This window comes from Mercenaria mercenaria, unplaced genomic scaffold, assembly GCF_021730395.1.
Source record: "Mercenaria mercenaria strain notata unplaced genomic scaffold, MADL_Memer_1 contig_4929, whole genome shotgun sequence".
Lineage (NCBI taxonomy): Eukaryota > Metazoa > Mollusca > Bivalvia > Venerida > Veneridae > Mercenaria > Mercenaria mercenaria.
In genome coordinates this window covers 1-69,926 of record NW_026463198.1, presented here as the reverse complement: position 1 = coordinate 69,926, position 69,926 = coordinate 1, and the positions used below count along the sequence as shown (strand labels likewise).

The 69,926-nt window shown below is 36.1% G+C and overlaps 2 protein-coding genes and 1 pseudogene across 2 annotated transcripts; all 3 read right to left on the bottom strand.

The window, feature by feature from the left end:
• Window positions 1-2,085: 2,085 nt before the first annotated feature.
• Window positions 2,086-3,807, bottom strand: LOC123535893 (uncharacterized). Its single transcript, XM_045318653.2, has one exon. The coding sequence runs from the start codon at window positions 3,805-3,807 to the stop codon at window positions 2,086-2,088; it is 1,722 nt and encodes a 573-aa protein (XP_045174588.2).
• Window positions 3,808-43,653: 39,846 nt separating this feature from the next.
• Window positions 43,654-45,369, bottom strand: LOC123535892 (uncharacterized). The gene has a single exon (XM_045318652.2). It carries the CDS (start codon window positions 45,367-45,369, stop codon window positions 43,654-43,656), a length of 1,716 nt encoding a protein of 571 aa, XP_045174587.2.
• Window positions 45,370-63,263: 17,894 nt separating this feature from the next.
• LOC128554312 (glutathione S-transferase 3-like) lies at window positions 63,264-69,628 on the bottom strand (annotated as a pseudogene).
• Window positions 69,629-69,926: the final 298 nt, after the last annotated feature.

Sequence of the window (69,926 nt, the reverse complement as noted above, 5' to 3'; positions counted from 1 at the left end):
ACTCGTTTGTCCCTCGTCAATATGGGTTCAAGTCCTGCTATGGAGATAACTGACCTACACTCATTTGTTCCTCACGAATATTGGTTCAAGTCCTGCTATCGAGGTGACAGACTTAGACTCATTTATCCCTCATGAGAATGGGCTCAATTCCTGCTATGGAGTTAACTGAGTTAGATTCATTTGTCATTCACCAATATGGGTTCAAGTCCTGCTATGGAGGTGACTGACTTAGACTCATTTATCCCTCACAAGAATGGGCTCAATTCCTGCTATGGAGGTAACTGACTTAGGCTCATTTGTCATTCACCAATATGAGTTATGGGTTCAAATCCTGCTATGGAGGTAACTGTCTTAGATTCATTTGTCATTCACCAATATGGGTTCAAGTCCTGCTATGGGGGTAACTGACTTAGACTCATTTGTCATTCACCAATATGGGTTCAAGTCCTGCTATGGAGGTGACTGATTTAGACTCATTTGTCCCTAAATTATATTGGTTCAAGTCAAATGGTGGACATTTAACATAAAAAAATGACGATAAATTCAAATCAATGGCAATCGCCTCTAATCGCTCTAGGGTCGAAACATCGCTTTGGATGCAGATTATTAGTCCCCTACTGGTTGAAAACCAGTTTCAGGGACTATAGGAGTGCGCTTTTCCGTCCGTCATTCCGTCCGACCTTCCGTCCGTCCGTCCGCAATTTCGTGTCTGGTCCATAACTCTGTCATTCATGAAGGGATTTTAATATTACTTGGCACAAATGTTTCCCATGATGAGACGGCGTGTCATGCGCACAACTCGGACCCCTAGCTCAAATGTCAAGGTCACAATTGGAGGTCAAACGTCAACAGGGTTTTTTTGCTGTCCGTCCACAACTTTTTTTTTAGGATTAATTTCCCTTTGTTGTTACTATAAATAACTAATATGATAATTTTTTAATAATCGGCCAAACAATTCCATATGAAAACAACTGTAGGTTTTTATATATGCAAATTTTAATCCAAGTGTTTTGTTATAACATATTGTATGTATAGTACAATATTGTTTATACATCATTGACAGATATCAGTTCATTATGTTATACTGCAGTAGAGAAAATTATGTACCTTCCAGTAGGGGACTTTGTATTGCATGGCAATACTTCATTCACTTGTTTTTCCTGTGAGGAAGCCACAAATTGTTTGTAAGTTGTATATATTTTGACAAATTCTTCTTTCATTCTTAAATAGATCAGTCTTCTTTTACAACTATGTAATACAAAGTCAATTTTCTTAAGAGATTTACTGTATACTTTTATGAGTGGATATGCTTTACACACTTTCAAAAGTTAAAATATGATATTCGAACATCTCACACGTTAAATAATTCCAGAAAATGTAAAAAAAAAAGCAGCTTGAAATGCTGAGATGTCTTTAATCATGGGCAAATATCTCAAAATTAAACACACGTTCATTTACGACTGTTAGAAGTTTTATTAAAATCAACATTGTATTCATACATAATAGAAAGTACTAGATCGACAAAAAAGTTCGGCTTTGTGAAAGTTTTTTTCAAACAAAGGGCGGTCCCGGGGGCGCAGCTGGCGTGCGCCCCTAAAATCCGATGAGCCAACACTTTAGATAAAAATTGAAACATCAGTCAATTTAGTGATTATTTTAGGCTCGCTTTGCTCTCATAAACTTTAAATCAGTAGTATTTATGAATGCTGAAGTGTTAGAACTGGATGACAGTCATGATGACATTGTATAAAATATTCAAGCTCAAAATATGTACGACTGCACCATTTGAGGAATACATGACAAAACATTTCAGAGGAGTACATCGAGTGGATGTAATAAAACGGGTTAGAAATGCGTATCAGAATCTGATAATATTACAATGTACCAAAGCTCAATCAAAAGATGCACTGCTTAAATGTCGTTTATCGCTACCATATAATGTGTTATAATTTGCTGAGATTAAATGTTGATATTTATTACCTCCATTTCTTTGACATCGTTTCGACACATAAGGAATGCATATGAAAAATTATACAATATTAAATTTTTGCATGACCTAAACTGTTTGCTGTGTTATAAAACTCATTATTTTGCACTCAGCACAATCATCTCATTGCTATAAGAACATCCGACATAGACCTCATGTTGATCACGATTATAGCACATAGAGGATGGGCACGACAGATCCTCTATCATTGTATGACATTGCTTCATATCAACCGAGATATGATGTATGATGCCATCTTCCCTACAGCAGCACACCAGCAAGGATCCATCTTCAAGCATCATCATTCCCTGTGGATTTTTAAAGTCTTTGTTTTTGTATTCAGCAGATATATCACCTTGTAATGTTATACTTATAACACTGTTCCTATCCCTGTCACTGATGAAGATATGACTCAGATCCTTACTTAGTAGTAAGAAGCTTGGTATGCCAACTCTCTTTTCATCAAGTAAAATTGTGTTTTGAACGTTACCTTGTGTATCTGTAATAAATACACACCTCGGAACAATGGAAACTATATAGAGATGACCTTGATGATAAGCTATACCTCTACAGTCACCTTTAACCGGACACTTGCGGACAAGTGTTAGTTTTCCGGCTGTTGATATTATAAGGATCTCTTTCTTCCATATCATTGTCACAGCAATACGGTCCTGAGGTAATGCTGCAATGTCCCATGGATTTGAATAAAGTTTTGACTCTTCTATTACAGCTTTATTTTTTGTGTCAACAACTTTCAATTTCCCATTGTTAACGTCGGCCGCCACAAGTCTGTCAGAGGACAGGACAACACATCCTGATATCCAGCATTCACTCTGATCTGAGTCCGTCTGTACATTTATATTTTCTTTGTGGGTCAATTTGTCTATCAGTTTCGTCTCCTTTGAAATTACGACGGAAGAAGACAGTGTGAGCTTTCCAAATGCATTTTGTGTTGAAAGCATGTTTTCCAGGCCTTGGTTTTGCTCAAATACGTATTGCATGTTTGTCATTTCTAAACTTCTGTCTGCCTCCTTTATTTCGTCTGACTTTAGTTTGGATTTAGCTTGTTTCATTGTAATGTAAAGTTGTCCATTCTGCTGTGAAGCTTTGTAATCTTGTAATCTTGACTGTAGTTGTTTGATTTCTGAGGAATTTTTTGTACATGTTTCAAGCACCTTCTTTACTGCTTGTTGATCTGTGAACTTCTTTTGGCCAGCATCTGCCACAATTTGCGTTTGTAGTTGGTCTAAGCGATCATTTATCTCTTTGCGAAACATTGTAATTTCTTTGAGTAGTCTGTCATGGCAGGAATCTAATTCTTTTTCTCTACATGAGGCCATCTTTATAACATCCTCGGCTTCATTCACTTTCTGGTCCAGTTTCCTCATTACCTCTCTGAACTCTTCACTGTCCCCAATACTTGAACATTTGTCAGGTATATAGTCGATTTTACATGTTCTATGATCCATTGTCATGCAGTCATGGCAACCAAGTGCTTCATGGTTTACACAGAAAAATTTGATTACTTCATTTTTATGATCACGGCACATTTCAGTGCACAATCCTGAATCTTTCGTGGGAACAGCATGTTTATCTATATTATCTTTGTTTACCAGGTGATGATGTTTTGAGGCCTTTGTTCTTTGATGATAAGCTAGGCAGTTCTTACAAAGGTATTCTTGACAGTCCACACAAAATCCATGAGCTTCTATTTGCTGACCAATCGCCAAACATGGTTGACATCTATAGTCAAAGTACTCTGCTGAACCTTTGGATATAGAACCTTGAAAATCAGCAACCTTTCGACCCGAAACTGCCATATTTAGAGGTCAAACTTAGAACTAGTGTTACAGTAGTATTTCAGATTAATTAAACGTCTTAGTTTTTTTGCCGCAAATACTTGTAACTAAGTAGCCCACAAACGATAAATTTCCCGTTGAAAGAAAAACCGAAGATAAATGTGTAAAATTAAATTTAGAAAAAAAGCACATTCTGTAGTTACGGTAAATGATCAACTGATTTGACTTCCTTTTCGAGAAGAGTCTATAACTATCGTACAGTATATGATAAACTGATTTGACTTCCTTTTCGAGAAGAGTCTATAACTATCATGTTCTTTATTGTAGTCAAGGGAAAATAAAACACGTCTACCAAAAATAAATTTTAAAAAGTTATCTCCCCTCTCTACTTTGTTGCGTACTTTGATTAATATTGCCGTTATGTTGTTGCCCGAACAAATAATCAATATAAGTCTATAGCTGAAGTCGGCGGGCTAGCGACTTGAAGTTGCCAGCCTAGCAGCCTCCATTTTAGGCGCAACGCCGCTGAGCGGCCGGCGTTGGGGCCATCGAGTGATCACGTGATGGCCCGAACGCCGCCTTTCGGCGGCGTTGCGCCGATAGTGTATATACATTAACCTTTTAATTATTTATGATGCATTTTAAGGTGATTTTATGTATTATTTAATTTATTTAGATAAATATTGGAGACTAATTTTGAAAAAATGCGTTAAACATGATTATTTATCTTTACTTTTTACCGAATTGCGCTAAAGATATCATGAATGTGATGTAAAAATTACGGGTTCTAAAATGTATGTTTTATAATTTGAAGATCATTCAAATGATTCAAATGTTGAATACTGAAATTTAAACTTTTACCATCTTTGAATATATATGAAATCATTTTAAAAAGTCAACCCTTTTATTGAAAGTACGTGCTTCTTTTATTGATGACACTGTTATTTACTTGTTTTATTGCTATATATATCATTAAATATTTAATTGTTCATCTTTGATCTTTCTATACAAATGTGTACATGTACTTTATAAGTTTTTATTCTATATAATAGAATCTTATGAATTTTAAAGAAAAAATGTGTCTATGTGATTAATACAGTCTTGTGACTCTAGGTATGCAATGATAATTCATACTTAAGAAATATATACATTTTTTCATTTTCATTTAAATATCTCTTTATCATATATGATTATACATTGTGCTATTCCTATAATCATTGAAATGAAAGATATTCGATCATATTCTTTTGATGATAATCTATTTTCACAGTATAATCTCAAATTGTTCAAAAAATATTCCAATCCATATAGCATAAGTTTAGCACAGGCTCCGTATTTTCGTGCACTCTTAGACTTTTTTTTTTATCTTATTTTAAACAGTTCTTAGGTTGAAAACTTTCATCTTGAAAATCTTAAACATAAACGGTCTAAGAATCTTAAAAGTATCTTAGAAAAAAAGTCATGAAATCTTAAGGACGCTCGTCTTGAAATTTAGGATAAAGATTCGATTTCTAAGACATTTTTTCCCTATTATTCTTTTCTATCTTAGAAAATATCTTAAAAATATCTGTCTTAGACATATATATCCTTTACGAAAATACCGGCCGAGATAATATTATATGCATTTCATCAAGAATAAAATAACAGTATCTTAATCATATTTACCTTGGTTATAAATCCGTGTTTTCTGCAGACCAAATTATCAGAATTTTCTAAACTAAATTTTGCACCACTTTTAAATTTTCAGCTGATTGGCAATTACCACCAAAAAAAAAACAACAAAAGATTCTCACTTTCCCAACACTTAACCCCGCCTCTCTTGAATATTAGACCACGATAATCCGCAAATAGCCAATCGCAAAGCAGACTTGTACCCGTCTATATTTCATATACAACAGTAGCGTTGTATATATATCGGGGGAAACTTGGGCAAAAAACGCGTGAATTTCGTGTCAATTTACCATCTAACAATACAGGCTAACGCCGGAATTAAATGACCTTGCAATATTCTCACCAGTTATGGGATAAAAAATATGACTGACTGCGGGTAAATTCAGTTGACAACGTCTAAATATTAATATCGTTAAAATGACCCCATGTTATTGGATATCAATAAAATTGAATTACAATAAACTATATAGTTGTAGTGTAGATCCAACTGGGTAAAACGTAATTTACACATTCACTGAAACGTTTCCAACAGTTGTAACTATTTTTGTGTTCACTTGTTATAAAATAGACATGTCAGCACGATCCTTACATTTGCAAACAACTGGATCCAGTTGTTCGAAACTCTAACGGTCGATTAACTTTATCAGTAGATTTCGACAGTTTAGAAAACTTAGAAAATCAAATGTACTTGTTAAGGATTATAAACACTAAATCATCTTTACAGTAAAATTTAAACATCATACTAGTGTTTCCCGCCCACCAAGACTAGTATCTTGAATAGAAATTTAACAGGCGGTTAGTTTAACAGCTTAATGCAGTGGTCATGGGTTCGAGCATCATTGGGGTCACGACCATGACTTCTCATATGACCCCAGTACTGGTTTTCATAGGAAACGGACTCGAGAATGGTTACAATAAGCTTAAAGCTTTCATCACAAACGAGCTAAAACAAATTAGTATAAACTAAACTAAACTAAATTACAGCCCGTTAATGTTTCGAACAACTTGGCCCAGTTAGAAAGTAGAACAACGACATCATTCTTACAAGAAGGGCACGACATAGTAAAAGGTGTTCGTAGTCCTACGAGCATCTACGCACTAACTATATCCTGATAAACAAAATAAATAAATAAATACAATTAACTAACTAACTAACTAACTAACTAACTAAATAAATAAATAAACACCGTCACTGGTTTCTGTTTAAATAAGAACAAAAAATGAATATAACCATTATTATTTTGTCACTTTACACCGATTGTTGAAAAGTGATTTCTAATAGAATCTGATAATTTGAAATGTGATTATGTATATTACCAGTAAGCACTAGTCCATATTTAAAAAACCCAAAGATTACTTCAAGCAACAATTTTTTTTTAAATCCAACATGTTTACCTCCGTTTTGGGCTGTCACCCTTTTTTGTATTTTCGGAACCGGGCTATTTTCTTGAATCAATGTATCTGTCATCGTGTTTCGCCAACAATGCAAACCCCTCACAAAAACTATTGTTCAGCATGCAGTTGAATTTGGTATTTTGAGGAAATCCATTTTTAACTGTTTAGCAATTGTGATTGCAAATGCCCTCAAAGTGTTAATGAACGTTAAATCTTAGTATATACGGTGTTTGAGTAAAACTGAATTTATACAAATAACCTGCATTCTTTCATATGCCCTACTGGCAAATAAGCGCTAACGGTACAAAGATAATATCACTCTTAAAAAAACACGTTAATCCTAATTTCTAAGAACGCGTGGGAGATTTTTCAATAATTGCAGTTTTATGTCACGTGGTCTAAGTGGGATAGAAAAACTCGTGCCGTTGTCTACGGGATATAACAACTCGCTTTGCCGTGTTATATCCCGTAGACAACGGCACTCGTTGTCTATCCTATACATATACCTGATTATTAAATGTCAGCAAAAAGAGACCCCAAAAGATTGGTGATGATCAGAATACAGATGTTTATTTAAGGCCAATTAAGTGTTCGTAATATCTTCAAAGAGGGTGCCGTATCCGGCTGCGCGTGCAATATTCCGATCTCTAAGCTCATTTGCATAAATGCGGGAAATCCAGGTAAAAATAAGTCCATTTTCACAATAATAATAAAAAGCATGCTTAAAACGAATAAAACATAATTTTTGTGGATGAAAATTTATAAAAATCCATGTTTGTCCAAAAAAAAAAAAAAAAAAAAAAAAAAAGAAAGAAAGAAAAAAAAAAGATATGATTTATAGGCGGTACATGGAAACTTATTTACAAGTAATAGATTCAATTTTATTAGGAGATTGATGATATTATCAGATACAATGCAGACAACACCAACCAAAAACTACCGGCGTACTGGAGACCCGAGCGTAAAACAACGACCAACAGTACCGGCGATCGGACCTAAGGGGGATAACTCGAGGAAGAAAATGTCGGCAATGCCCCCCCCCCCCCCCCCCCCCCGTGTCAACCATTTTATTCCAGCTTTTTTGGCTTTCGATCAGTAATCATTCGTCTTAATATAAAATTAAATGTTTTGTCAAACGGAAGAGTAAACCTCTAAAAATAAGCTATTTTTGGCGAAATAAACGTTTTAACACCTTTAAACTTTGCAGATTTTCACTTTTATCATATTTCAATAAAAATGTACCTTTATTTTAAAAATGATGAAAATTAATATCAGGATCATACAACATGAAACTATGTAAACTTATGATTTTAGAGATGGAAGCGTTTAAATGTATGCCCATCTGTTTCTTTTTGGGTTCAAATTTTCCCCAATTGAATGAAATCTTTTATTAAAGTACCGCTAAAATTATCATCGTATTTCGGGAAATTAATGCGTAATAAAGGTCTTAAAATCGTTTAGACTTTCAATAATCTATATTCACGCATAAATATTACCTCATATTTATATAAAAATAACGAAAATAGTATAAATTCATATTTGACCATGAAATATGATGCATTTGAATATTAAATCAGATCAACGTTTTTTTTTCAGTTGTGTGATTTTTTATATAGCTATAATGATATACTTTTCGGCCAAATTTATGGATTGCTGAAACATAACATTTCATTTTATATCTTAATGATAAACCTTCAGTTCACAATATGCTTTAAAACATCGTCAAAAAATCTTTATATGTATGAAAGTATCAGTTTTACGGTATACATTAAGAATAATTTAATGTTCAATATAATTATTGTTTTTTAAATGTATGATATTTTATGAATGATGCTAAAATGACACGTTTTTCGTCGGCAAAAAAAGTTTCTTAAATACACTTTGTGAACTTTTCTTTTTCATTTAATAAAATTTATTAATGTTATACTTCAATATTTATGAGGCTGCGTTTGAAATATTTTATGTTCTATATTACATAATATTGTGAACTGGATGTACATTTAAACCTAAATTTTATGTTGTATTCATATATCATGCTGTTAATAATATCAGATTTTAACATTTTGATTGAAAAGTGAAGCAATATGATGAAAGTGAAAATTTGCAATGTTTTTAATATGGTCTTAAAACATTTTATTATATACCTATATATGTATAGAATTTATATAAATTCTGTAAAAAAATCGGCTTGTATTTCACAATTAAATATGAACAGACAGACAAAAATTCCGTATTTATACCTTTCAATTTCCGTTTTGGGTTCCTTCCGTATTGTATGCTCCCGGGACTATTTCTTTAATATCATGACCCGGGCCCACATTTCTATAATAGCGCATAAATAGCGCACATAAAAACTTCACTAAGTTCCATTTAATATCGATAAACATTGAAGATTTCGTTCAAGAACAAAACAAGAATGAAAAGGGTAAAGGTATATAATAAAAGGGTCATTATAACAGTAATTGTATTCGGTTTTCGTGAATATTGCCAGACCGGATCACACTCGGCGCGTGAGATTCGACCTTTGGTCCCATTGCAAGATGTTTTGGTCGTTATTTTCTGCCTTTGGTCCCATTGCCGGCTTTGTTGGTCGTTATTTTCTGCCTTTAGTTCCATTGCCGGATGTGTTTGCCGCTGTTTTCTGCCTGTGGTCCCATTCCCGGATTTGTCGGTCGCTATTTTCTGCTTTTTGGTCCCATTGCCGGATGTTTAGGTCGTTGTTTTTTGCTTTTGGTCCCACTGCCGAATGTTTTGGTCGTTATTTTCTGCGTTTGGTCCCATTGCCGAATGTTTTGGTCGTTATTATCTGCATTTGGTCACATTGCCAGATATTTTCGTCGTTATTTTCCGCCTTTGGTCCTATTGTCGGATTTGTTGGTCGTTATTTTCTGCCTTTGGTCCTTTGGGCGAATGTTTTGTGGGTTATTTTCTGCCTTTGGCCCTATTGGTTTGATGTGTTGGTTGTTATTTCTCCCTTTTGGGCCCCAAATTCCCGGGCTTTGTTGGTAGTTATTTTCGCCTTCGGTCCCATTGCCGGATTTGTTGGTCGTTATTTTCTGCCTTTGGTCCTATTGCCGGATTTGTTGGTCGTTATTTTCAGCCTGTGGTCCCATTGCCGGATGTGTTGGTCGTTATTTTCTGCCTGTGGTCCCATTGCCGGATGTGTCGGACGTTATTTTCTGCCTGTGGTCCCATTGCCGGATGTGTTGGACGTTATTTTCTGCCTGTGGTCCCATTGCCGGATGTGTTGGACGTTTTTTCTGCCTGTGGTCCCATTGGCGGATAAATATTGCATTTAAAACAGTGTTATTGGCACAACTCATAGCTCTGACATTCATTTTACGAAAAAATTTGGTTTTATTAAAATTCAGAAAATTTGTCTGTCCGTACGGGTAATCTAAGAACCAAATTTGGAACTTTTCCGACCTTTTAAATGCAAAAATGTGTTAACTTCAACTGCATCTTGGGAGCTCATTTTTCAATATTAAATTATAATTTTTATATGTACGTGTAGGCATTACCTAAGTCTATTCAACAATGTAAAATATCTTAATAAAGGAGTGTCCGTCCGTCCGTACGAGACCATTGATCTTTGTGAAAAACACGGAACTTTGCGTAAAGTCGGCAAAAATGCGAAAAAGGGGTAATTTCAAATGCATGTTTGAGCTTATTATTTAATATTAAAAAATTGATTTATAATACCCACGTTTAGGCAAAAAGTTAGGGGGTTTCCAACAATGGTAACATATATAATTTTAGGTGTGTCCGTCTGTCTCTACGGGCCCCTTGATCTTGTGAAAAACACGGAACTTTGCGTAAATTCGGCAAAAAATGCGAAAAAGGGGGAATTTCAAATGCATGTTTTGAGCTTATTATTTAATATTAAATTATGATTTTTATATCTACCCTTTAGGGAATAGGTAGGGCTTTCCAACAATGTAACATAATTATATAATTTTAGGTTTGTCCGTCTGTCTGTACGAGACCATTGATCTTTGTAAAAAGCACGGAATCTCGTACGGACAGACGGACACTCCCATATTAATATATTTTACATTGTTAGAAAGCGCTATGTATTGCCTCCGCGTAGATATATAAATCATAATTTTATATTAATTAATGAGTTCACAACAAACAGTTTAAAGTACACCTTTTTTGCATTTTTCCTTAATTTCATAACATAACTACGGCTGCACATTAAAAGGCTTGGCCTGACACACATGGATACCCTAGGACCTCGGGAGTGGTCTTAAAATGTAGCAAAGACCCCAGCTACACATCCATGTGTCCCTATAGTTATAAAGCTATGGTCATAGAGGCTCGAACCAGGGCGAAAACCAATAAAAATCCATGAAAATGGCCAATATTACAAGTTCGAAACACTACCTGAACACCTTCAATGACTTGGCCCGACCCTAGGCTACCCTAGGAACTTGGGAATGGTCTTAAAATGTAGCAGGACCCCCAGCTACACATCCATTATCATATAGTTATATACTATGGTCATAGAGGCTCGAACCAGGTCGAAAATCAATTAAAATCCATGAAAATGGCCAATATTACAAGTTCGAGCACTACATGAACACCTTCTATGGCTTGGCCTGACCCCTAGGGCTACCCCAGGAACTTGGGGAATGGTCTTAAAATGTAGCAAGGACCCCCAGCTATACATCCATGTATCATATAGTTATATGCTATGGTCACAGAGGCACGGTCCAGGTCGAAAACCAATAAAAATCCATGAAAATGGCCAACAGTACAAGGTCGAGCACTACCTGAACACCTTCTATGACTTGGCCTGAGCCCTAGGCTACCCCAGGAACTTGGGAATGGGTCTTAAAATGTAGCAAGAACCCCACTACACTCCATGATCCACATAGTTTATATGCATGGTCATAGAGGCTCGAACCCGGTCGAAAACCAATAAAAATCCCCGAAAATGGACAAAATTTTCAAGTTCGAGCACTACCTGAAGACCTTCTATGGCTTGGCCTGACCCCTAGGGCTACCCCAGGAACTTGGGAATGTCTTAAAATGTAGCAAGGACCCCCAGCTACACATCCATATATCATATAGTTATATGCTATGGTCATAGAGGCTCGAACCAGGTCGAAAACCAATAAAAATCCATGAAAATGGCCAATATTACAAGTTCGAGCACTACCTGAACACCTTCTATGGCTTGGCCTGACCCTGGGCGCCCCAGGAGCTTGGGGAAAGGGCTTAAAATGTAGAAAGGACCCCCAGCTACACATCCATGTATCATATAGTTATATGCGTGGTCATAGAGGCGCGAACCCAGGTCGAAAACCAATAAAAATCCATGAAAATGGCCAATATTTCAAGTTCGAGCACTACCTGAACACATTCTATGGCTTGGCCTGATCCCCAGGGCTAAACCCCCGGAACTTGGAAGGTCTTAAAATGTAGAAAGAACCCCCAAACTACACATCCATATATCATATGCTATATGCTATGGTCATAGAGACTCGAAACCCGGGCGAAAACGAATAAAAATCCATGAAAATGGCCAATATTACAAGTTCGAGCACTACCTGAACACATTCTATGGCTTGGCCTGACCCCTGGGGCTACCCCAAGAACGTGGGAATGGTCTTAAAATGTAGTAAGAACCCCCCAGCTACACATCCATGTATCATATATTTATAGGCTATGGTCATACAGGCTCGAACCAGGTCGAAAACGAATAAAAATCCATGAAAATGGCCAATATTACAAGTTCGAGCACTACCTGAACACCTTATATGGCTTGGCCTGATCCCTAGGGCTACCCCAGGAACTTGGGAATGGTCTTAAAATGTAGCAAGAACCCCAAGCTACACATCCATATATCATATAGTTATATGCTATGGTCATAGAGGCTCGAACCAGGTCGAAAACCAACAAAAATCCATGAAAATGGCCAATATTACAAGTTCGAGCACTACCTGAACACATTCTATGGCTTGGCCTGACCCCTGGGGCTACCCCAGGAACGTGGGAATGGTCTTAAAATGTAGTAAGAACCCCCCAGCTACACATCCATGTATCATATATTTATAGGCTATGGTCATAGAGGCTCGAACCAGGTCGAATACGAATAAAAATCCATGAAAATGGCCAATATTACAAGTTCGAGCACTACCTGAACACTTTCTATGGCTTGGCATGACCCCTAGGGCTACCCCAGGAACTTGGGAATGGTCTTAAAATGTAGCAAGGGGCCGCCAGCTATACATCCATGTATCATATAGTTATATGCTATTGTCACAGAGGCTCGAACTAGGTCGAAATCTAATACAAATCCATGAAAATGGCCAATATTACAAGTTCGAGCACTGCCTGAACACCTTCTATGGCTTGGCCTGACCCCTAGGGCTATCCCAGGAACTTGGGAATGGTCTTAAAATGTAGCAAGGACTCCCAGCTACACATCCATATATCATATAGTTATATGCTGTGAGGCTCGAATCAAGTCGAAAACCATTAAAAATCCATGAAAATGGCCAATATTACAAGTTCCAGCATTACCTGAACACATTCTATGGCTTGGCCTGATCCCTAGGGCTACCCCAGGAATTTGGGAATGGTCTTAAAATGTAGCAAGGACCCCCATCTACACATTTCCCTGTAAACATATAGTTAAAGCAAAGGTCATAGAGGGTCGAACCAGTTCCCAAAACTATTAAAAATCCATGAAAATGGCCAATATTACAAGTTCGAGCACTACATGAACACCTTCTATGGCTTGGCCTGACCCCTAGGGCTACCCCAGGAACTTGGGAATGGCCTTAAAATGTAGCAACGACCCCCAGCTACACATCCATGTATCATATAGTTATATGCTATTGTCATAGAGGCTCAAACCAGGTCGAAATCCAATAAAAATCCATGAAAATGGCTAATATTACAAGTTCGAGCACTACCTGAACACCTTCTATGGCTTGGCCTGACCTCTAGGGCTACTGTGTATCATATAGTTATATGCTATGGTCATGGAGGCGCGAACCAGGTCGAAAAAACCCAAAAAAAATCCATGAAAATGGCAAATATTACAAGTTCGACACTAAAATGAACACCTTCTATGGCTTGGCCTGACCCCTGGGCTACCCCAGGAACTTGGGAATGGTCTTAAAATGTAGCAAGACCCCCAGCTACACATCCATGTATCATATAGTTATATGCTATGGTCATAGAGGCTCGAACCAGGTCGAAAACCAATACAAATCCATGAAAATGGCCAATATTACAAGTTCGAGCACTACTTGAACACATTCTATGGCTTGGCCTGATCCCTAGGGCTACCCCAAGAACTTGGGAATGGTCTTAAAATATAGGAAGGACCCCTAGCGACACATCCATGTATCATATATTTATATGCTATGGTCATAGAGGATCGAACCAGGTCGAAAACGAATAAAAATCCATGAAAATGGCCAATATTACAAGTTCGAGCCCTACATGAACACTTTCTATGGCTTGCCTGACCCTTTGGGCTACCCCGGAACTTGGGAATGGTCTTAAAAATGTAGCAGGGGCCCCCAGCTACACATCCATGTATCATATAGTATATGCATGGTCTAAGGCTCGAACCAGGGCGAAAACCAATAAAAATCCATGAAAATGGCCAATATTACAAGTTCGAGCACTCCTGAAACCTTCTATGGCTTGGCCAGACCCCTAGGGCTACCTCAGGAACTTTTGGAATGGTCTTTGAATGTAGCAAGGACCCCCAAAGGGACACATCCAAAAATATTATAGCTATATGCTATGGGCATAGAGGATCGAACCAGGTCGAAAATCAATAAAAATCCATGAAAATGGCCAATATTACAAGTTCGAGCACTACATGAACACATTCTATGGCTTGGCCTGATCCCTAGGGCTACACCAGGAACTTGGGAATGGTCTTAAAATGTAGCAAGGACCCCCAGCTACACATCCATGTATCATATAGTTATCCTCTATGGTCATAGAGGATCGAACCAGGTCGAAAACTATTAAAAATCAATGAAAATGGCCAAAATTACAAGTTCGAGCACTACCTGAACACCTTCTATGACTTGGCCTGCCTAGGGCTACCCCAGGAACTTGGGGAATGGTCCCTTAAAATGTAGCAAGGGGCCCCAGCTACACATCCATGTAAACATATAGTTATATGCTAAATTTTCATAGAGGCTCAAACTAGGTCGAAATCCAATAAAATCCATGAAAATGGCTAATATTACAAGTTCGAGCACTACCTGAACACCTTCTATGGCTTGGCCTGACCTCTAGGGCTACCCCAGGAACTTTGGAATGGTCTTAGAATGTAGAAAGGACCCCACGGTACACATCCATATATCATATAGCTATATGCTATGGTGATAGAGGCTCGAACCAGGTCGAAAACCAATAAAAATCCATGAAAATGGCCAATATTACAAGTTCGAGCACTACCTGAACACATTCTATGGCTTGGCCTGACCCCTAGGGCTACCTCAAGAACTTTGGAATGGTCTTAGAATGTAGAAAGGACCCCACGGTACACATCCATATATCATATAGCTATATGCTATGGTCATAGAGGCTCGAACCAGGTCGAAAACCAATAAAAATCCATGAAAATGGCAAATATTACAAGTTCGAGCACTACCTGAACACATTCTATGGCTTGGCCTTACCCTTAGGGCTACCCCAGGAACTTAGGAATGGTCTTAAAATGTAGCAATGACCCCCAGCTACACATCCATGTATCATATAGTTATATGCTATGGTCATAGAGGATCGAACCAGGTCGAAAACTATTAAAAATCCATGAAAATGGCCAATATTACAAGTTCGAGCACTACCTGAACACCTTCTATGACTTGGCCTGACCCCTAGGGCTACCCCAGGAACTTGGGAATGGTCTTAAAATGTAGCAAGGGGCCCCCAGCTACACATCCATGTATCATATAGTTATATGCTATTGTCATAGAGGCTCAAACCAGGTCGAAATCCAATAAAAATCCATGAAAATGGCCAATATTACAAGTTCGAGCACTACCTGAACACCTTCTATGGCTTGGGCCTGAACCCCTAGGGCTACCCCAGGAACTTGGGAATGGTCTTAAAATGTAGCAAGGACCCCAGCTACACATCCGTGTATCATATAGTTATATGCTATGGTCATAGAGGCTCGAACCAGGTCGAAAACCATTAAAAATCCATGAAAATGGCCAATATTACAAGTTCCAGCATTACCTGAACACATTCTATGGCTTGGCCTGATCCCTAGGGCTACCCCAGGAACTTGGGAATGGTCTTAAAATGTAGCAAGAACCCCAAGCTACACATCCATATATCATATAGCTATATGCTATGGTCATAGAGACTCGAACCAGGTCGAAATCCAATAAAAATCCATGAAAATGGACAATATTACAAGTTCGAGCACTACCTGAACAGATTCTATGGCTTGGCCTGACCCCTGTGGCTACCCCAAGAACGTGGGAATGGTCTTAAAATGTAGTAAGAACCCCCCAGCTACACATCCATGTATCATATATTTATAGGCTATGGTCATACAGGCTCGTACCAGGTCGAAAACGAATAAAAATCCATGAAAATGGCCAATATTACAAGTTCGAGCACTACCTGAACACATTCTATGGCTTGGCCTGACCTCTAGGGCTACTCCAGGAACTTGGGAATGGTCTTAAAATGTAGCAAGGACCCCCAGCTACACACTATTATCATATAGTTATATGCTATGGTCATAGAGGGCCCGAACCAGGTCGAAAACGAATAAAAACCATGAAAATGGCCAATATTAAAAAGTTCGAGCACTAAACCCGAACACGTTCTAAGGCTTGGGCCCGACCCCTAGGGCTACCCCGGAACTTGGAATGGTCTTAAAATGTAGCAAGGGGCTCCCAGCTATACATCCATGTATCATATAGTTATATGCTATTGTCCCTAGAGGCTCGAACTAGGTCGAAATCTAAAACAATCCATGAAAAAGGCCAAAATTAACAAGTTCGAGCACTACCTTTAACACCTTCTATTTGGGTTGGCCTGACCCTAGGGCTACCCCAGGAAACTTGGGAATGGTCTTAAAATGTAGCAAGGACTCCCAGCTACACATCCATTTATCATATAGTTATATGCTATGAGGCTCGAATCAAGTCGAAAACCATTAAAAATCCATTAAAATGGCCAATATTACAAGTTCGAGCACTACATGAACGCCTTCTATGGCTTGGCCTGACCCCTAGGGCTACCCCAGGAATTTGGGAATGGTCTTAAAATGTAGCAAGGACCCCCAGCTACACATCCATGTATCATATAGTTATATGCTATGGTCATAGAGGATCGAACCAGGTCGAAAACTATTAAAAATCCATGAAAATGGCCAATATTACAAGTTCGAGCACTACATGAACGCCTTCTATGGCTTGGCCTGACCCCTAGGGCTACCCCAGGAACTTGGGAATGGCCTTAAAATGTAGCAACGACCCCCAGCTACACATCTGTGTATCATATAGTTATATGCTATGGTCATAGAGGATCGAACCAGGTCGAAAACTATTAAAAATCCATGAAAATGGCCAATATTACAAGTTCGAGCACTACATGAACGCCTTCTATGGCTTGGCCTGACCCCTAGGGCTACCCCAGGAACTTGGGAATGGCCTTAAAATGTAGCAACGACCCCCAGCTACACATCTGTGTATCATATAGTTATATGCTATGGTCATAGAGGCGCGAACCAGGTCAAAAACCAATAAAAATCCATGAAAATGGCAAATATTACAAGTTCGAGCACTACATGAACACCTTCTATGGCTTGGCCTGACCTCTAGGGCTACGCCAGGAACTTGTGAATGTCTTAAAAAAGTAGCAAGGGCCCCCAGCTACACATCGTGTATCATATAGTTATATGCTATGGTCATAGGGCTCGAACCCCCCCCCCCCCCCCCCCCCCCCCGGGCGAAAACCCAAAACATATCCATGAAAATGGCCATATTACAAGTTCGAGCACTACTTGAACACATTTTTATGGCTTGGCCTGACCCAGGGCTACCCCAGGAACTTGGGAATGGTCTTAAAATGTAGCAAGGACCCCTAGCTACACACCATGTAATCATATTTATATCTATGGGCATAGAGGCTCGAACCAGGTCGAAAACGAATAAAAATCCATGAAAATGGCCAATATTACAAGTTCGAGCCCTACATGAACACTTTCTATGGCTTGGCCTGACCCTTAGGGCTACCCCAGGAACTTGGGAATGGTCTTAAAATGTAGCAAGGGGCCCCTAGCTACACATCCATGTATGATATAGTTATATGCTATGGTCATAGAGGCTCGAACCAGGTCGAAAACCAATAAAAATCCATGAAAATGGCCAATATTACAAGTTCGAGCACTACCTGAACACATTCTATGGCTTGGCCTGACCCCTAGGGCTACCTCAGGAACTTTGGAATGGTCATAAAATGTAGCAAGGACCCCACGCTACACATCCATATATCATATAGCTATATGCTATGGTCATAGAGGCTCGAACTAGGTCAAAAACCAATAAAAATCCATGAAAATGGCCAATATTTTAACAAGTTCGAGCACTACCTGAACACCTTCTATAGCTTGGCCTGACCCCTAGGGCTACCCCAGGAACTTGGGAATGGTCTTAAAATGTAGCAAGGACTCCCAGCTACACATCCATTTATCATATACTTATATGATATGAGGCTCGAATCAAGTCGAAAACCATTAAAAATCCATGAAAATGGCCAATATTACAAGTTCCAGCATTACCTGAACACATTTTATGTCTTGGATTGATCCCTAGGGCTACCCCAGGAATTTGGAAATGGTATTAAAATGTAGCAAGGACCCCCAGCTACACATCTGTGTATCATATAGTTATATGCTATGGTCATAGAGGCGCGAACCAGGTCGAAAACCAATAAAAATCCATGAAAATGGCAAATATTACAAGTTCGAGCACTACATGAACACCTTCTATGGCTTGGCCTGACCTGTAGGGCTACCCCAGGAACTTGGGAATGGTCTTAAAATGTAGCAAGGACCCCCAGCTACACATCCATGTATCATATAGTTATAATGCTATGGTCATAGAGGCTCGAACCAGGTCGAAAACCAATACAAATCCATGAAAATGGCCAATATTACAAGTTCGAGCACTACCTGAACACATTCTATGGCTTGGCCTGATCCCTAGGGCTACCCCAGGAACTTGGGAATGGTCTTAAAATGTAGCAAGGACCCCTAGCTACACATCCATGTATCATATATTTATATGCTATGGTCATAGAGGCTCGAACCAGGTCGAAAACGAATAAAAATCCATGAAAATGGCCAATATTACAAGTTCGAGCCCTACATGAACACTTTCTATGGCTTGGCCTGACCCTTGGGCTACCCCCAGGAACTGGGAAGGTCTTAAAATGTAGCAACATGGCCCCTAGCTACACATCCAGTATCAATAGTTATATGCTATGGTCATAGAGGCTCGAACCAGGTCGAAAACCAATAAAAATCCATGAAAAGGCCAATAAATTACAAGTTCGAGCACTACCTGAACACCTTCTATGGCTTGGCCTGACCCCTAGGGCTACCTCAGGAACTTTGGAATGGTCTTAGAATGTAGCAAGGACCCCACGCTACACATCCATATATCATATAGCTATATGCTATGGTCATAGAGGCTCGAACCAGGTCGAAAACCAATAAAAATCCATGAAAATGGCCAATATTACAAGTTCGAGCACTACCTGAACACCTTCTATGGCTTGGCCTGACCCCTAGGGCTACCCCAGGAACTTGGGAATGGTCTTGAAATGTAGCAAGGACCCCCAGCTACACATCCGTGTATCATATAGTTATATGCTATGGTCATAGAGGATCGAACCAGGTCGAAAACATTAAAAATCCATGAAAAAGGCCAATATTAAAAAGTTCGAGCACTACCTGAACACATTCTATGACTTGGCCTGACCCCCAGGGCTACCGCAGGAACTTGGGAAAGGTCTTAAAATGTAGCAAGGGGCCCCCAGCTACACATCCATGTATCATATAGTTATATGCTATTGTCATAGAGGCTCGAACCAGGTCGAAATCCAATAAAAATCCATGAAAATGGCCAATATTTCAAGTTCGGCACTACCTGAACACCTTCTATGGCTTGGCCTGACCTCTAGGGCTACCCCAGGAACTTGGGAATGGTCTTAAAATGTAGCAAGGACTCCAGCTACACATCCGTGTATCATATAGTTTTTATGCTATGGTCATAGAGGCTCGAACCAGGTCGAAAAACCATTAAAAATCAAAGAAAATGGCCAATAATACAAGTTCCCGCATTACATGGACACGTTCAAAGGCTTGGCCTGAACCCTAGGGCTCCCAGGAACTTGGGAAGGTCTTAAAATGTAGCAAGGACCCCAGCTACACATCCATGTATCATATAGTTATATGCTATGGTCATAGAGGGTTGAAACCCGGTCGAAAACTATTAAAAATCCATGAAAATGGCCAATATTACAAGTTCGAGCACTACCTGAACACCTTCTATGACTTGGCCTGACCCCTAGGGCTACCCCAGGACCCCAGCTACACATCCATATTAATGATATTATATTCAATTTTGACTCATATTACATTAGAAAAAGGTATATATATATTCACAAAAATTTCGGAATGTAGGAACTTTTTTTTCTTGCGAACTTTTTGCGAAAATGCTAATTTTACTCTGCGTGCCAAATCATTTCTTGTATACATGAAGAAATCGATAATCACGACAATAGCAAGCAATAGCGGGAACGAAAAGAAACCCCATTGGAACAGAGAAGAAATTGACTTTCTACTCTATGACATAGAGACAGAGAAAAGTGTGCGGTTTGGCAAATTGAGTGGAACTATTTCAGCTGACCAAAAGAAAACATATTGTACGCAAAACCTGTAAAGTTAAAAGTGAAAGTAATATCGTAAGGTCTTCAAAATAAACTATAAAGATAAGTGGACAGAGAGGGACTTTAGAAAAACTGATTGTGCACCAAGAGACCCTGGCAATAACCTACCAAACAGTGGACCAGATAATAATCGACATAATTGGTACCGTTTCTGTTAGAGGAATTCCGTCTGGCATTGACAGCAGCTCAAAGACACATTTTACCGCCGATGAAAAAAGAAAGAAAACGACAGCGAAGGTTTGATTTGATTTCATAATAGTTCTCAGAGTAGTAATAATAAATGTCATTAAAGCCCTTCTTTGGATAAAGCATTGTACCTTAAATTCGGCCTTAAAAATATGTATAAATGAGCCGTGCCATGAGAAAACCAACATAGTGGGTATGCGACCAGCATGGATCCAGACCAGCCTGCGCATCCGCGCAGTCTGGTCAGGCTCCATGCTGTTCGCTTTTAAAGCCTATTGGAATTGGAGAAACTGTTAGCGAACAGCATGGATCCTGACCAGACTGCGCGGATGCGCAGGCTGGTCTGGATCCATGCTGGTCGCATACCCACTATGTTGGTTTTCTCATGGCACGGCTCAAATGTCTTTACAGACAAATAGGAGACACTATGATCTTTGATGTGATACACAAAAAGTCCCAGTAATGGGATCATGAAGTACATTTATTTCATACAATAATAAGTTTCCTAGGGGCAAGTCATTTAATAAGTACATATTATTACATTACTCATTATATAATTCACCAGTCCGTAATTTGTGCAATTGAGCGGTCTATAGTTGTACACTAAATTTTGTTTGCCTAAAGTTAAAACTTGAAGAAAAATTACGAATATTTATTTCTGACGTTATGTAAAGGACAATGACTTTTGACACTGAACAGCCAACTATAGACGGAAACAAACTCCATAGTTATTTTCTGAGGCTGAACATTTTAAATCCATTGACTACTTTAGGGGTAGGTAGTTGTTTTATTACGCCGAAAAGCAGTAAAAGCGTTTACATAACGTCATTTCCGTTTATCATTTTTATTAGGCAGAACGTTGGTGAAATTATCAGTAATATTATTACAAATACGTGTTTGGTGGCATTAATTTCAATTCTAAGAATATACCAAAAATTTTATCTAAATCCTTAGATGCTTGCATAAGCTCAGTCTGCATTTCTTATACGACTTATTGACAGGACACCTGAAAAAAAATTGACTATTAAATCATTTCCAAAATAATTCCTGATTTCAGCAGATAAGGGGTCAATAGTTCATATTTCAGAGGCCGAAGGTCATTTAGGAAGAATTAAAGAGACAGTAACTCATTGTGTTTGACCTCTTTCTTTCATTTTAAACTAATCAGCTCATCATCATCATTTTCAGGAACCGCCTGACTCTAGAAGAGTATACTCGTTATTAGGGTATCATCATTCATAATAATATATGATAATTTTGACTATTGACCGTCAAGGTATTCTATAAAAGTGTATTACTATTACACTACTCCTTATAAAACTCTCTTTGTGTTATTGACAGGTCTATAGTTCAATACTTAATATTATCTTGGTTTAAGTCATATCTGCAAAAAGTATGAAAATCTATTTCTGACGGCGTGGTACTAAAGCACTAATTGAAAGGTTTGCCGGTCAATAGTACAAATGTTGACGGGTAAGCCTTTCCTAAGTGTATACAATTAGCTCTCAGTCCGAAGCGCTTCAAACCATCCAATAAGTCATTTATCATATGACAACAAAAGCTAGAGTCATACAGCTTTTTATATAAATGATGGGACATACCACCTAAAATTTTATATTTTGCAACTAATACACCCAACGCTCTGCTTGCTGCATGGGATAGAAATTTTGATATTATAGTCTAAATGTTCACTTGAACCAAACCAAAATACACATGTTTGTGAACAATCTCCAATATTTTATGATAGTAATGATAGTATCGTTTAACATAATGAATTGTACTTTCACTTATTTGAAAACATATAACCAGTCTGATTTGATGTAGTTACAATAAAATCTGTAAAAAGATCCTTTGGAAGCAAAGAATGCAACCAAGAAGAATAATAGCAGACTCGGTTTGATTGAGTCTGTGCATGAGAGGTAATGAAATGTGCAACACCCCTCACGCCCCCTAGCACCGGCTGAAGCGGAACTTTATAACACACATGTTGAATGGACTCCGTGATCCCAAAGAACCAGGAAATATAACAACACTGAATCCAAGTATGGGGAGACTTTTTACTGCCGCCACATGGCACTTAAAGGTTGCTATTGTGATAGTTAATAAAATCTGTAAAAAGATCCTTTGGAAGCAAAGAATGCAACCAAGAAGAATAATAGCAGACTCGGTTTGATTGAGTCTGTTCATGAGAGGTAATGAAATGTGCAACCTCTCTCACACCCCCTAGCACCGGCTTAAGCGGAACTCTATTACACACATGTTGAATGGACTCCTTGATCAAGTGCTATGCATTGGGCCGAAATTTTATTATAAAATGTCTCGAAAAGAAGATGTTGGTCTAAAGTTATGTTATGAAGCCAAATGACTATTTAAAGGCTGACATTTTCAGAAAATCATTAGTAATAACCATAAAAACATTAATTGTTTCCCGTTTCGCAATAAACAGCTGGCTTTTTTCATTCGACAATTACTCTTTGACAGTCAATATGAAGCATTTCACAAATAGGATTTTGCACTAAGGTGGAAAGCGCCCCATCCCCCCCCCCCCCCCCCCTCCAGTAATTTCGCCCTGAAATTTATACTGTACAAAATTCAGGATATAAGCGATTATGTTTCTGATTTTATTTTGTCGCCATATTAATTGTTAAGAGTTTTGTTATTGTATCAGAAACATGGCCCCTGACGTCACTTTTCGTGCAACGCCCAGCTCCGAACGCTCTCGGCATTTTTCATTTCCTGCGCTCAGAATGTCATAATGATGAAAATACAAATTAATTATCACTTTGCATGCAGACAATGCTACTCGATGGTACAAAATTCATCGAAATAAAATTGACCCTCTAGACGTCAGAGACGATATTGTGACGTCAGAACGGAAAAACATCAAGTTTTGCTATAAATTTTGCCTTAAAGTCCTGTTCATAAAAAATCGGCTCGAAAAAAAAATGTATAACTTTCGTATGTTGCTTTGCATTATGTGGTCGTCTAAAAGACAAATGAAACTTAGGGGTCACCGAGTTCTATTTTTCGCAATACACAATAACTTTACCCCCACCCCCACATGGATTGAGGCTATATGACGTTAGAGTTAAAAAGAATGTGGTTTCAACTTACACAACTCATGTTTGTGTTATAATCGAGATGTATTTATTGTAAGAAGTGTTCACGATATATTCGATCTGAACTGCAGAAGAAAAGAAAACAACTTTGAATAAATGTATATATTTTATACTAATGTCCGTAAGAAATGACCTGGCACTCATTAATCTTCGCTAATATTTTCGGACGTTTTCGTTACTTTACGCAATATTGTATCCTGGAAAGATCTATTATTACACAATTAACCTTTATGATTAACCGTCTGACTTCCGCACATGTTACCACGGGTAAACACCTGTGACAAACTGTATATTTTGTACTACTGTCCGTAAGATTTGACCTGGTAGTCATTAATCTTCGCTAATATTTTCGGGCGTTTTCGTTACTTTATAATTACGCATTATTGTATCCTGAAAAGATCTATTATTACACAAATAACCTTTATGATTAACCATCGGACTTCCACGCACGTTACAATGGGTTCAAAATTACCTCAGACAATTTTTGTATATTCAATGTAATGTAGTGTTATCATTATTGCTTTTATTCTTTCAACATTTTTTGCGACAATTTTCACGAATTTTAATTTGTTTCACTTGTAGTATCCATGTTCGAGAGTAATTTGTCTTTTTATCTTAGATACCTTTATTCGACACAATCTACAAAATATCTTGAATACAAGTGTATTTCTTTCAATAAATGAACCATGAAATTTGATCAGATAGTTTCAATTTTCCGGCCTATAAAATGTGATGAAATTTGAAAAAAAGGATGATCAGACTAAGGACTCTAACCCACAAATCCGAGATTGATGCCTAATCGTTTTGTTCCCGCAGGTACTTGCACATGCGACATTTTGTTAATCATCAATATATATTTACACTATTAAGGTTCGGACACCGAGAATTAAATTACGGAAATATACGGAATATTCGCGAGTGTCTGGTCAATACTTAACGGACAATATCCAATACAGTATACTTACTATCCATTGTTTATTTCCTATTGGTGCTTTCAAGCTTGAAGAACAATTTAACGTTCACAAAGTCACATGCAAATGCTAACTTAGCTTTGTGACAAAAAAGCTTGTATGCGGCCCATTGTAGATTTAATATCCTGAAAATATATACTTTGACATGTCTTTTTAATTTTATGATATGAGCATTTGCCTGATTTTACTAAAACATTTTATCGACGCATATCAGACGGTTGCTCCACTTTACATGTATTATCAGCACGAAAATAATATATCGGATCCTTTATCTGATATTAAATTATTTTTTACATTAGTTAATTTATGGTGAATCATGAAACAAATTATATCAATTTTGATATCAATCCCCTCATCAGTCTCCACATCTCGTTCATGCGAGATTACGAGTTGAGAGAAGAGTTTGTTCTATCCGCATAATGCTGAGCAAGGGTTTCATTTTTCGCATCCTTTGTAAACGACTGGCGATCGAAGTCACGAACTCCGCACCGGAGGCAGACGACCTAGACAAAACTTCACTAAAAGTGGAATCGTGTGCAAGTATAGCTCAGTGGAACAGCGTTCGCCTATGGGTCGCGAGTTTCGGTGAGACAAGGAGACAGAGATAGAGAGGTCACAGTTAGGCAGAGTAGCTAGTCTAGCAAAGGGAATTTATTCCTGAAAGACAGATCTTCAGATGACGATAAAGCATTGCAGCTGGTCCGAAGCAGAGAATTTATTCTTGAGACAACGTCTTTAAATATCACAATTAAGCACAGCTGCTGGTCCGATGCAAAGAATTTATTTCTTGGCGTGAAACTTTTAATCAAATGCAGTAACAAACTTAATTAAGTAATAAATACTAGAAAAGATATTAACCCTCTCCAGCTGCGGCTTTCAGATTTACGGAGTATGGAGATTTAGTAAAAGTCATATCTGTGTCTCCGGATGCCCTGGATATTGAAACTGTAGTTTCATTTTCACATTCTGAGCACTTAAATTTATCCAATGAACAAAGTCCAAGAGCTTCCTTTTTGATAATATCCTTAGATAAGAAATGTCCTTTTATATGATTTACACCCTTTATCGAATATCTCACCAAGATACCGGTATTCTCGGAACATGTCCGTAACACTGAATGTTTCAATTTATTAAAGGTTTTTAAAAATCTGACTTTTTCTTTAACACTTTCTCAGAGATTCCCCCCTTATATCCTCAATACTTTTCGATTTACCTTTAATACATTCATACGATTTAGATTTTTTTCTTAAATAAAACACGATTTAGCGTGAAAACACTATTTAGCGTGTCATTTCTTTATGGGGTAGGGGTAAAATATCGTCAAATATTGAAAATAAAAGTCGGTGACCCCTAAGTATTTATATGTCTGCTAGACGTACACACACTGTGAAACAATATACCAAAGTTAAACTATTTTTTAATCGAGCCGATTATGACATGATGATTAACAATTTTAATCTAAAAAGCGTGCCAGTCACTAATTAAAGTCTAATCTTGACAGACGATAGATCCGTTTGAAAGATCGAATCGCTGTCTCATTCATTGCGGGCTTCAGTCTGCCAAGGCCTCGTAGCGTTATGATTCTTTCTTTTTTTCAAATTTTAACAAACTGTCATTACATAGAAGCTAGTTGTTATTCAACTAAGACGGCTAAATAACTTACAGACATTCGGCTTTCAGTTAATTCAGACCGGAAAACTATCTTGCTCTATAAATATGACATAATTCAAATACATCTTAGTAAGAAATATTGGGACCATTTTATACAAATAGTTTTTCATCTTCAATCTCATTTTTGTACAGTATTTGCATGATCTATTATTAAGGTCTTCGCAAACAAAACGGCCAGTTTCCACTTTAAGAGCTAGAACTCCGCAACGGAACTGTGCCATGACTGAGCGTTCTCTTCTGGATAAATTAAGTTTAACATAAGTTTCTGTTTCGTAATTATGTTTGAACAATTTATAGGTTCTCTGTTTCGGCGAATAATTCAGTTTTTCAGGCCACTCGTCAGCATAAAAACTAAATAATCTTCGTTTTGCCTCGGAAATATCAACTTGGGATTTATTTTCAAAACTTTCAGTCAAATTGATATGTTCGAAAACTTGCCGAATTTCAATTGAGTAAGATCATCCGTGAGAATGACGTTTCATCGGTATTTAATGATGCAGTAATGCATATTTTACCTTATTTGTAAGGTAGTCGTATAGCCAATTACATAGGTCGTATGACGTATAGCAAATTACATGGGTCGTATGACGTATAGCCAATTACATGGGTCGTATGACGGATAGCCAATTACATAGGTCGTATGACGGATAGCCAATTACATGGGTCGAGCGAATTATGATATATAGTAATGAAAGGGAATAGATAAAATTATTTTTTTACGCTCTTTATGAGGTTACATCTTTGAGTCTTTACAGGTTTCTTTCATCAAAATTTAATATAAAAGTTGCTTTACCATGAGTAACACTATGCTTGAGATACCTTTGTTCGTTCAAAGTACGACTGTCATATGTTATATGCCATTTAGAAAGATGTAATTTATTACCTTTGTTGTGTCAGGTTATGACATGTCATTCCGAGGCTGGGTATGACGAGGACATTGGCTGAATATATTGCTACAGTCTTTCTTGCCCCCAAATATACTAACAAAGCCTTTCCTTCTTCACCTTGATTCAACGGCTTAAATTAACTTGTTTATTTGTTTTCTGTAACAACTGCACTAGCGTAGCAGACACACTTTTCACAGTGTTTTTCTACATTTCATGGTCAAAGGCGCAGACAATTTCAAAAACCTGTATTAAAACATTTGTTGTCAAGTACTGCACCCCAATGAAAAGAAAAAATATTCTCTTCTGTATCAAAAAATGAAAAACTGTGACAAGATCGTATTTATCACCGAAATAAAATCGCGAAAAATGGACTAACCTTGAATCCGAAGCTTTATTTTGGTGTGTGGAGGTGGGGCGGATAGTCACTTATCAAATTTGAAAAAAAGCGCGATAGAAACAGAAGTAGAAACTTCTTTATTAATAATTTATTATATTTTATAATTTATAACAAGTTTCACGTTCAACTTGTTTAGATACCACGGACCGATTTAATATGGCCAAAACTTGTCTCCCGCTTAATGTAACAACTGTGATCGCATAAATTAAAACAACGGAACAACAGTGTTTGAACAGAACACGACCTATTTCTTTAACTTTACGATTAATGAAATAGACAGATATTCTGTTCAAATTGATCCTGGAAAGTATCTAGTATCACAATATTTTCTCGGAGGGAGTACATTTACAAGTAAAATCATTTTGTAATATAATGATTTGACGCCTTGAGGGAGACAAATCATGTATTGAACATAGCAAAAAACAAGTTTTGTATTGTCCCTTGCGTATGAATTAATATTATGGAGAAATTAAATATTTGGAACATGTTATCTGTAAATAGAAGATAAAACTTGTATAAATATTGGACTTTACACCGTAATCTGCAAACTAGGATAGATATAAAATGAACCTATAAACAACATGTACAAATTAGATATCCGAAGTTGCGACAAATAAAGCTACCATTATTAATGTTGATGTACGCCGCCGTTCATTTATTTCGCAGTTAACTCGGTTCTGCTAAATGTTATTTTTAATTAATGATTTCTTTCACTATCATTTAAAAGGCTTATCTGTATGTGAAATAACATCTTTAAAATATTCAAACATTACAGACAAACCTGTGCTAACGGTCCTTCTATAAAACACTCGCAACTCTGAAATTATGTACGGGCCGCCACACGGCATTGAAAGATTGCAATAGTTTCCGTTTTGGATTAACCATGAATTGTTGTAAATATTCCTCTGTGATGAGACAAACTTTCAACAATGACCACTTTTCTTGATTTCCACAAGAGAAGTCTTTACATGTTTACAGAAACATTTTTAATAAGGCTGTTTAATTAGAGAAGGTACCATTCATAATCTGTTTTTATTACAAGTTTCTCTGGAAGCAGGAACAAAACGGAGTAATTTCGTTAGTTTTCTTGATTTCTTTTATTAGTTAGCCTCTGCTTTAGTCAATACCGGTACTTTTGTACTTCCAAATTCTGTTGTGTAATATTTATTCCCCGTCAATGAAGAATTTCAGATTATCTCACATAGTATGAACATTTAATGTTTTCCGTTGCAGTTCATGAAATTATATTACAGTATTCTAGCTAGCTTCCTTGATAAAATCGCTCCTGTAAATTTAACAGAATAATCAAAACCTTTCCCATACGTTCAGACTATATAGAAAAATCAAAATTTTGTAAAGAAAAATATGAAAGTATTTGTATAATTCAGCATCACATATATTGTCAACATTTAGATTTTTGGTGTCCTTGAAAACATCTTAAGATGTTAAAAAAGGAAAATTATTTTAGGTGTTTTGTACACTTAGTTAAAAGAAAGATTGAAGTTTTTGTTCTCCCCATTAATGTAAAGAATATTGAACAGCTGAGTTTGTGATTTTTGTTAACGATACGTTTTCGAACTTTTATATACTGTAACAGATTATTTATCTTTATTCTATATCTATTTTATCTATCCAATCGCGAACGTTCATTTGCAACACATGACCGTACAATATATTACGGTATTTGGATGCACGTGCGTATAAAAATCCTGTATTTTCTGTATTTGGACGGTTCAACAGTCCCATGTTAAACATACGATAAAGCCCGAAACGCGCGAAAATGTTCCGAATGTAAATCGGATGAAGTAGTCGCTCTATGTACAGAGTTTGATTATGCGTCTTGAAATCTGGATTTAATTTGAGTTGGGTTTCTTTGTTTACAACACACAAAAACGACTTAAGGGATAACAATGCTATCTGATTTAGATATTAAAACGTTCGTTAATAATCAAAAGCTTAAAAATACAGTAAAAAGGATCATCAGATGTTGGAATATTTGAAAAATCGCTAAAAGAAGCCGTTCCGGACGAAACCTAGAAATTGGTATCAGCCCTGACTGTCTGAATAGCTACCTCAGCAGTTTTTATTTAACGGTTAAGAAACAAAATGGAGAAGATTATGAATGGCAGCGGAGGGCGGTCAGCATCCAAAGCATGTCTGCTCTATAATTCAGTTTTCGTCGGATCTTCACCAAACTTGCTGACAATGTTTGTGGGCATTACATCTTGGCCAGTTTCGATAACTAGCCGAATTGTACCAGACACTCTTTGATTATAGTCCTTGAATTACTCGAAAAACTGGGAATTTAGCCTTGTCCGCTTTTTTAAGTCGAACAGTTTTCATCCGATCTTCACCAAACTTGCTGACAATGTTTGTGGGCATAATATCTCAGCCAAGTATTATTACCACCCAAATCGCCAAATGGCTGTTGTAGGGAGGTTGCGCCAAATACTTTAACTATTATTATAGTAAGATAAAATAGATATAGAATAAAAAAGTTATTTAACATTGTACTGCACAATACGAGATATATTTGGACTCGTACCCAGCTGAGAAAACCATATTGGACGAGCCGCTAGGCGAGTTCAATATGGTTTTCTCAGCTGGGTACTCGTCCAAATATATCTCCGTATTGTACAGAGCAATGTTAAATAACCTAATATTAATTATTTTGTTTTATTGTTAAATTCTGATGAGTGTAAAATACTACTTTTATATCAAATGCTCTTAATTGTTTTAACTATTCTGGTCAATAAGTTTGTTTAAACACTTTTACATTTCTATTTTGATCAGTCATATTTAAAATCTTCAGACCAGTAAAACATTTATTGGTCAAGGAGGGTAAACATGTCTGGATACCGGTGATAAGGTGATAAGATAAAACATAAGAACATTAATAGGTTATCTCCTATCCGTTCTGCCGAAATGACCATAAATATTGATCCATGAATATTCCGTATGTTTCCGTATGTATCCCCCACCACCATCTGTTTTTGTGGAAATGACCATGAAATACTAAACTGGCATTCATGAATATTCCGTATGTACATCCCTCTGTTTTGTGGAAATGACCATAAATACTATTCTGGCATTCATGAATATTCCGTATGTTTCCATATGTATCCCCCAATCTGTTTTGGGGAAATGACCATAAATACTATTCTGGCATTAATGAATAACCGCATGTTTTCGAATGTAACCCCCATTTGTTTTATGGAAATGACCATAAATGTTTTACGTGGCATTCATGAATATTCCGTATCGCCTCTGTATCTGTAATCAAAGTACTGAAAGTACAGAAAGACTGGCTACCACAAAACATTGGACGAAAACTGTGCGGGAAAGATGTTTGCAAAGTCTTAGATATTATGTTTTTTCCATATCAAAGTAAGCCGAGCATAGGGTACTGTTGTGATGAATCATTTTGGTTAACTTGAGAAGGTAGTGTAAGGATATTATATACTACATATGGTGTGAAAAATGCATTGTGTTTGCTCCATTTGGGATTACATAATTAGGCCTAAAAATTCTTTGTTTCCGGTAACATGCTAAAAAAAAGGGTAGGTAGGACGGAATATTTTTTTTATTAAGTTAGACTTTTCCGAAATTATATGTCAAAAAATAAATACAAAAAGGGGGATATGCCTTTAGAGCATCAGTAATTTCTTACATCACTGGCCATGTGTAAAGCATAAAAAGTGAAGTTTTGCATAAAATTTTCCAAGGCCATAAAAACATTTAACGTTGGGCCAAAAATTTAGGGAAGGTCGGGATACCGGAAAAAACAACATTTTTTAAGCTTTAGTGAGAAAAACGGCACATAATTCTCTCTTGGGAATCTGAAAGACGAAAGATTAATTTTTAACAAAAAATTCATGTTCCAAGAACGCAATCAAATCAAATAACCACCCCGTAACAGTGTATAACTGATTTGTACACATAAACATATTTTGAAAATATAAACAAAGTAAAAATTATAGACAAACGAGTGCAAAATGAACAATGAAAGGAACACAGTCGGACATCGTCTTGTAAATGTCAGTTGCAAACACGTCACAGGTTAATTTAAACCGGTTTATGCTACGTTTGTAACCTTATCCTTGGCCCCACCATGGTTAACACTAAAAAGAACAAGTTGATCCATTGACTTTAATATAGCATGGATTTGCATATAAATAAGTAAAATCTCAAATCAATATACCTTGTTTCGGAGACTATCCTAAGGACAATGAAATTGCTTACAATGTGTAAGTCTTAAGGGTTACAAACAAGAGCAAAACAAGACTTTCTTCTGGTTAGGAACATTGCAAACAAAATTGAGGGATAATAAAGAACACACACACACACACACACACACACACACACGCACGCACACACACGCACTCACACAAAAACAACAACATTTAGGGACATAATATCAGATAACATATAAAGGTAACAAAAACAACATCCATACTTCGATATGCAATCCCCCAAATCATGTATGAACATTAATCAGGTTGAAAAGACTTGCATTTTTTTTATGATAATGTTCTAGCAAATTACGGTGACTTTAATGCCAAGGGAATAAATTCCTATAAATATTATATACATATACTTAGCAAAGTAAGATAGAAAACGTACGTGCGGTATGGCTTTTATCATGAGTCACAAATAGCCTAAACAGAACATAGATAAACCTAAATAATCTTAGGAAATCTAAAAATAGATGCCTGAAGAAAAGTCCATTACTTGAAAAAAGGGATATAAAATGACATCGTTTTAATGTCGGCCACAGTTTTAATGTATCTTCAAGATCAAAGCACTGAAGTAATGATGGAGTGATTTTCTTGTCGGTATGAGGGAAATTTTTAGCTCGAACCCCGCTTCAAGCCGGACTGTTAATGATTATGGTCTAGCACTGTTCCTTCCCTATTACGATGGTTAGGAAAACTGACGGACCCATAATAGTGTACCTCCTTTTTTGAGTATTCAATTCCTACCATAAGACTACTTTAACTAACTTTTTAGGAGGACGTAGGTTCAAGCCCCACTAGAACCAAACATTTTTTTTCATTATATTTCTTTTGTCTAGAAAGAAATACTGTTTTTTCAAGACTTATTATCATTGATTTGTTGTACAAAAGCGGAAATGTTTCATTTGATTAGCCATTTCTTGCTCTTAAAGTGAATTTAACCTCAGATACAGAAGGGTAAAGGTTAGACATCTTTGAAAATACTTAGTTACATGTTGTAAAAGTTGTTGATTTTGCATTTATTCTTTAGTTTACAAATTTTGGAAGAAATGTATAGGTAGGTTTTACATCTGCCCTATGGTTCTTTTTGAATGCAGAGAGCAGGGCCATAATTTGTCAGTGTTCGAGCTTAATTTCTGTCCGATTAAATCCTTTTACTTGAGGCTCTCCAGAAAATGTTTTTATCGACAGTTTTATTTTGTGTTTTATAATTGTTACGCAATACTTTGAGGTTTCTTTTAGCAAAATATTTGGTATAATGAATTCTCTGCAATCGTTTTGCGCAGTGGTTATCACTTTGAAATTTGTCTTGAGTAAATAACATAAATTGTACAAAATGTAAAAAAAAAAAAAAAAAAAAAAAAAAAAAAAAAGACGACACGGTAGAAATGTTCATTTCGTATGAACAGCAAAAGGAAAGGCGCGAAAGTTACGTCATCGCTGCTTAGTGATTACCGACCGCTGTTTTGACGGCCCGAAGTGCCTGCTCGAGAATCGAGCTTTACGGTAACGCAAGTATACTTTCACACTAGGTGATGGATTTGAAAAGTTTCGTCGGAAGTTGTTAAAAAGCGCATCCTAGCTCACAGGAAAATACTTCTTTCTGCAGTGAATACAGAACTTCATTCGATTGCTGAAAATTATTCATCAATCAAAAATAATGCAAGAAAGATTTCTGGTTCTTTGGAAAAATATTATTTTTATTAAAAAAGGTCAAGTATCGGCCAGAAAATGGAAAAAAAAGTCATTAATAAGCATATCGCCACGGGGACGCGGCAATGACGTCACCCTGACACCGGCTTCCCATAAATTCTCCAACGTATGATATTCGCTGTTAAAGGTATGATGACACTAAATGTAGACTTTATTTTCAAGTGAATAGGTTCTCGCGAATTCTTTTGAGTAGTGAATAGTTTCTTTGTTACATATAAATGATGCATATATTTTTAGCTAAATCTGATTTCTTTGAGCTCGCTTTGAGGCTTTGCCTTATTTCATATTATTATCTTGTTTACAAATAGAAAGGAAATATAATTGTTCCTTCTCAAGAGAAGGAACACTTATGGTGAACATGTCACACTTGACTGAGCAGGTAATGGATACAAGGGTATCATCAAAGGCATCCGAATTCCAGTAGGGCGCCGCCATCTTGGACTCATGCATATTCATTATAAATAGCCTCTTTGCCAGTGTGTGTTTACGCATCTTTAAGTCAATCTTTAGACTGAAGTTTAGTGAAATACAACTACTTAATAACAGACCTTCAAGAAACAATAACATAGTTTAAATCATATAACTCCTAAATCTAACTTGTCATAATGAAGAATCGAGATTATTTAAATGAATATGCATCATCTTAAAATAGACCCTCGCCCAAAATTATCGTCTGCTATTATTCTGCTTGGTTTCATTCTCTTGTAGCTTAACTTTTACGGACCCAGGCGGTCATATTTCGTTTTGGAGCTGGAAGTATCAATCATGTGATACAGTTAAGGGCGTTTGACAGCACTTTTCTGTCCATGTATTGCTATGTGAAACTTTCAATTTACAAAGAGGCTAACATATGGCCGAATTCCGATCTGTGCCACTAGGGAGGGTTTCGACAGAGGATTCCCGAAATTTTGATAGAATGATGGTCTTTATTATTTATTATCCGCTGACAGAGCTATAATATTTAGGTAGAAGGTGTTTGATTATCAATTTAAGTTAAATAAATGTTTGTGTGAAATAACTTAAATGTTTTTAAATAGATAAGATCCTTTAAAAAAATATCTAATATAATAATGCGCTAGAAGGAATTAACCTTTTGGTAAGCTAAATCTTGTGTAAATATAACAAATGAAACTATTTTTTCCGGTGTTCATGAAATGCCAGTCAGTTGTGGTCTGCTACCGTAAAAATGGCACATATTTGCTCTCGTCCGCGCAACAAACACCTACTTCCGGTTTCGATCTGCAATACTTGCCGACTTGCCATGTGGGGTGTAATGAACATGAAAACCGTCTCATTCCATGCAGAATGTATTCTAGTAGCGACAAAGTGTGATTAAAGTACTCGTTTTACACGACTTCGCGCAAAAATGGAGAAACTAGGATCTATTTATTATGGACTTCTTTTGACTACACCACGGAAGCACATTTTCGACCGAATTACTGACCTTATTCCTTTAATGAGCTATTTGTAGACCGAGGTCATAATCTATAACGAAGTGGTCGCTGGAAGTCCATTTTCATTTAAACAACATTACTATATTTCGCATGATTTATCAGTTTTATCTCTGCATATTACACAGTGTGTGTATAATGTCATTGAGTTTTACATTACCAAAGACGAAACAGTTCCATTAAATTTATACGGACATTTCATTCATAGGGGGCGAATTAATTTACCTTCATGATGTAATATTTTCTAATGTTATCTAAAAGGATAACAAAGAGATGCATGACATAATCATTTACAGAATCAAACAAAATGGTTGAAAAAAAAAGTTTTTATTGAACAGATGAGTTTAACAATCTTTAAACAAATCCGTGTTAAAACTGATATACATGACGGAACCATTGAATTGCGCATGAAATGATTTATGTCGTCAGTCTCTGCACTCGGTTGATCTTTGTGACTTTCGATTTGTGGTAATAATAGTCTGGCGAACAAATTCGCCAGCCTAAAAATGACCATAAGTATTGTCCTGGCACTTATGTTAATTCCGTAAATTAATTGTCGTTGTCCGAAAAAATAAGCGGTATAACTACTGAAGAAAAAAGAAAAATATACAAGACATTTCCAAACTGACCAATCAAGTGGTTCCAACGTTGTTTGAGTGGTGAAAATCTGAAGGAATTTCTACCCGTTATACCGAACTGAAAGAAAACCATGAGTTCACCTGGAGCGCAAGTGTGTCTGTTTTACAGCACGTGTAAATTTAGTTGAGATTATTACCATTTACTCCAACACGAAGCAGAATTTTATCCTTTTTTTTTTTGAGAGCAATATCGTATTATATGCAATGCTTATCTGGATCAAGTAATCATTCGAACACTTCATTCGTGGAATTATTAAGGTTTGTTTCTAAAAAATCGGCCATAAACCTAACGCAACCTAGAGTCGGGTGGTTCGCCACGCCAAGCAATCATAATGATACAGTTCTATTATTTTACTTGCCGAGTCTTATTTCTCATAAAGAGTCGTCCATGACTTAGCTTTACACCATATGTACCTTTATTGCATGCATCAGTTCATATGAACGTCCTTTTACTTACCTTTCCGGGATCCCATATTTTATTCCTCTAAAACAATGACTTGTAGTTTTTTCCACAGACACTTGAGTGTCAGAACCTGTCGCCCCTCCCAATCCGCCCCTGCCAACCTTTAGCCAATATATTTTCGCCTTGTCTCGATCATACAACATCTTCTGTCACCATTTCAATATGTTTGAAAAATCTCCCATATACTATCAATGCTCAGTTTTTCTGAGCATTGATAGTATATGGGAGATTTTCATCCATACCTACAAGCAATGATAAATTCATTTCAGTGCATGCTGTATTCTTCAAAAAAATGAAATAAAAACAAAGAAAAAAAAACCAAATGAGTTTATTTTACGTACTACTTTGTTATAGTAGCGTGTGACTTCAATCAATTCAATCATTAATTACAGCACCACATTCATCTAACATCCAAAAACACGCGGAAATTCTGTCCGGCCTGTACGAAAATGTTGTTGTTTTTTAAAGTCAGTCTGGTAAAACATACCAAGTCAATTATCTATTGCATTCCGTTAAAAAAGTTCATACCTAGTTGTAAATCGCCATAAATAAGAAACAAGAGGGTCATGATGACACTGGATCGATCACCTGAATAATATTAGCTACATAATTCAAATGTCAAACTGATCATAAAATATTAAGAAAGTAGGTCAGTAGGTCACACTCATTGTCACTGGAAGTCAGTTTTGAAATCGGTGTACACAAAACTGTATATGTCATCCAAATTTTAAGGCTGTAATAAAAAAAAGAACAAAAAAGTAGGTCAAGGTCAAAGTAAAGTGACCCCTAATTACTTGGGGTCATCAGGTAATTATAATTAAACAGTCTGGAAAATATGATCACATAACTTTTAAGTATTATTTCCTACATAACTCGTATGAAAAATAAGTGACCCTGGGTCGGGGCTTCAAATGAACCCTGGATCATGGTTTGAACAATCTTAGTAAAGGACCGATACACAATGCCACGTGTAAAATATCTAAACACTGTGCCTTTCGGTTTCAGAGAAGAACATTTTTTATGTTTTTCTTATAGATCTCCATGTTAGTCCAAGGGACCACGGGGCGGGACCAATTTTTACCCTGGGATCATAACTTGAACAATGTTGGTAGAAACTACTAGACAATGCAACCATTTAAATATCTAAGCTCTAGGTCTTCATGTTTCAGAGAAGAGTTTTGAAATTTACAATATAGTCATATACGGAGAATAAGCCCCGCCCCTGGCGGCCATGTTTTATAACGTATGAATGGCTTAAGCAGTTTTGGTAGAAAGTCCCCTAGAGATCATTTCTAAAAGATATTTTTGAAATCCGGCTAGCTAAACAGTTTCTGAGAATAAGATTTTGAAATATTTTCCATTCGGTTGTTATGACAACCACAGTTCTAAATGGATTTTGATTCTTTGAGCAATTTTGAAAGGGGGTCACCCAAAAATATTTTTTGTGAAGTTTGTCGTAAATCTGCAAAGTGGTTTGAAGTTTACAATATAGCCATTAAAGGAAAATAGGCCCCGCCCTTTGGCGGCCATGTTTTTACCGAAATAGAACGCCTTAAACAATTTTGGTAGAGGTGACCTAGAGATCATTTCTACAAAATATTTTTGGAACAGTAATCTGAGAAGATTTTTAAAGATTTTCCTTTCGGTTGCCAGGGCAAACACAGTTCTGAATAGATTTAAACTTTTTGGGCAATTTTGAAAGGGTGCCACCAAAGGATCATTCCTGTGAAGTTTAAATTTGCCCAATAGTTTTGAAGAAGAAGAAGATTTTTTTAGAAATTGTTGACGGACGCAAGATCAACGACAGACGACGGACACCTAGCGGTCACAAAAGTGTCCTAAGAAAACACGGATTTTTTTACTAAGTTGTTAAAAATCGGACTAACAAAATTTGGTCATCTTAATGTTCAACAATTGTTGTTATTTGTCGAGTTTTGGGCAAATTAACGTTAAATAGTATGTCATGTGTAAATTATTATAGTTAGATCTATCATCATCATCATTCACAAGTGAACATAAATATCACCACCACTACAAATAACACTTACGATTACAGTAAAACTTCTTCTACTGTAATTGTTAGTAATAACTTCTACTAGTAGTAGTAGTAGTAGTAAGTAGTAGAAGTAGTTAGTAGTAGTAGTAGCAATAAGTAGTAGTTGTAGTAATTAGAAGTAGTAACTTGAGTAAGTAGCAGAAGTAATAGTAGTAGTAATTAGTAGTAGTAAGTACTAGTAGTAGTAGTATTAGTATTAGTAGTAGCAGTAGTAGTAGTAGTTGTTGTTGTTGCTGCTGCTGCTGTAGTAGTAGTAGTAGTAGTTGTTGTTGTTGTATTCATTTGATGCGAATGCAGTCGCCATTTTCGAAGTATTGGTTTTCAACTTTCTATTAGCAGAACTGAAGAATTTAAGAATTCCTGCAAAGATAAATAACTGATCTACATAAAGGTTAATTGTACGGTGCCCCTAAAGTGACATGTTACGCACCTTTTTTCCACTTAGGTAATGTGAGACTTTTTTTATTTCGTTTAAACGAAATGATTTCGTTTAAACGAAATAACTATTTCGTTTAAACGAAATAACTATTTCATTTAAACGAAATAACTAATTCGTTTAAACGAAATAACTAATTCATTTAAACGAAATCATTTCGTTTAAACGAACGAAATAGTTATTTCGTTTAAACGAAATCATTTCGTTTAAACGAATAAGTTATTTCGTTTAAATGAAATCATTTCGTTTAAACGAAATAACTAATTCGTTTAAACGAAATAACTTTTTCGTTTAAACGAAATAACATTTCGTAAAAACGAAATCATTTCGTTTAAACGAATTAGTTATTTCGTTTAAACGAATTAGTTATTTCATTTAAAGTTATTTCGTTTAAACGAATTAGTTATTTCATTTAAACGAATTAGTTATTTCGTTTAAACGAAATAACTAATGCGTTAAAACGAAATGATTTCGTTTAAACGAAATAAAAAAAAGTCTTACATTACCTAAGTGGAAAAAAAGTGCGTAACATGTCACTTTAGGGGCACCGTATAATTGTGTATGGAATACCAATGAACTTTAAATGCGTTTATTAAATATGACACCATTCCTTCAATTTTTAGTATAAGAGCATCGTTTTGTATTCATGTATGTTAATAAGAGTAGAAATAACTTATGAGACTGTCTTGTACCTTTCCGTCATGAGTTGAGAAATTCAATCATCATCATCATCACCACCACCACCACCACCGCCCCATTGTCATCATCATCGTCATCATTTTCAACTTTATATCATCATCACCATCAGTTTCATCATTAATTATCAATAACCATCATCAGTCATCATCATAGCCTTTATCATTTGAATTTCAACGTACTCGTCGGGTTGAGGGAAGATTCTACGGTGTAAGTAGCACGATCTAGAGAATGCTGTTAAGGCTGTTAAGGCTGTATAATCTGGTGACTCATTTAGACGGGCATATGCAAACTAAAATGTGCCAAGAAGCACCATCGGTGATAGTATTTCAGGCCGGTTTGATACTATGAATCAGTGATGCATGGAAGACCGCCCGCGATTCCTCTTGATGTTGAAAACAGAATTGTTAAGTCGGTGAAAGTGGCTCCTTGAATGGGAGTTGGGCTAAACATAAAACAAATTTATATAATTGCTAGAACTATTACATTTTGTAGGCGTATAAAACATCAGACTTTCAAAACGGGTAAAGATTGGTGGGAGAAGGTAAAGAGAAGACACCCTGAAATTACACTAGGGAATCCTGAGAAGCGATCAACAGTGAGAACGTGATTGCTTAATCCAAATGTAGCAGATAATTATTTCTATTACTTGGGGTGAGTGTTAACCGAGCTTTTTGTCAGGAAAAGCGAAAACTGGAACTGTGATGAAACCGACCTGAATTTCGAACATTGTCATGTGATGTTTGTAAATCTGATGTGTGTACAACTAGTCTGAAATCGAATAATCTTACTATTATGCTACTGGCTTGTATAAACCGTGCCAATAGGAAAACTGTCAAAATAAGTGGTATTTAGTATCAGAGTATAGGGTAAAACAAAAAGAACCAACATGGAGGATCAAATCACTGAAGGAGAATTCAGGAAACAAAGGAGAGATGAAATAAGAGAACAAGAGTTACAGAGAAATAAAGAAAAAAAAATGTTTTGTTTTAGTTGGGTTTAACGTCGCGCCGACACAATTATAGGTCATATGACGACGTTTCAGCTATGATGGCATTATTATATCCGTGCATTATTTCATCACGAGCGGGTTCCTGGGTAGAACCACCGACCTACCGTAAGCCAGCTGGATGGCTTCCTCACATGAAGAATTCAACGCCACGAGTGAGACTCGAACCCACATCGGTGAGATTTGAAGTCCGTGACCTTAACCACTTGGCCACGGAGGCCCCGCAGAAAGAATGACAATGCCGGAAAAGAGAACACATGAAAATGGTCGTCCGCAGGAGGTTTTTGAAGACATGTAAATGATGAATATGACATCAATGAAAGAATTCATGAACATGATACCAACAAACTGGAGAAAAGGAGAATGAGATCAGACAGAATCATTGAAATTAATTACCCAAAAGATAAAATTAATGAAATTAATATGCCAACTTTCAACAAATGGATAGATATGACAGCCAAAGAATGAAAGGAGAGAGTCAAAGAAGAGAGTAGTTTAGAAAACGCAAAGACATACTTGTTACCGATTCATAGAACCTGTTACCAGAAATCTTTAGACAAGTAAAATGTTTATTGGTCTACGAGTATAAATCTGCCTAAATATCAGGGTACTTGGCTATAATGATTAGATATTTATCATTCCTCACCGCTATGGTGGTTTGAAACCTCGGGTATGGTGTAGAAATCATTCATGTGAAGAAGCCATCCAGCTGGCTCTACTAAGAAGGCCACCATGCCTAAATTAATGCACGGAGGGGCACCTGAGGTCTTCTTCTTTGCGAAAAGTTGAATCAAAGCCCTGCGCTTAATGAGATATATTTCAACCGATACACCTTAAGAATCAACATTTCATTGTGCATAGCTGCAAAATGACATATCATTTTCTAGGTGTGATTTCAGAACGAAATAAACGGGAGTGGCCGTCTGGCGGTTACTGTGCCGTCCACTCAATGTATGGGCCATGGGTTCGAGCGCAACTTGCATCATGAGCACAGCTACAGCGGTGCAGGCACACGTAAAATGTAAATTCTTCCATTCACAAGTGAAAGATATTTCAGTGTTACAAATGATGTTAGTTTTATTTTCAGTGAATAACATGATATTAAGACATGTATTATACAGGATGTTTGTGATGTTGCGCTCATTTTACAAGCAGTTATTAAATAAACAAATTTTGATTTCTGTTCAAATGTTGTTTCGTTTCTTCTCATAGCTATTAACACAGTGGACCCAAAATGACAATCAGTATTGTCTGTTCAAATACGTGTTCTCCTGGTGCGATTTGGGCATTTCTCGGTGATGTTCGAAGGATGCCGAAATAACATACGATGATGATATGCCGAAACTGCCGATTGTCATTACTGATCCACTGCCTTAAGAGCTGAATTAGGCATAATATTAATATGTTATGATATAACTGAAATTGATGAAAATGGTGCAAATTTATGTGTATCAAATTCCTTGCAGAGTTTACCTCCACTAGCGGTACCAGTCACTTTTATCATGATGAAAATCACATGGCTGTTACAAAGAAATTCAAACATTTCCTAGTTTATATAATTTATTATATCCAATACATTTTTCTATTTCAATAAATTATGCTATCTGCTCGCTCAGTTAATTAGCCAAATGTGTAAGAATCAAAGTTGAAAAATAAAGTTCAAAATTTCTAACCTTTTCAATTTTTTCTCATCAAGTTGTTTCTGACGTTGTTATTGTTTTTAAGATGTGAAAATTATACCTTCAAGTAATTTGCAAAAAGGAACTATGGATAATTTTTTATTTACCTATCCAAGTGATGGAAGTAAATATGTCTATGCGTTATCTTTGAAATTACAATCAATATTATTAGACCTATTTGGATAACAAACTTTTTAAAATGAAGACACAATGACAGACGATAACTTTAAACGAAGAAAATGCATGCCTGCTTTTATTTGTATAACTCATTTATAAATCACTTACACAAGTCTTATGTACGTACGTGACAGACCGACCAACGTGTGCAAAGCAAGATGCCCTAATTTTTTTTGAAAGGAATGGGGGAGCATACGGGCCATCTACACTCTAAGCCCAATAATCTTATCAAGTTGGAAGAGTTTGGGACAAATAGGTCTCAAGTTATTGAGCGGCAACAGTTTTCAACTTTCAGACCCCGAGATTTGTACCTGTAACCTACTGACCCCCAAAACAATCAGGGCCATCTACTTCAAAAGCCTAATCATGCTCTACTGGGTCAAGCGGTTATCAATTTATTAAGCGGAAACCATTATCAAGGTTCAGGCCCCTGCGACTTTGACCTTTAACTTACTGACCCTAAAAACAATAGGAGTCATTTACTCTTCGTGAGCCCCATCATGCCATTAAGTTTGAAGGTACTGGATCATGTGGTTTTCAAGTTATTGAGCGGATTCATGCCCATGTGACTTTGACCCTTTACCTATAGACCCCCTTAAAATAGAGGTCATCTACTTTTCATAAGCCCAGTTTGAATGTTATAAGTTAACTGGTTTTCAAGTTACTGCGAGGAAACCCGACCGGCCGAGTTGACTGACGTACAGACTAATTATGCAAAGCAATATGCCACGCTTCTTTAAAGTGGGGTCGGGGGATAATAAATAACTTAATATATTGATGTATATTTTTTGCATAACTGATAGCATTGAGAGGGGGATTACAGTACGAGGGGACAAACGTTACATATAATATATACATTAGTTTTTCAAGCTATAGATAATGTTCTACCGTATAAGCAGATAAAAAGAACTTGTGTCATAATATGATTGAGATCAAATGTTAAAATTTATTACATCCGTTTCTTTAACATCGTTTCGACATATAAAGAATGCATATGAAAATGACACAACATTGTACTTTTGCATTGATCCAAAGTGTTTGCTTTATCATAAAACACATTATTTGGCACTAAACACAATCATCTGATCTTCAAAACATCCGACATAGACCTCATGTTGATCATGGTTATAGCACAGAGTGTATGGCAACGACAGACCATTCATCATTGTGTGACATTGCTTCAAATCACTCGAGATACGATGTATGCTGCCATTTGCCCTATAACAACACACCAACAATGATCCATCGTCTAGCATCATCATTCCCCGTGGGTCTTTAAAGTCTTTGTTTTTGTATTCAGCAGATATATCACCTTGTAATGTTATACTGATGACACTGTGTCTACCAACGTCACTGATGAAGATATGTCTCAGATCCTTACTCAGCAGTAAGTAGTATGGTATATCAAATATCTTATCATCCAGTTTAATTGTGTTCTGTACGTTACCTTGTGTATCTGTAACATATACACACTTTAGATAATTGCTAACTATATAGAGATGACCTTGATGATAATCTATACCTCTACAGTCTACTTTAACTGGAAACTTGCGGACAGTTGACAGTTTACCTGCTGTTGTCATTATAAGGCTCTCTTTCTTGTGTGGCATTGTCACAGCAATATGGTCCTGAGGCATTACTGCAATGCCCCATGGCTTCGAAGAAAGTGTTGTCTCTTCTATTACCACTTTATTTTTTATGTCAACAACTTTCAGTTTCTCATTGTTAAAATCAGCCGCCACAATTTTGTTAGAGGGCAAGACAACACATGCTGTGACCCAGCACCTAGTCTGATCTGACATTGTCTTTATACTTATGTTTTCTTTGCGGGTCAATTTGTCAACAGATTTCCGCCCCTTTGTAGTTACAAGAGAAGACGACATTGTGAGCTTACCAAGTGCATTTTGTCTTGAAAGCATGTTTTTTAGGTCTTGGTTTTGCTCAAATGTGTATTGCATGTTTGTCTTTTCTAAACTTCTGCCTGCCTCCTTTATTTCGTCTGACTTTAGTTTGGATTTAGCTTGTTTAATTGTAATGTAAAGTTGTCCATTCTGCCGTGAGGCTTTGTAATCTTGTAGTCTCGACTGTAGTTCTTTGAAATCTGAAGAAGTAGTTGTACACGTTACAAGCACCTTATTTACCATTTGTTTATCTGTGAACTTTTTTTTGTCAGCGTCTGTCTGGATTTGCTTTTGTAGCTGGTCTAAGCGATCATTTATCTCTTTGCGAAGCATTGAAATTTCATTGAGTAGTCTGTCATGGCAGGAATCCAATTCTTTTTCTCTACGTGAGGCCTGCTTTATAATATCATCAGCCTCATTTACTTTTTGACCAAGTTGCCTTAGTAACTCTCTGAACTCTGCACTGTCGCCAATACCTGCACATTTATCAGGTATATAGTCAATGTCACATGCTTTGTGATTCAGGACGATACAATCGTTGCAGCCGAGAGCTTCGTGTTTTGGGCAGAAAAATTTAATTACTTCCTTTTTGTGCACTTGACACTTCTCAGTGCATTCGTCTGATTCCTTGCTAAAAGCATGTTTAGCCATGTTATCTTTGTTTACCAGGTGGTGATGTTTGTTCGCCTTTAACCTTTGATGATAAGCAAAACAGTTCATACACAAGTGTTCTTGACAGTCCACACAAAATCCATGAGCCTCTATTTGCTGACCAATCGCCAAACATGGTTCACATCTATGGTCAAAGTCCTCTGCGGAACCTTTGGATATGGAACCTTGAAAATCAGCAACCTTTCTACCCGATACCGCCATATTTAGCGGATATTTAAAGGTCAAACTTTGAACTAGTATTGTATTTTAGAATGATAAAATGTCACTGTTTATTTTTCTAATATGTTACAATAAGTAGTCCACAACACGACAAAAAAAATCCCGTTGAAAGAAACACCGAAGATAAATGTGTGTAAAATGAAAAGAAATAAGAAAAATAAAACAATTTCTGTAGTTAAATATTAAACTAATTTTACTTCCTTTCCAAGAACGAGTCTATAAATATCATGCCCCAGATAAATTGAACTTTATTGTTACAGTAGTCAAGGGCAAATACAACCATGTCTACCCAAAGTAAACTTCTATAAGTTATCTCCCCTCTGCATCTTGTTGGAAAACATCAACTAGATCGAGCAGCATAGCGGCCCGTCAGACTTCATGTAGAATATTTATTGTGACTTTGCAATACAACCTGTGAGAGTAGACTTACTACACAGAAATTAATAACAGTTATTGTCCAATTTGTGGTTAATCTGTGCTCAATGAAATACATTAAACAAAATTTTTAAATATTCAGGAAGGGTCTTTTGACCTGTTGGATTCGTGTATTTATCGTAAAGTAATTATTTAGAAAAATACGAATTGTTTAGAAAAAAATGAATTGTGAAAACAAATGTATTATCCCAGTAAAGCACAAAAAATGAATGTTAATTGATAGCTTAAATCGTGGATACAATATGTAAATTGATCGTCGTTTAGAGTAAAATGTTCACCATCCGGCAAGTCAAAGCAAATAAGAGACATATGTACAAATGCATTAGATTTAATAGGTTATTTGCTTCAATGTAGTGAACCCGCAAGTACACCCGAATGATGGTTCGGCACTGGGCATTTTAGGGAAAATGCACGTGAGTATATTTAGGCGTAGTCCCAGAATGTCAAACTTCTTAAGAGAAAACATAATCACACAGGAATTGAGGGGCCACTCCCTTTAAAACATGTAAGTCACCATCCAACTGGAAAATAAAAAATGGATGTAAATATAAATAATAAAATTCTTGATGAAGACGTGTCTTTATATCTAGCAACCTATTTTGTTACTTTGGGTTTTTAATCTTGAAACCCTTTAAGCTTGAGGGTTTTTTCAAAACAAAATATATATATCAGAAACACACATGCAATATACTTAGTAATGATTTCATTTCATTATGCTAAATGCCAAATTAAAAACCCCGAAATATCCTCTATGTCAGATAGAATAATAAAATTTGAAATCGCGCTTTTTCATATTTATGTTAAATGGAATTTTATAGTCGCTCAAAGTCTGGTTGAAAAGCCAGCCAGAAATCTAACCGTGTAACCAGCTAGATCCTGGGAAAAAAGTAAGCTAACCAGAAGACAATCAGCGCATTTTACAAAAATACAATTTTTACTAAAGAATTTATTAAGATATTAGGCGCGGTATTACACTTTTACTTTTTTTGCAAATGGTTTTAACCGTACAAGCACAAGAGACAACATGACGAAACGAACGAGTGACATCCTCCATTATTCTACGGTGCGGTAATAATACTAAAAGACATGCAACGAGCCATAAACCAAGGCAAAGCTGTAGCGGTAAAAAGAGAGTAACAAGTGGCATTTAACACTTTTACTTTCCCCGCCAACGGTACAATACACAAAAAGACTACCATGAGATACAAGTAGTATCCTCCATTCATCTACGGGCGACCGTAATAATAATGAACAATATAAAATCGAATCGAGGACCAATGCAGCCGTTCGAGGCAGTGGCAAGAATCAGCAAGGCTATATGCAACATCAAAAGGCTATGTATAACTGACGCAAAGCTATTTATAAACTGACGCAAAGCTATGTAAACTGCAAAGCTATGCATAACTAACGAAAATTTAAACAATGATTAAACTGACGTAAAGCTATGTGAAACTGATGCAAAGAAATGATTAACCGACGCAAAGCTATTTATAACTGACGCAAAGCTATGTTTAACTGACGCAAGCTAGTATAACAACGCATTAAAGCAATGATTAACTGACGTAAAGCTATGTGTAACTGGCGCAAAGCAATGATTAACCGACGCAAAGCTATTTATAACTGACGCAAATCTATGTTTAACTGACGCAAAGCTATGTATAACTAACGCAATTAAAGCAATGATTAACTGACGCCCAAGCTAAAATGTGTAACTGACGCAAAGCAATGATTAAGCGACGCAAAGCATTTATAACTGACGCAAAGCTATGTTTAACTGACAAAAGCTATTGTATAACTAATGCAATTAAAGCAATGATTAACTGACGTAAAGCTATATGTGTACTACGCAAAGAAATTTAAAATGATTAAGCGACGCAAAGCTATTTATAACTGACGCAAAGCTATGTTTAACTGACGCAAAGCTATGTATAACTAACGCAATTAAAGCAATGATTAACTGACGTAAAGCATGTGTACTGATGCAAAGCAATTAATGATTAAGGGGCCCAAAGCTATTTAAAACTGACGCAAGCTATGTTTAACTGACGCAAAGCTATGTATAACTAATTGCTTTTTAAAGCAATGATTAACTGACGTAAAGCTATATGTGTAACTGACGCAAAGCAATTAATGATTAACGACGCAAAGCTATTTATAACTGACGCAAAGCTATGTTTTAACTGACGCAAAGCTATGTATAAACTAATGCAATTAAAGCAATGATTAACTGACGTAAAGCTATATGTGTAACTAAACGCAAAGCAATTAATGATTAAGCAAACGCAAAGCTATTTATAACTGACGCAAAGCTATTTTTAAAAACTGACGCAAAGCAAATGTATAACTAATCAATTAAAAGCAATGATTAACTGACGTAAAGCTATATGTGTAAACTGACGCAAACCCAATTAATGATTAAGCGACGCAAAGCTATTTATAACTGACCAAAGCTATGTTTAACTGACGCAAAGCTATGTATAACTAACGCATTTAAAGCAATGATTAACTGACGTAAAGCTATTGCCCACTGACGCCAAAGCAATGATTAACCGACGAAAAAGCTATGTATAACTGACGCAAAGAAATGATTAACTGAAGCAAAGCTATGTGAAAACCGATGCAAAGCAATGTATAACTAACACAAAGCTATGTATGTGTAACTGGCGCAAAGCAAGGGATAAACCACGCAAAGCTATTTATAACTGACGCAAGGCCTATTTTTTTAAATGACGCAAAGCTATGTATAACTAACGCAATTAAGCAATGATTAACTGACTAAAGCTTTTTAAAACTGATGCAAAGCAATAAATTAACCGACGCAAAGCTATGTATAACTGACGCAAAGAAATGATTAACTAAAGCAAAGCTATGTGAAACCGTTTGCAAAGCAATGTATAACTAACACAATGCTATGTATAACTGACGCAAAGCTATGTGTAACTCTTTGGTCTGTATTTTTTTTATTCTCGATAGTAACCGTTTAGTCTTCTTATACTTGATTCGGTTTTTGTCATTAAATATCAACCCATCCAATGTTCTGTGATTACAAAATTATGTTTTGAACCTGAATTAGGGGTGTGTTTGTGGGGTGGGTGGGGGGGGGAGGGTGGTGAGGTTTTGCCTTTGCATGTGATGAACATAAGGAATTAAAAAGGGCAAGATCCATTAAGAATCTCCAAGAACGCATTTTTCTGGGAACGAAATCCCAACACAGCATGTATACGGATGTATAAATGACTGAAATTTAACGAAAGTACATAAACAATGTACAAAAATTTAGACAATGAAACATGGAGTTCCCCAGCAGTGACGTCAGTGACAAACAACATTTGGAGCTTGAACTCGTTTTAAAGAACGCACCAGACCTTATTCTTAACTTGGCCACTTTCCAAAGTCGTAGAACTTGAGGGATTTATCCCCATCAGGGGATTCCCTAACAAAACAAAAACGCAAATATGTCCATGTTTAAAATTTACTCATTGACGTAGGAGCAATCCCATAGTTGGCCGGGGGGGAAAACTGGTCATCCTAACTACCCCTTTTTTGGGACAAAAAAAAAGTTCTTCCTCTTTTTTGCAATAGACATCTTTCAAAATGCTTATCAGTACATCTAAATGCTCTTTTCACATTGGCATCTTTTCTTTTACCTTCTATTATTTCTGAGAGTTTCCTTATCATAACTTTGGGATCAAAGCATAATTATGCTGTCCCCTTCCCCCACCCTCAAAATTGCGGAACCCACCCCAATATTCCCTGCTCCTGGGCCTGTGATACTTTTAAGTCAATCCTCAAGAATCATACATGCTTATACTCAGTGCGTTTTCATTTGAAAACATCAAGATTTAATTCATTTAGTTTTATTCTAGTGATATTTTAAATTTTCTACATTTCATAACAAAAACATCTATCACAAGTGACCATAGACAGCCTATAAACAACCCATTCTAACACAAGCATGAAATTTCGAAAACCCGGAAAAATATAAATTTAAAAAATGTTTCCTAACTTCTAAAATGATGTTGCCCGAAACAACAAAACATTCCAAACCATTATAATAAAAGCTTAACCAGACCTTAGAACGCGAGTTTTTCCGGATACATAAATCTAAATGCCGACTTTTTTTTATTTGATAGATCTATATAAAGTCCAAGAAATGCTACCAGAAGGAACGGTACACGGGAATCACAACCTTTACTTTCTATGGGTAACTTTTGGGTCATCCGTCATACTATAGCTGAGCATGGAACTATATTGTAATGTTTACATATATAAAGAACAAGTAAAATAGTTTTGGGGCTCAGCCCTCGAAAATGTTGAACTTTGTTATATTAAACTGTTTGCTTTTGCCAGATAAGCTTACTATTTGACAACTGGAAAAAAAGATTTAAAACGTTTCCTTCATTTTAAATGACATAATTATAGGTCGAACTGGATTTTAAAACTTCTAAAGGGTAGAGGAACAGTTGCCCCTTTGTGCATTATTGCAGTCATAGGCACGGAAAATAGACAATATAGAATAAACTGCACAATAAAATATTTAAGCAACATAGATAAAATAAATATATTTCCCCAAATTAAATGTAAAAGATGGACGGAATGTTACTTTTTCATAATGACGCATGTAAATGTCTGAAAACAGATTTGTTTAAGGGTACAAAGAAATAGTTCAGAATGTATAATGTGAGTGGAGGGTCAAAAAAATTGTAAATATAGTCCACACTTCAGGGGAATGTAAAAAATTGTCGGTAAATGAGATTTAAAAGACCAAACTTCATGGAATGTAAAGAAATTCCCCGGTAAATGAGATTTATAAGATGAATTTGACTAACATTTAGACTAATGCAAAATAATTTTAAAAAAATGCTTCTGGCTTTTCAGTTATACTAAATGATTATATTTTTCACCACCATATTTTTGGCCTATATAAATATATATATATATTAACTGCTCAAATGTTAAAACAATTCACAAACTTAAATACTATCACATATAATAATAAATAATTAATAAAGTCATAAGACAAATATTAAAAACAGATAGTGGATACCTGTTTGATTTACATTAACTTTAAAAACATAAAATATATTGACAGTTTTGTACACAACTGAGCCGTTTTGTCATGTCAGAAAATAAAATCATGTGATTAGTAACAAGTACTCTAAATACAAGTCTCTAAATTAACATAATACCTAGACCCCTGAATTTTTTCCATGATATTTATATTTATTTCATGTACCTAAAAAATACAGATATTTTACATTTTATACAGAATTCTTATGTCAGAAAACAATAAATGATAATTTCAAAACTCTATTTATATCAAAATCAAAAATATCTTTCTAAGGAAAGACATCAAAACTATGGAGATATGACTTTGTGTTAGACACTTCATTGAAAAATCACAAAACATTGAAAAAATTATAACAACTTGGAATTGTTGTGCATGTAAGATTGTACTGTAGCATGAAATTACAGTTATCCAGTTCAATATAAAGACTATAGTATATATGTATGGAATTACTATTAATTTCTATGGCAAAAAAATAAATAAAACAGTTTGTTTAAAGGGATTAAAAAATACAACTTAAGAAAGTGCTTTCAAATAAAGCAAAAAGCATTTTCAAAACACATTATATAATAAAATATGCTCTCTAAGAAATATATAAACAAATATAAGATTGTGAATTTCGATTCAATTTTGAAAAATAGTATCTAGCACAATTTCAACATATACAACACACAGTATTTAAACGGTCTAAAAAACAGACAATTAAACTAGTTGTATGTAGTATTTTTTTAAATTATCAATCTGTAAAATTTAAATACAATGGTAGAAATTCAACTGTTAAAACTTTTAGAGTATTTGTAATTTTGTAAGATAAAAGAAATTGAATTCGTTTCTTTAAACAACCATTAGTTCAATACTGAAAACATATTTGTATAAGTCTTTAAATTTCATTGTATTCTCAGACTAAATAAACTTTTACCAGTACCCTTTTAAAATCAAGACAAAATGATGGATTTTATTGGTTGGTTTGTAGATCAGCCTTTAAATCCCTATTTCCCCCCCCGCCCAACCTCCACTGCTTAGGGAAAAAGTCTTGTCAAATGATTTTGCTGTCTGAACCAAAATATATTTTATGGCCATCAAGTGATTCTTAGGGAAGGTTCGAGAGTTTGCGTAGCTTGTAAGACAAAATTAAAAACAAGAGATATGTAAGTTGAAAATTGGGCTTTTATTTAAGCCGGTATCAGAAACATGAAATAAAAAATTTATAAAAAACACATTAGTTTGTTGACTAGAATTGTTAAAACATAGATCATATAAATTTTGTTTTATCGGGAAATACAATTCCGCCGAATATCAAGTATAAAATACATCAATTCATTGACTAGAATTGTTAAAACTGAGATCATATAAAAAATTTTCATCTTGGAAATAAATTCTGTTAAAGCTAACTTAAACAATGAAAATAAAATATCGATGACAATCAATTATGAGTCAGAAATAACATTAATTACTGACAGTAAAACAAATAAGAAATTGTAAAATAATGAATATTGTTTCATACAATTGATCACTTTGGCATATAAACAGCTGCAAACCGTGGGAGTGAGGGTTTAAACAAAATTCTAACAAATAAAATATGTAAAATATTTTTGATAAAGAAATAGAAAGCTTACTTCTTTGTTTAACGTGTAAGTAGTTTGTGCGCATGCGCATCAATTTTAGATTATCACTTAAGAAATAGTTTTTTGCTGCTTAAGCTTTACGGCCAACGGCCGTACAGAATAATATGGAACCAAATCTCGTCCTTTAAAACATTTTATACTAATAAAATACATTTAAATCACAGCAAGAAGTTGAAATGAACTCGAAACTTATGATTGTGAATCAGCCAAAGTCACAGGAATAAGTCCCGTAAAACCACTGAGTGTTTAATATAGATCCATACCCAATTGAACTTAAGCATCTGTAAACAGATTTAAAGCCGGGTTAGTTAACCTTTTTTGACCCAGTAAAATGTGTTTCCATTGAAATTTGTTCAATGAAATAGTACCATGCTTCTAATCACGCCCCCTTTTTTATTTAGTTATCCTAGGGGGGGTTTCCCACACACCTTTGGTTAGATCAATTAATCGTTTGAGGAAGGCCCTCCCTGGTAGCACTATTTTGGCGCAAAGTTTAGAAGACCTAAAAGGGATTGTAAGTCCCGTAATTTAATTTTCCTACGTGATTTGTAAAAACACTAGTAAATGGTGAAGTTTAACAAGTTTGTCTTTAGGTAGCCAGCTTCCATTTTGTTAGAATCAAGTTCCAGACTCTGAATGTGATTCCAGTTGTCGCTGTGACATTTTCTCGTGTTTTATAGGAACTCCATAGCTCTGCATAAATCGAAAAATACCCTCAATCAGTTTCACATTTGTTAGATCTTTGGGGCCCATAAAAAGGGAATCATCCAGAATATGCAGGATGTGGAGGAATTGAAAGCTTACATTGAGCTATCTCATTCAAGCCTGAACTGAAGCGATCGAAGAGGGCGCAACAAGAGCTAGCACCCTGGGGAGCGAAACGATCATAAAAGATGTCAATGAATTTGAAACTAGAAGTGGATAGTCAGTTGGATGAATGGGTATGTTTACGGTAAGCCGAGTCTATGTCTGGCTTAGCCTTCAGACAGCCCTGAACCTAAATCCCTAACCATGGTAACTGCTTGGTCAAAAGTAGAGTACTGGACTGTGGCGAGGTTTGGATCGTAAAAACATTTACAGAATTGCCAAGTGGATAGCTTAAATGATATTAAACCCTGTAAGAGTTTACCTCCTTTTTTGGGACTACTCCTATAAACAAACCCCTAGAAGGTTTAAAAGGCGGGCTACTGAAAGGTCCCGCTAAACCTCTTTAAAGCTATTTTTTTCTAATATTGGGCGATACAACTTCCGACAGTCATAGCAAGATATTAGATTTTCGTTGTATAGGAGTATCTATCGCCAAACAAAACCTAAACGGAAACCATTCTTAAAACCTTCCAATAGATAATTTTTAGCCTTTAATCCAGAACGAAAGGGGGCTTATCTTAATGGGGGTAATTGCATTAGGCACTTCCTGGGTATTAGTTTTTTGTGTTGGCTTAGCATGTGGTTGACTGGGCAAAGTGTCTGTCTGATCCGATAGGGCAGGATTTTGCCGAGTGGTTACCGCGACAATAACCGCAGACGTGTGGGAAACATTTGACAGCGGGCAGGGCCGCCGGAACGGGCGATACTGACGAAAGGGCTGAGATGTGAGGGAGGTGGCTGTGACCCAAATCCAAAATTCAGAATGCATCTGATCCCAAGGGATCAGGACTCGTTCCTTTAGTGTCCGAACTGAAAGTGATAAAGCGACCAGGCAAAGAAGCCACATGTAGAAAAGAGGCATCACATCATTATGTTTGTTGTTTTATTGGGTTTTAAGTCACTGTCACAAAATTTTTTGGCCCTACAGTCACGTCCGCTTAAATGGGGAGATAGAACCCTCAAATGCCTCTCTCAACACTGTTTCTGGCATGGGGAGCCACCTGTGTAGAATGATAACCTTTTGCGCCAGATGGATGGCTTCCTAACATGATGACCTGGGGAGCCAGGTAGGGCAAGTGAAGGGCAAACATTATAACCTTAACCACTTTCCCCCGCCAACCCCTCCCCAACCCCTTCCCTCCCTAAATTTTTATTAAAATCATTTTGGAAGCAACATTTATATATTTAAAAACAATACAGCACAAGTAAATGTGGTATAAAACACTTAAACTCGTTAACTTGGCACCCGTGTAGATAGTAGAATTAATAAGCTTTGCAGCCAGATGGATGGCTTCCTAACATGATGACCTGAGCAGAGCAGGGTGGGCAAGTGAAGCGCAAAAGGTAGCAACCGTAACTACTTTCCCCGCCACCCCCCCCCACTCCATTCTCCTCCCCAATTTTTATTATTAAATCATTTTGGAAGCAACAATTTAATATGGCCACCAAAGGACGAGGGTTATTTTCCTATATGGCTATATTGTAAATTTCAAAAAATCTTCAAAACCACTGGGCAGTATACAAATAAACATCACAGAAAATTTTTCCCTTGGGTGGGCCCCATTTCAGTTGCCTAAAGAATTGAAATATTATGCAGAACTCTGGTTGCCATGGCAACCCAGATAAAACTTTAAAAATCTTCTTGTCTAAAACCACAGTAGCTGGGCTTTGATATTGGTATGTGGTATGTGGCATCACCTAATGGTCCTCTACCAAGTTAGTTCAAATTATCCCCCTGGGGTCAAATATGGCACCACCCCTTGGGGGGGGTCAGATGGTTTACATAAACTTAAATAATGACAATTTGAAAATCCAAAACCACAGGGCTTGGGGTTTTGATATTTGTTTGCAACCATCTAAAGGATCTTTTAACAAGTTTTTTTTCCAATTATTACCCTGGGATCAAAAATGCTCCCACCCAGGCCCGGTCACATGGTTTTTATAGACTTGTATAGGAAAAAACTTTAAAAATCTTCTTGTCTAAGACCTAGCCTTTGATATTTTGTATGTAGCATTGCCTTATGGCTCTCTTCCCAAGATAGTTTACCCTGGGGTGAAAAGAGACCCGCCCTGGGGGGCCATAGTTTTTTAATATACTTATATAGGAAAAACTTTAAATGTTCTTGTCTGAAACTGGAAGACCTAAATTTTTAATTTAGTATGTTGCATTGCCTAGTGGTTTTACCAAGGATTCAAAAATTGGCCTTAGTTGAAAAGAGGCCCATCCCCGGAGTCCCAAGTTTTACATAAACTTATATAGGAAGAAATCTTCTTTTTCTGAAAGTTTAAGGCCAAAGCCTTTGATATTTGGTGTGTATCATGGGCCCAGATGATTTCTAACAAGATTGTTCGAATTATGCCCCTGGTGTGAAAGAGGCCCCGCCCCGCGGGTCACTTGTATATGAGTTATATAGGAAAAAGATACCTCAAAACCATCAGAGCATATTTCAGACTGTTAAATTATAATTACCTGATGATCCCAAGTGATTAGGAGTCACTTGACTGTGACCTTGACCTACTTCCTTCATTTTTAAGATTTCAGCCTTGAAATTTGGATGACATGTACAGTTTTTTTACACCGATCTGACTTTCAGTGACCATGGGACCTACTGACCTTCTTTCTTGTTTTTTAAGATACAGCCTTGAATTTTGATGAAATGTACAGTTTTGCACCCAATTTTAAACTGCTTTCAGTGACCATGAATTTTGACCTACCGACCTACTTTCTTGTTTGTTTTTTTAAGATACAGCTTTGAATTTGGATGACATGTACAGCTTTGCTCACCAATCTTAAAAATGACTTCAATGACCATGAATGTGACCTACTGACCTACTTTCTTCATATCTTAGCATCATTTTGAACATGTAGCTCATATTACTCAGGTGAGCGATCTAGAGTCATTATGTCCGTCTTGTGTCTTTTAGCAAACAGGCTTATATTTTTTTGTCCACAATTTTAAGGGTTTTTGTTTCCGCAGTCAGCCAATACCATTTACTGACTGGGAAGCATTTAGGGTGATTTTGACTTTTTATTTTTATTTTCCCATCTTCTGTTTGGCTAAATTATCTTGTCAACCGAACTTTGTTGTAGTGTGGGAAGTAAAAAACAAGTCTTCCCGAAACTCTTTATTAATAGTTATTTCCCTTCTGTTTTGTGATGGAATTTTTTTTCTTACAACAAGGACTTTAGATATATTTAAGTGTAGTCTTTTACTAAAAAAAAGATCTTTTATAAGGGGACAGACTTTCTTTTCCGTCACTGGTCCGATATAAAAATTTGGCCTTTCGTGGAACATTTACATAAACTGATATTTCTTTATAAATTAGATCTGGGGCCTAAATATAACTTAAAAATACAGAAATATTAACAAAATTATTTAGGAAAACCCAATATTTCTTTTCTAAAAGGTCAAGATAGTTTTTGTAAGTTTGAACATATTTCAACGCAAATATTTTGAGTAGTACTGAGACATCTAACCATTTTATGTTTAAAACATTTTTTTCCTTGTCCCGTCCGTTCAGATTAATGTGACGTGGTTTTAAAGGGAATATCCTGACGGACTGCGAAGTTTAGTTTCCACTTTTATTTTAAATTTAAATCCATAAAAATACTTCCGGGGGGTAATATCTTCTAGGTCACATCAACAGAAGTCAAGTTTTTATTTAATTTTCCGGTTTAACAACAGAAAACTAATATAAGAAGAATACCCATGTGTTATTAAAATACCGAGACGCTCGCACGCACATTTGTTTTTAGAATGTCATGATTGATTTTTGTGTTTGTTTCTTTCTATTTTCTTTTTTATTTATTTATTTATTCATGTTGAGGTGGGCTGACATGAATTCCCAAGATTTAGCATAAAAACGATAACAAACCAGTATTTTCAAAAATTAACTCGGGGGTTTTAATTTTGAGTTGACCCCCAGTTTGTTGCGCTACGGACGCCGCCATATTGGAAAGTCGACGTAACGTCATATAGCATTACGGCCTATGGGAAAAAAGAAAAATCCAAGATTATATCTTTAAAATTACACTTTATTGAAAAAATGAAAAAAGGTCTAGAATTTTGATGTAGGTATATAAATATGTTTTTTGGACGATTTTATCGATACTGATAATTCAGAAACGAGGTAAACGTAATAGGTGGAACAGACTTTAGATACCTTTAACCTATATGAGTCATTCTATATTTCGTCACATTTTTTGGGGTGGTAACTTTTGAAAATTAACCATCATCATTTTTTGTTTTCATCTGATGGATTTAATATATAGATCATATCTCAATGTAAATTTAACTAAATGCAAGCTTATACCTCTTCGTTTTACCAAAAAAGAACATAATCTGAAGACAGAACCAACGTGTTTTCCCTCCTGTAACAATAATATCAGTGACTGATACTTTATCATAAGATACAGTAAACACATCCAGATCATAACAATATGACAGTTTGAGATGTTTCTTTATAGAAAAAATAACATCTACGTCCTATATGTATCACAAAACAAAATTACGATGTATTTCAGGTGATATTTAAAAAAAACTTATTTATATTTCATAGTTAAATATATTTGTACTTTTAATTCGGTCAATGGATCAAATTTCAACCCGTGCTTTGTGAAAGGAAAATCTGTAGTTCCTTAATACTAAGGTTATAGGGATAAGAAGTATAGTAAAAATTATATCGAAGATATCTACAATTTTTACAGCAGGGGCTAGGTGTAACAAGAAGGACACCTTTTGTTATGGCAGTGACATTTAAACAGAAAACTAAGAATTGTTACTATGTTTATTGAACATAAAAATAGAATAAATTTCTCAACAAAGTGAAACATGTCCCGGACTGAAAACAGAGAAAATGTTTTTTAAAAAAAGGTTACAATCTCGAGTTTTTCATTTAACTGCAATATTATGTGTTACGTCAAGGACCTTCTGTTACAGGAGAGAAATTTTACTAGAAAAGCTAGACAAAATGTTCTTTTTTAGAAAGTTAAACAATTTTGATTAGTTTTGAAAATAAACCTTCTGTAAAACACAACAAACAAATTTATGACCATTTTTTTGAAAAAAATTTAATATAACTCTTCATATACATGTTATGTAACAGAGTGAAAACATGCAGAAGTGTACGTTTAACACAATTCTGTTGTAACAAAATCCGCAAAATGATATCAGATTGAAACGACTCAACTGTAAAAAAAGATACTTATCTTGTTTAACTGTTTAATTAATTATATGATTGTACAGGTAAATAAAAATGATTACAAGATGACATTTTTTTTTATTGTAAACACTAGTGACATATTACTATCATTATAATTTCCAGATTTCATAGCCCCTCTTTTAAAAAAATTCGTTTAAGTAAACTTTAATACAAAGATAGCAACCCACAACGACAAATTCGTATATTCTACTAGTACGAAACAGCGAGATAAAGAGAGAGACGAGAAATCTGGCTAACATAGCCTAAACCGTCTAGTTCTTTAACATGTCCGGTTACAAAGCAAATCGGATTCTTCCTGGAAGAACCAGTTACTGGACTCTTTGGTAGGGGGGAGACTCTCAAGAAAATCTCAGAGAGTTCGAGTACTCTGACCATAATACGAACGACTGAGCTTTGAAATGACGATTCAAAGCATTACCTTTGGACTGCTGAGCAAGTACTCATGGCGGTCGAAACTAATGAACGAGTCAACGTTTTTGACAGGTAATCAAGTTTCAACTTTGCATCAACGCTGAATCAACATCATGTGTCCAGCAAGATAGCATTGAATGTTTAAGTATGATTAATCTTCTTTTTTTTAAAGAACAAAAAAAAAATTTAATAACCAGCTCAAATGCGCTTAACAATCACCATATATGCTTATATATTTACCCTTTTTCCTCTTCATGATTTTGTATGAAAGATTACTCGAAATGTTTTCATTTGTTTATAATAAATGTGTGTTACTTATTGCTAATATGTGTTTTTTATAAATTAAAGTCCATCACTCCCGAAGCTAAGTGAAAATTTTTGTTTTCTTTCAAATCTTTGGTTCATATGAGTTTCCAAGCTTTTTCAAATACTCGTGATTAAGGTCCCTTTATCATACTTTGCCATAACATATTTTATTTCCCTCACATGACCTTAAGTCTTGGATAACGGCGATACGTTTACTTTGGATAGTTCAAATTCAGCGTCTTGTTTTTCTCTTGTGCGTGTGCTATTTCAATGTTTGCCTTCTTCCGCCAAACCGTGTTATTTGTTCTGTTTCTTTCCATGTTATTTCTGCAGGCTATAGTTCTTCAGACATTGAGCTTCCATGTGTTACAATTAAACCCTTTTTTCTCTTTGGGCTCTATAATTCAGATGCAACTGTTGCATTTATTGTTTCTGGTTCATCTGTAAACGGTTTTTTGGTTTTATACTTCCTGGAATTTCTGATGTATCTGACACCACTCTCGCTAGCCCATCCATGTGTTGTGTCAACTCTGTTTCTGATTTTTAGTCTTTTTAAATGCAAGTACAATGTATAAATTTGTCATCTCTCTACTTGTTGTACATCTTTTAAGTCCTATGTCCGGTCTCGTGCATTAAGTTTAAGTGTCAACGGTGTTTTTTTTAGTGATCTACAGGCATATTAATCTGTTTATACCTACTCAGGAACTACTTTGGTTCTCTAACGATTTTTCTGCAAGATAGTCTAATTTTGATCGTTATTTCTCACTGCTTGTTTATGCATGGCTTTTGTTTTTCCCGTACTGATCTCTTGCCTTCTACAAATACTGTTCGACCTGTAATATTTATGGGTTTTTTGATTTCAAGCTCACTGACCCGGTTACTACGCAGTCATCTGCCGACTCACGGAAAATCTTGTTCATGTGTCTCCACCCTTGTGTCTGAGTCTTTCTGGTCTGATCTTCATGCACTACTTTTTCATTAGTCTTAATTGGGTCACTTTAACTTTATGGGTTTTTAGAAATCAATTACACTCGCCTAGACCTGAATCCGAATTCCAATTGGAGGCAGAAACTTTTATGTAGTTCAGCATTTGACATTACCATGTCGTCTCCTGTAAAACTATATTAATCAGTTAGGTTTTTGACGTTAATTTAGCAAATTAGAAATTTTTAAGACTGCAAGTAACCTTTAAGAAAACTTATTTCAATCATTTATCTATATGCCTGTCTGCCCCTTGTTTATACGTCCCCGTTTAATGGGATATTCATGCTTCCGTACTGTTGTCAGTGTTGCGGATTTAAACAAAATTCAAAAATTAAGAGTATCTTTTCAGATTGCAATCAAACTATAAATGCAAATTGTTTATTTACATAACGTAATGTTGTCTCTCCTGTAACAGTTACATAAAAAAACCGATAGTTTCCATGCAAAATAAAGATAACTTTCTGATTCAAATTTTTAAATAGTCAAAATACTCACTGGTTATCATATTGTAAATTCAGTTTGGTTCAGATTTCAATCAGTCGTATATTATTCATATTTACGACTGGACGTCTTTCCTGTTACTGCTCTGGACGTTCTCCCTGTTACAATTTTTTGTAAATACAAATTTTAAAAAGCAGAAAATCCCATTGTAAAAGTGAAACTTAACGGTTATTTATAAGGAGGCAACACATATTCAAATACAACTTTTTATACGTGATATTGAGGTGTATATCGTTAAAATTAAAACAGTTTTTCTTTGCTGTCACACAACATGTCTCTCCTGTAACAACAAAACTAAATATTATGGCAGAGAATTAAAGATATTAGTGCTATGCTTGCTGATGTATGTTTTTTTAAATTTTGGGTTATGAAGTAATTGAAACGTGTTTGAAGTTATTAGATCTACTCTTCATATAGTTTTATTTTATTCGTTGTTTGCAAATAATTTCATTACTGTAACAGTTTGCTTCTTTACTGTTTTAAAAATGGCCGTTACATGAGTGACTGTAACAGGAGTGAATTATTTTAAGATAAGAACAATTAAATAATAACAGATCCCCTAATGGATGCCTCATGTGCTTTTTTAAAACCATTCCAGTGGATACACTTTCCTTCTATTAATGCAAATTCAAACCTTTTCACTACAATTTATAATTACTGTAACAGGTGAGAAGAGGAATAAAATTACGCATCCCCTTACCAACGTTGAAATGTTAATTCCTCTATAAACAAATTAAAATGTATCACATGACACCCCACATGTTATGTGGAAATGGTTCCTTTCATACTGGAGGTAATGCTTAGATAATATTACAGAGGGTTTAGCTGTTTATTTTTATCAAACAGCAGTCTGTTACAGGAAAGACATAAAAGTTCAGGTACAAACTTTGGTATTAAATTTTAAAAAACGAATTATTACCGGTATTTGTTGTCTTTGTACTCCGTCACTTGGAAAATGTTAAATAAATTTTGATGGTATAGTGTTTAGCAATAGAACTGAGAGGTTCGGAAAAACAGCTCAAACATCAAAAAAAAACAGCTAGGGACAGCACAAAACGTCAATTTTTACACGTTTTAACATGCAATTAAATATATTAATAAATTAATTGGGTAAAACAACATGGATAGGTATGCAGAATAAGTCCAATATTTTCACCCAAAACAGATTTAAAAGTCATACATTCACACTTCTTCGAAATATTATTCTTGGACAAAAAATGTGACGAAAATATAGAATGACTCATATACGTACAACCTAGATACCTTTAACCTATATACGTACAACCTAGACACCTTTAACCTATATACATACAACCTAGATACCTATAACCTATGTACCTTTAACCTATTAAGTACGACCTAGATACCTTTATCCTATATACGTACAACCTAGATACCTATAACCTATATACTTACAACCTAGATTCCTATAACCTATGTACCTTTAACCTATATAAGTACAACCTAGATACCTTAAACTATATACGTACAACCTAGATACCTTTAACCTATATATGTACAACCTAGATACCTTTAACCTATATACGTACAACCTAGATACCTATAACCTATGTACCTTTAACCTATATAAGTACAACCTAGATACCTTTAACCTATATAAGTACAACCTAGATACCTATAACCTATATACGTACAACCTAGATTCCTATAACCTATGTACGTACAACCTAGATACCTTTAACCTATATACGTACAACCTAGATACCTTTAACCTATATACGTACAACCTAGATACCTATAACCTATATACGTACAACCTAGATTCCTATAACCTATATACGTACAACCTAGATTCCTATAACCTATGTACTTGCAATCCATATGCTTATGCTTTTCGTGGTGGAGGAAGACCCCAGGTTCCCCTCCGTACATTACTTCACCACGAGCGGTATTACTTCACCACGAGCGGGCATCTGGGTAGAACCATTTTTCTTGCCTACCTAGCGGGGAAAGAGCACGCGCCGGGGATAGATATTCCTGTCTTTCCCTAGGGAAAAACCTTGTCTAAAATAGCGTGCAGTAAGGTGACGTCACATAGTACTGGTACCATTGTGACGTCATAAACTTTATAAATAATGTCAGGAAATACCCAAACCTATTTGTCTCCACGATATATTTTGAACATGATAGGCAAGAAAAATGATCTAACATGTCTGCCTGTGTAAGACAGCTGTTTTCCCTACCCTCGGGACAGCATGGATAAAAAACCTCGCTAACGCTCGGTTTTCCATTCCACACTGTCCCTCGGGTTGGGAATACCCCGTCTTACACAGGCAGGCATGTAAGATCCTTATAACCTTTCGCAAGCCAGCTGAATGGTTTTCTCACACGAAGAGATAAACGCCCATAAAGGTAAACGGAAAGACCATAAAAAAGACAAAATTTCACGGTATGAATATTTGAAAAAAGGTATAAAATATAAATTGTAACTAGGCTACATGTTTACTAGTTTTCAATACTTTTTATTGAACAAAATCATAGTGGGTGTAACTAATACAACGATGATGATGCGCACGACAATATCAATTTAAAACCCAAAAAAAATAACTTCATACTATAACTAAAAATAAACAAATAAATGTAAAAGAATATAACAGTACTGTAACTTTTTAAAATGATGTCATATCCTCCGGTTTTATAGAAAAAGGTAATTCACTTTCTTTCATTTGGCAAAAAGATTGAAAAATTGATTGAGATTTTGATGTCGTTAAGGAGATATCGGAATAATCAAAATAATGTATATTTATCAATCTCATGTAAATTTGTTCCAATATCTTAGATACGTTCACTGTTTCGTTTGTTGTGATTTCTTTGTCCATTCTGCTATTTTTGAGTCTGATTTCACAACATCAGCGTGCTTTTGAATTTTTGCGAATGAGGAAAATTCACCTGGTACCATACCCGAGCATTGATCCACTAGATTATACAGCTGTAAGTCTGCGAGTGTCATCTGAAATTTCAGAAAATCTTCATGTGTATTATTTCACTTAGTATAAATACCGATTCGCACGAACTATATTAATTTCGCTCTGTACACGACTACTCAGACCCTTCAGACCGAGTCTGACGCTCTTCTGTACACGTGTGCAGTCCACATCTTATATCCTTAGGACGGCCAGCACATATTTATGCAATCTCGCCAGGCATATATATGTTTTTGACAACACAGAAAATGACGTCACTCGACCTTAAGCTATTTCCAGAAGTAAAGAAAATGAAAGTAGAAATGCTAAACTTGAGGTAGCAGGGTAAACTTAGATGCGAAAATTTTGGGCACGGACGGTCTTACATGTAGCGAGTCGCAATATTGCGCTTCCCTTATGAGCAGAATCAGGGTGGCCATTTTATAAATTGCGTGCATGTTTTGTGCTTTTAATTAATGACAAGATCAGGATTCTCATACATCAAAACGAAAGGTTTACACCATCCATAAAAAATAGCATGCCAAAATCATCAATTTTGCACTTTTTGAACAGCCTGCAATGATCCCGCTGCAAGAACAATGCCCAATTTTATTGCATTTCTCAATTTAATAGTCCTTACTGAACGTCAGGATATAAACGGAATGGGGGCCCATCCAGCTCGTTTTTTCACAAAATAGCGAAAATGTTCCTGGGTATCAATCAACAAGCACAGAACCCTTCCGTGATTTGAATTTTTCCGCGAAAAGGTGTCTCATTGATCATACAAAGCTACCAGCAGTTAGTTTTCCAACTGACATCAGAATTTTACATGTATCGGCTGTATAAATTTTCTAAAGAATTAATAATCATTATCTCTCACCTTAATTTACAGACATCCAAAATCACGCAGTTCTATTTATAACAAATATTGACGGGGGCCAAATTCGAAGTGTACCCTGCTACCTTGAAAACGAAAGCCGTATTTTGATTCCTAGATTGTCAGGGGTCACGCGCAGGGGTCACCACGTCTAAATGTATGCGCGTGGACTTCTTTTTTTTTTTTTTTTTTGCTATTGGGGAGTAAATTTTCAGCACTTTTTAACGAATTGAAATTACCTGGGTTTTAGTACGGCATGTCAGCTTTTCGTCTACGAAAAGATATTTGAGCTCGGGATAAACACAAATCCCACAGGGGTCCGTAACGGACCAAGGGTGCATTGATAATTTTGGAACTTCATCAAATTGCTCAATAGGTCGTTTTTGATGTTGTCTGAGAGTGTCAGTATATGCCTCGGATGTAAGATATAACCATATTTGAGAGCTGCAGACCTAGACATTTCAGAAATATTTTCAAAATAAATTTCATGTAATAAATCAGACGCTAATACGTTTTATTACGTTAAGGCTGCGGAAAGGATATATTAATATAAGTCGTGAAGATACATTTTATGTTATTTTAGGTTATTCTTGGCACAGAATCTGACATAGGCCGGTTTATGTGACTTTCGGTGAGCATATTACAAATACTAAAATGGATTTGTAATTAGAAGATACTTACCGAGTCTCCAACAATGTATTTGCTTTTTTCGGCTCTGAGTTTGAGGTAATCATTCAGTCTCGTCAGATTTTCTTCTTGTACCTTTTTTACAATTTCAGCCTGAAAATAATGGTAAAATTCATTCGTCAGAAATAATTTATAGAGTTGGCGCGGTCAGAAATAATTGATGGAGAAGGCACTGTCAGAAATAGTACTGGTTTATGTTTCGAGATAAAAAAAAAATCAACGCCACCACGAAATTCGGCATTATCGATATAAAAACTAGCGTGATTTCCAGTGCCAGCCCAAAATTCGTTAACTATCTTAAGTAGAATTGCATATTTGTATGTAATACAGTTTTGTTCCTTTGGTTTGTGTTTAACCATGTTAACGAGACTTTTATAAGTCTTTCAGTAATATATTGGCTGAAATTTACTGATCTTACTGAATTCTGTACCAGTACTGACTCGTTCATCGCAAGTAACTGACAATTCACAGGCATGGCTCAGAAGACGGAGGAAAATTGCCCTCACAAACCTGCCATAATTAAGATGGCGACCGCTCGAGCCTATATATATATATATATATATATATAGCAGAGAGAATTTATACGAACTAAGCCACCACCACCACGATATACCAGACCAATTACGGCAAAGCGCCTAGCAGTAAAAACGAACACGCACATATCACAGCTAGTCCACTAACCCAATTAAGATTAGTTTCGATGCTGCTTTATATACATGCCCGAATTGTACTACACATTCGGACTGGTTCACCATTTGCATATATACTCAAATCTCTGTTTCATGTCTCACAAATCAGTAGTGACATTTTAGTCTTTTTAAACTGATTGAGACCAGAGAAGCTATATTTTTTCTCTCTCTCTCTGAAATTTAACATGATCTCAGAGAGAGAGAGAGAGAGAGAGAGAGAGAGAGAGAGAGAGAGAGAGAGAGAGAGATATATATATAATTATTTTGGCTCACTCTGCATATTAGTGACATAATATGAGATTCAATAATGTAATTTAATCAAACGATATGATAAAGAAAAACGTGAGCGCATTTACACAAGTATGAAGAGTAAAATCTTTAAACGTATCCCATTAGCTTTAGGCAACATAAGACGTGTCTCAGCCATAGAATTTTTTTGACGTATTCCAATAGCTACAGGAAATTTTTGAAGTATCTCATTAGCTACATGAATTTTGACGTGATTCTTTAGCTACAGGAAGCTTTAGACATATCTCATTAACTACAGGATATTTAACACATACCCCATTAGCAACAGGAAATGTTAGACATATCTCATTAGCTACAGGAAGCATTACATGTATCTCATTAGCTACAGTAAGGATAAGACGTATCTTATTAGCTACAGGAAGCATTACACGTATCTCATCAGCTACAGGAAGCATTAGCCATACCTCATTAGCTTTAGGAAGCATTAGACATATCTCATTAGCTTAAGGAAGCATTACACGTATTTCATTAGCTACAGGAAGCATTAGACACATCTCATTAGCTACCGGAAGCATTACACGTATCTCATTAGCTACAGGAAGCATTAGACATATCTCATTAGCTACCGGAAGCATTAGACGTATCTCATTAGCTACATGAAGCATTAGAGTTATCTCATTAGCTACAGAAAGCATTAGATGTATCTCATTAGCTACAGTAAGGATTAAACGTATCTCGTTAGCTACAGGAAGCATTAGGCGTATCTCATTAGCTACTGGAAGCATTAGACGTATTTCATGATTAGCTACAAGAAGCATTAGAGTTATCTCATTAGCTACAGAAAGCATTAGATGTATCTCATTAGCTATAGTAAGGATTGCACGTATCTCATTAGCTACAGGAAGCATTAGACGTATTTCATTAGCTACAGGAAGCATTAGGCATATCTCATTAGCTACAGGAAGCATTAAACATATCTCATTAGCTACAAGGGAGACTTTAATCACTTGAGTACAGTTACTACTGCTAACGAATATTTCAATGCTTATATAAACTACTTAAATGATCGTGTATGTAAAAACAAACCTTTTTTGCGTCATCTTTTTCAAAATATATTTTTTAAAATTCTCTTTGTACATCCATGACACATTCGTACGCTTCGTCTACTAGTAATTCTTGTTCTGGTGATTTCCCAAACAGACCTGAAACAACATGTCGGGCGATATCTCAATTTTGTCAAAACCCATTTCATTCTGCTACTTAGACTTACAAAGTCTGTTGAGATCAAATAATCTATAATAATGTTAATTTCTTTCTTCATACTGACACGGTTAATTTCTTTCTTCATACTGACACTGATATCCTCTCAGAAAACCATTTTCTCTCCAGGCTCATCTTAACAGTCGTTAGAGTCAGAGACAAGATATTTTGTAAATGTTTCAAAATAGTGCTATTAAAGAGGATTTTATGGTAGAAATATTTGTTTTGAAAGACTCTAACGACAGTTATCTGCTACTTTGTTACTGTTTCTTTGTCTGATAGAAACATTTTTGCGAGAGCTTTCAGAGAACGTTATACAGTAGTTTGTGACAGAATAGACTGTTGTTATTCTTGTAAATACAAGCCATAAAATATATTAATATATTTTATTTAAAGATACGAACCCAATTTCTTTGCAAGGTATCTAGCGCAGGCCCCTGACTGCCCGTACACTTTTCCCGATACCGTGAGCAGAGGCATCTGTTTTGTGGGAGAATCTGAAAAGATTATAGATGAGATTTTATTTTTTGACGCCACCTGTAGTCCAAAAATATGACATAAAATGTATCCAGCAATTACTTGAAAAGTATAAAAAAAAAAAAAAAACAAGAGCTGTCTCCATAGGATGACACATGCCCCCGATGGCACTTTGAATGAATAGTTATGGCCGATGTTAGAGTTTAGGACCTTTGACCTACGGAGCTGGGTCTTGCGCGCGACACGTCGTCTTACTGTGTCACACATTCATGCGTAGTTATTTTAAAATCCATGCATGAATGACAAAGATATGGACCGGACACGCCCATCAATGCACTATCATGAAAAATGACCTTTAACGTCTAAGTGTGACCTTGACCTTTGAGCTACGGACCTGGGTCTTGCGCACGACACGTCGTCTTACTGTGGTACACATTCATGCCAAGTTATTTGAAAATCCATCTATGGATGACAAAGATATGGACTGGACACGCCCATCAATGCACTATCCTTTAACGTCTAAGTGTGACCTTGACCTTTGAGCTACGGACCTGGGTCTTGCGTGGGACACGTCGTCTTACTGTGGTACACATTCATGCCAAGTTATTTGAAAATCCATCTATGGATGACAAAGATATGGACCGGACACGCCCATCAATGCACTATCCTTTAACGTCTAAGTGTGACCTTGACCTTTGAGCTACGGACCTGGGTCTTGCGCGCGACACGTTGTCTTACTGTGGTACACATTCATGCCAAGTTATTTGAAAATCCATCTATGGATGACAAAGATATGGACCGGACACGCCCATCAATGCACTATCCTTAAATGTCTAAGTGTGACCTTGACCTTTGAGCTACGGACCTGGGTCTTGCGCGCGACACGTCGTCTTACTGTGGTACACATTCATGCCAAGTTATTTGAAAATCCATCCATGGATGACAAAGATATGGACCGGACACGCCCATCAATGCACTATCCTTTAATGTCTAAGTGTGACCTTGACCTTTGAGCTACGGACCTGGGTCTTGCGCGCGACACGTCGTCTTACTGTGTTACACATTCATGCCAAGTTATTTGAAAATCCATCCATGGATAACAAAGATATGGACCGGACACGCCCATCAATGCACTATCCTTTAATGTGTAAGTGTGACCTTGACCTTTGAGCTACGGACCTGGGTCTTGCGCGTGACACGTCGTCTTACTGTGGTACACATTCATGCCAAGTTATTTGAAAATCCATCCATCGATGACAAAGATATGGACCGGACACGCCCATCAATGCACTATCCTTTAATGTCTAAGTGTGACCTTGACCTTTGAGCTACGGACCTGGGTCTTGCGCGCGACACGTCGTCTTACTGTGGTACACATTCATGCCAAGTTATTTGAAAATCCATCCATCGATGACAAAGATATGGACCGGACACGAAAATTGCGGACAGACCGACAGACTGACAGACCGACAGACGGTTCAAAAACTATATGCCTCCCTTCGGGGGCATAAAAATGTAACAATAAAACATTTTTCCCTGAAACTGTACATATCTACTCAACAACTTTCTTAACACACTACTCAACTGTCAGTTGAGTTAAATAAAACATAACAGCAATAACAATCGGAGGTAACTTCATTGAGCCGTGACAGTTCAATTACGGTTACCCTAAAATAAAAAGTGGCAAAACTAGTGCACCTTATTGCTGTCCCTTATTTGGCAAGTAGTGCCATCTGCGCGGTTAACTAATTTTACGACTAACTTTACACTGGTCAAGGGCTAAAATGTGCTCGAATCATGACACTGGATACTTTTCTAAAAAAATTGCGTTAGTAGATCATCAGACTTGTATTGAGATTTATTATATACCTATATAAATTTTGTCAACAATTTTGATTGTATTTCACAAGTAAATAATTATGACCAGGCAGAAAAAAAATATAATAACATTAGCTA

Excerpts from the sequence above, each read along its gene's own strand:
- LOC123535893 (XM_045318653.2), bottom strand. The coding sequence starts at position 3,807 with ATGGCAGTTTCGGGTCGAAAGGTTGCTGATTTTCAAGGTTCTATATCC.
- LOC123535892 (XM_045318652.2), bottom strand. The coding sequence starts at position 45,369 with ATGGCGGTATCGGGTAGAAAGGTTGCTGATTTTCAAGGTTCCATATCC.